The sequence below is a fragment of the Chionomys nivalis genome, chromosome 8 (assembly GCF_950005125.1).
Source record: "Chionomys nivalis chromosome 8, mChiNiv1.1, whole genome shotgun sequence".
Classification (NCBI taxonomy): Eukaryota; Metazoa; Chordata; class Mammalia; order Rodentia; family Cricetidae; genus Chionomys; species Chionomys nivalis.
The window spans coordinates 21,626,777-21,687,724 of record NC_080093.1 but is presented as its reverse complement, the minus strand read 5'-3'; the positions used below and the strand labels follow the sequence as shown (position 1 = coordinate 21,687,724).

General features: G+C 43.0%; 1 protein-coding gene across 2 annotated transcripts; it reads left to right on the top strand.

The window, feature by feature from the left end:
* Positions 1 to 842: 842 nt before the first annotated feature.
* On the top strand, positions 843 to 42,107 carry Lgi1 (leucine rich glioma inactivated 1). 2 transcript variants are annotated; one of them, XM_057777510.1, is made up of 8 exons: positions 843 to 1,306; positions 1,728 to 1,799; positions 20,826 to 20,897; positions 20,995 to 21,066; positions 30,038 to 30,109; positions 32,939 to 33,108; positions 33,392 to 33,556; positions 38,784 to 42,107. In XM_057777510.1, exons 1-8 carry the CDS (start codon positions 843 to 845, stop codon positions 39,617 to 39,619), a joined length of 1,923 nt encoding a protein of 640 aa, XP_057633493.1. In that variant the 3' UTR covers positions 39,620 to 42,107. The 2 variants fall into 2 exon arrangements, with proteins under 2 accessions (XP_057633493.1, XP_057633494.1); XM_057777511.1 differs by lacking the exon at positions 20,826 to 20,897.
* The last annotated feature ends 18,841 nt before the right edge of the window (positions 42,108 to 60,948 follow it).

Below are 60,948 nucleotides of genomic sequence, written 5' to 3'. Positions count from 1 at the left end.
GTCCCCACTCCACAGCCGTGATAGCTCTGCTATCTGTGAAATCAGCTAGCTTCCAAATGACCTGAGCTCTCAAAGCCTGATTTCCTGCTTACTCCAGCATTCCCCACACTTTATCACAGCGGGCTGGGTGAGCCAGGCCCCTTTCCAAAGCCCCAGGAAGCCGGAGTTGGCTGCCTCCTGCTGGCAGGGAGTTCGTCCCAGCCTTTTGGAATGAACTCTGCCTAAATGAGAAGAGAGAGAGAGAGAGAGAGAGAGAGAGAGAGAGAGAGAGAGAGAGAGAGAGAGAGAGAGAGCAAGCTGGGAGGAGAATGGATTATACACGGAGACGGTTTACAATTCTGTCACCTCCCTCACCATGCAAGGAGAAGCAGGCTGTGTATGGTGGTGGGGGATTGTGAAAAAATAATAATTCATACTAGTTGATGAGTGTCAGGAAAGTATGCGCTCACACACATTCCTCTGAAAGTGACAGTCTCCATGTGTTCGGGTTGATCTTTCAACAGTGGCATCAGCCAGGTGGACTCTGCAAGGAATGGTTTGAGCTGCAGACAGAGTTTCATTTAACTTCCTTTTCCCAGCCAAGACTGGCCCCCAAGCTAGATTTTCTTACGAGGTTGTTTGCTACGTGAAAAGCAAATTCCCAGAGGTTCCCCCAGATTGCCCACATCCTATGCTGGGATGACTGCTCCACCGCCCGCCCACCCACCCACTAATAAGACATAATGCTGTCCTATTTTTGGTAACAATTAAAGGGCCTCCCGGTGAAAGCAGAACGCTGTTTATTTTCTGTTACATCACTTCACTTGCCTTCGAAGACTGGTCTGCGCTCCCTGTTTTCTGTGATGCGAGCCGGCTCTTTTCCTCCAGCAGTTGGCTGGCTCCCATCTCGCAGCACCTCACAGGTCTCTTCCCCCAGCAGTGCTCTGCCTGAGCGAGGAACAGCTCACGAATCAGCTGGAGGTCCCTGTTTTGAAAAAGCAGATACAGAGGCAGAGAAGGGTGGACTCCCGTGTGACCTGTTCCTAGAGCAAGACAATCCGCAGCTGAATTCCAGAAGCCCTGTTCATGTGTGGGGAGATTTTCTCGACTGCATGGAATCAGAAAGAAGCAGAAGGATGGGAAATGCCTGCATCCCCCTGAAAAGAATTGCTTATTTCCTATGCCTCTTTTCTGTGGTGTTGCTGACTGAGGGGAAGAAACCAGCGAAGCCAAAATGCCCTGCCGTGTGTACTTGTACCAAAGATAACGCTCTATGTGAGAATGCCAGGTCCATTCCGCGCACCGTTCCTCCTGACCTTATCTCACTGTAAGGCCCGTAAGCATTTTGATATCTAATTTACAATTGAAAAAAAAATCCAGCTGGTGGATTTGGGGGTTTGTATGGATTCTGAGAGGGGGGCATGGAGCGAGAGAGAGAGAGCGATTCCTCTTGCACGCTTGGCCATTTGACAGCACTAAGATTTTGCTGTATTTAAAATTTGTGATTTCCATAAGCTGTTACTAAGCTCGCTTAGCTAGCCCCCACCCTAGACATTATTCTGAGGTACCTGGAGCAGCTGATCTCTCTCTTGCTTCATCTGGGGAGGAAGAGAATCCTACTTTATAAAATACTGTGGAAACAGCAACTGTTGTGATCAATCGGATTAACATAAGGTCTGTTCTCTGTGTGTGTGTCTCTTTGTGTGTGTGTCTGTTTGTTTTTGTGTGTGTGTTCTGTTTTCTTTCAGATCCTTTGTGAGATCTGGCTTTACTGAAATCTCAGAAGGGAGTTTTTTATTCACACCATCGCTGCAGCTCTTGTGAGAAATCTTTCTATCACGACGTTTTTTTTTTAATATGGCATATAGTTGGATAAGCCTTCTCGTAAAATAAGCTTAATATTATTTCTGTTGAATGTGGTGATGCTTCTGAAAAGGGGGAGACTATCAGTGAGGTGGGAGGCAGATGGGGTTGTTTGTAACTTCACACCCACAATGCAGGTTGATTCTCGCATGGGTTAAATTCGCTAACCTGTAACGCTGTCCTCTTTAATGGCTGTTTATGAAGTTGTTGGGATGTCGCCACAAGATTACCAATTTTTATGAAATTGCTTTCATTTTTAACTTGGGAACTTTGGTCATTTTGCGCTGGAGTTCTTGGATTTGTCAATGCAGAGCCCATAACATATGCACTCAAGATGTTGTTTCCTGGGGATCTGGGGCAGCCTGCTCCGCTGTATGATTTACCATGTGAGGAGAATGAGAAGGGGGGAAAACACCATTGGTTCTTTCTAGGTAATTCCTTAAAATACCAGTTCTCCAGAGACTGCTTTCTAACCTCATCTAATATATCACCAGTCCCCTCACAGTGAGGGAAAGATGATATTAATACAGCAATACTCCATGCTCTGTGTTTTGAGTTGGCCACAAGGGAACCACATATTCAGTCTATGCCTGAAAATATTCAAAAACAGCCTTGGACTAGGAAATCAGATCTTTTCACAGGCGTAATGAAATATGTATAATTTGTTCTGATGTGTAATGTTTGGTAATTGGACTCTAGTTCTTAATGGGGTATCACATGAGGGCCAAGGGGTCTTCCGTGCTGCAGAATCAATCTTGGGTTGGCAGATAGACACTTCCAAGGTAGAGTCAGCTGTCAATACACTGAATTTGAAGTACCGTAACTATGCAAGCTTTGGTTTATTTGCTTTCTGGATTTGTATTTGTTTCCCCGCTTAGTCATTTTGTTGAGCTTATTTATACGTAAGCAAACAGTGTAAATTTGAAATCCGAGAATCCTGGGTTCAAATTTCATGCCACTAATCTCAGCCCACCATTTTTTGGAACTTTTATGTAGTCTTGTGCAGACTGAATGTCCCCTCCCCTCAGCTTCCTTAGCTACAAAATGGAAGTTATAAGACATATTTTGAAGAGCTGTAATCAGAGAGAAATTTAAGTATATAAAACTTTTTTTAAAATTATTTTTAAGAAAGGGTCCCACATAATTCATGCCAACTTTGGCTGGCCGTCAGCTGCTGCTCTTCCGTCCTCTACCTCCCCACTGCCAGGGATCTAAGGTGTGAACCACCACACGCAGCTTTAGATCAAGCTCAAGACGTGGTATATCGGATGTGGCAAAGTCGTACGTGTTTTATAAGGGCTACAGCTTTCAATTTTTACAACAAGATAAAATGCTAAAAGTTCCTTAATATCTCGTGTGGTCTGCAGGAAATCCCAGCACTGGCCTGACTGTTCCATTACCTTTACAAACTTGTCGGGTGTTTTGACATTATATAACAAGGTTCATTAATGTCCTTTCCCTGGCTAGTGCCTTTGAGCGATTTCCAATTAACTACAGAATTCCTATGGGTTTATCTGTTTGATTAAGGGAAGTGTTAACATGTCAAAGAAAAGAATTTTAAGAGGGTTTTTTTTTTTCTTTTTAAGACACAGAGGGGCAATGTCTATAAGTCTGTGCTGATTCTGAGAAAGTGATCAGCTCTGTTTATGTTGTTCATTGGTCACGTAAATAAATGTTTGTTTGTTTTTTAATGTGCTCAGGCACCTGCCTCTTCCTGGGATAGTCCACTAGATCAGCCCTTAAATTTCCAGCATTCTCAGTCACCCCAGTGTCTGTCACTAGGCAGACATAGCTGGACATTGAGAGCCCGGACTACACTCTACTTTGTTTTCACTGGGTGGACCCAGCCACACTGAGCACAGATGCTGGGCAGTGTCATGGAAATAGTTACCGGCTGCTGCGGGGTAATGTGATTTCACCTATTTAGAATCACACAGGGAAGCCAGGGGACTGGTTTTAAATAGCCCACACCGAGTGTGTGCCATGCTCCTCTGTCCCATGCTCTGAGTTCCTATGGAACATTCCAGCCTTTCTTTCTAAAAGCAGTTCAGTTTTCAGAAATAACAAAGGAGCTGGTGGCTCTGTCCTGTATGTCCTCAGTTACCTCATTTTAGCTGACCTCAACGGGGCAGATTTGGCCACACTGGCCTTAAGCGAAACCGTCAAAAATCAAAGTTTGTCCATAGGCTCTAGGACCCTGTTTCTAAGGACTGTTTCCTGTGCAACCTGCTCGTTGTCTCAAGAACAGGCCAAATGAAATCATTTCACCGAGTAAAGAAATAAATGGCCCTGGTGTACCCTGACCGCAGACAGAAGGTGTCTTGTGGACAGTGCTGCCCTGTGCCCTGAGAACCCTACCTGCTACTAACACGCCATTGGATCAGGGAGACCACAAGGCTGCCAGCATCAGGAGGGGTTTACAATGAATTCTAGGCCATGGATCTCTAGATCAATCATATATATGTCTGCAAAGAAAAATTTTAGAATCAATTCTGTTTGATCTTTGTTGAAGGCAGTTGGTTTCTCTGCTGTTTGAATAGAACAAGAAATGCCTGGTTCCAGCTAGATGTGGTAACGCACCCCTTCAATCCTAGTAGTGCTCGAGAGGGGCTGAGACAGGAGGATCCAGAGTTTGAAGCCATCCCGGATATACAGAGAGACCCTCTAAAAAAAGAAGGGTGTCTGTGATGTGGTGTCCTATCCCTAGCACCCACCATAATAATCTGACTGTGTGCTCATGGCCCCACATGCTTCTTCAGACCTTCCATAAGAAGGATGATGAGAAGTTCTTTTTAAAAGTCACCCTCGGGTGCTTCGAGAAACAAATGAGGTACCCCAACTTCTATGTAGTATTTGGGGTAAATATGCTGGTAAATTGTGACTGGCTATGCAATAAGCTGTGTGGAGAAAATAAAAGCCACACTCTGCTAGGGAGGAGAGAAAAATTAAAATAAGCCAATAAAAATTTATCAGATCAGTTGTACAAAACATTCTTTTAAAATATCCTTTCTGGGGAAAAACGTTCTTCAGCAAATGTCATTTTCTTCATGTTTTTCACAGGGCCAATTTTGAAGCATAAGCAATGAGCATGATTGTGCGTTCCCGGTTGCTCTCAGTGCTGAAGTGGTACTTTTAGTGAATGCAATTTGGAGAAATGTGTTTTCACACATTACGGTCCTGTTCCTTCCCAACTATAGACTGAAATCCCCAGTGATGAAGACTCATGATGAGAGACTAAGAGAATAAAATGTGGCCACGCTGCTATTTGTTTATGACGTTTTAATGAATTAAGGCCCTTCAACTCCTAAGACACTCCTATTTTCTGGCAATGAATTCCAGAAATACAGAACAGCAGCAGCAACAACAATAACAAAAAACTGTACAAATTCGATAAGGCCAGAAAAAAATAACCAATTTTTTTTTTCCCTGATGAGATTTAGTCTTGGGTAGAACACATAATTTACCTTGATATAGATAAAAATAGTTTTTCTGTTTTTAAAAATTATTTAAATTTAACAAAATTATTCCACAATTGACACCTGGATACATAGTCCATAAGAAATCAAAAACTCAAAACAAATAGAAAAGCAAATATCGTGAACAAGAAATAAGCCTGTTCTTATCACGGTTCTTCATGAGGCAAATACCCATGGAGGCTCTGGCTCTTTAAAGCTGCTGGGTTCTCTGCTATAGGCAATGAGAACAGAATGTGGCAATACTCAAACTAGACCAGTCAGCTTCAAGGGCGCGAGGGCACTTTCCTAGCTGGTTACATGTGGACGGATATGTCTTGTCTGGGTCCAGCAGATGCCGTTGATGTAGCTCTGTCTAAGAAGCTCTCCTTATCTAACTCTAATTTTCCATGATTTCTTTAGCTTTTGAACAAATTTTTCCTTCCTTCCTTCCTTCCTTCCTTCCTTCCTTCCTTCCTTCCTTCCTTCCTTCCTTCCTTCCTTCCTTCCTCCCTCCCTCCCTCCCTCCCTCCCTCCCTCCCTCCCTCCCTCCCTCCCTTCCTTCCTCCCTTCCTTCCTTTCGACAGAGTCTTATGTACTCCTGGCTCTTCAGTCTAGCAAGGATGATCTTGAACTCCTGATCTTCCTGCCTCCACTTCCCAAGTATGGGGATTAAAGGCATCTGTTGCCACACCCTGCCACCACCACCCCCACACCACCACTGTGGGTCACAACACTCTGTTACCCTGTGGTGCTAGGAATCAAACCTAGGGCTTCATGCACGCTCTGAAAGCATTCTACCAACTAAACGACTACACCCCAGCCCCATGAGCTGATTTTCCGTCTGTGCAAACGGCTTCTGAGGGAGGAGTGCTTTCATTGAAAAGCACATTTTACCCTTCCAGTTATTCAGGCCAGAAGCCTGACGGTGACCTGCCCCTCCTCCCTTGATGCCCACTTTCACCTGGGAAGTCCCCCTGTGAGCAACCCCAACCCTAGAACCTGCCTCTTCCTCTTCACACAGACTTTTCCTGCCGAGGGACTTCCAGGCTTCTGCAGCACTGCCCCCACCCCCAGCTTTCCATCAGAGTCCTCAGCCATTAGTGTTACCTTCTTTGCAACAGTAGCTCTCATTGTGCCACCCAAGTGCTTGGAAGCTTTTAATGGTTCCTAGGAAGGGAGAAAAACAGAGTGTCGGAGCTGATGTTAATAGCACTTGGCTCTTTCCTGTTGTTCTGGACTGTCGGTCACAACACTGACCCTAGCCTCTCCCTCCCCATATCCACCAGGGACTACCACGTGAGAGAATGAGGAGTCTCCGTCCTAGCATGGTTTCTCATATTCTGGTTTGTGACTTAGTTGTGTTTATATCTAGTCTGTGACTGACATCTAGGGTGGGCAGTGAGCCATGCTAAGGGAAGAGTCTTGGCACGATAGAAGGCCAAACTTTGCTTCCTATGTATTTGTTGATGCCAATCCCTATAGCCACAGACCTCTAATGAGACATTTTGTTTTCGGACCTTGGTCATGTTTTCAGCCTTTCTAAAGTTTTATATACCCCAATTTCACATAAATTAATAGAGTACCAGGAAATGGTAGGTCACTGACAAGTGACCTAAAAACTCCCCCCTCCACCCACACACTACTAATGCGAAGAGATATTCAAAGTTCTTCTAAAGAGACTGCCAGCATTTCCGAGACAAAGCATCTAGCCTCTCTGAGACCCCCTTTGTCTTTAGCCTCCTTTTGTCCTCCCACTTTGCTTCACATTTAGCTTCCTGGGTTCTTCGCTTGCCTGCAGGTGCCAACGTTTCTCTCTTCTGTGAAGGGTAAATAGCCCATTTACCCTGTCCAGAGGGACACCCAAACAGACGCAGTAGAGATGTATTATTAAAATGAGAAAATCATAAACACATAATTTTCTAGTTTATTTGTAACTGCTTAGTGAAAATCAGTGTTTATTGGCGACCGGGGTACCCGGGGAGATGAGTATTTATTGTGTAGCTGCAAGCAGGAACAAAGCCAGAGCAGGAGATTCTCACTGGAGTAAATGGGTTTGGGGATCCTACCATCCAGCAGGTACAAGGCTGGACATTGTGAGGGGCACAAAAGGGATTGGCACGCAAGGTCACCTTGATCATCTATGATCAGAACCATGTTGCATGCACGGTCACCCTGATCATCTGAGGTCAGAACCATGTTTGGCATTGGTGGTGGCGGGGATGCCAGCTAGTGGAGATGCTAACATGGGCAGTGGTACTGTTGCAGGGGCTTCTCTGTGGGAGCAACGAAGTCGCCCCTGCTTCCTTGATGAGCTGGCAATGAGGCAAGCATTGGTAGCTTTGTGGTCAGACACTCTTGAGTACCAGTTCCCTCTTCGATGCTTACTAGTTGTATGATTTGGAGAAAACAGAAAGGCATTGATATTATGAGTATGAAATGTGTAATATGCAATAGAACCTATTGCATTGGGTAGCAGTAGGGATTAAAATCAGCAAAACCTGGCTTTATGACCGTGGTTGGTTTCTTTCTTTTCTTATCTTGAACCTATCATAGCCTCCCACTATGATCCTGTTGTATCATCTCAGTCAATCTACAACCCCAGCTTTAAGGTTCTGTGGTACTATGCACAGGTCTGTCTCAGGATGTGCTGAGAAATCTTGCCTTCAATTTCTTTTAAATAAGAAATGCATGTTGTTTATTTATAAAAAAATGTCTAGCCTCGCTTCTCCCTCATGAATAAATAAGCAGAACCACAGTTTGTAAAACATGTCCCATTTTGCTTAAAATAGTGCATCTGAGCTATTCCTCAGATGAGTGCCCCAAAAGTAGGATGCAAAGAGGTCTAAACTAGGATTTAGGACATGGGAGTCTAAAGTCCACTTTGACCATAAATGGACTGTGTCACATTGGGTAGGGCACACAATGTTGCCGGGCCTCAGCTTTCATAAGCATAAAACACCAACGGAAACATAAGTTATGGCTTTAAAACTCAAATGCTATTTGGGGTGACGAGATAAACGAAGAAAGTACTTGGGTATGAGACAATAGAAAGCAGAAGGGACAGACAATCCAGAGAAGATATGACTTACTTAAAAGTGACATCTTGTCTCTCATGGATTATTGCTAATGGCAATGCGGTTCATGAACATGTGGTCATTATCCTCCTAACCTTTAGGGAAAAGCATATTCTAAACAGGACAAGGACAAAACAGAGCATGAGTCGGCATGTAGGGGACTTCGTGGTAATGCGTAGGCTTCATCCAATCTTCAAATTCTATTCTATTCTGTGGGGCTAGAGAGATGGCTCAATGGTTAAGGCGACTTGCCCTTGCAGAGGACCCAGGTTCAGTTCTCAGCTCCCATACCTTTTGTCCACAGCCACTTACAACTCCGTTCTAGGGGCTCCAAGACCTTCCTCTGACCTCTGTGGGCAATGCACACACATGGTGGACCTACATACTCATCCACACAAAATAAATACATCTAATAAAAATAAAAATTCAAATATATTTAAAAAATCTATTATATTCTAATCTATGAACAATTTATAATATCATAGAAAATCACTTTGTTAAAGTAACATAAAATTATTATATCAATTCTCACAAGCCAACAAATTAGATTGGTAATTAAAAGAACTCTTGATATAGACTTGGCTTTATAGTTATTGCTAAAAGTACTAATGTATTGATTTCATGACACCCTGGGTTCAGTCCCCAGTATCTATACCAAAAATAAGTCAAAATAAGTGATATAATTACCAATCCCCGAAATAGTGAAATGGGGCCAAACTGGGACTTGTATGTGGTGGTTGAAAAGAAACAGTATTTTAGTGTCTCTCCCATGGGTCTAAGATCAAGAAGGAATTGCTGGATCCACAGCAAGATGGCGGGTGTTTGCCTATGTAAAGTGCAATGAGAAAGCAATGCGCGGGGGCTGCAGAGAGGCCTCAGTCTATAAGTGCTCATCACTCAAGCATGAAGGTCTGAGCCTAAGCCCCAGGAATTGGTAAAAGTTCTAGGCATGGTGGCTCATACCTGTGTTGGGAAGGAAGAGGTGAGGGAGATCCTGGGAATTTGCTGGCCAGCTAATCTTTTTGAATTAGTGAGCCCTGGATTCAGTGTGAAACCCTGTCTCAAAAAACAAAGGAGGGGAGCAATAGAGAAAGACACCCAATATCAACCCCTGGCCTCTACACACGCACACATACACACACATACTCATGTACATACACAAATATACACACTCATGTGCACACACTCATGCACATATACACACTTGTGCACACACTATACACATACACATAATCATGTACAAAAACACACACTCATGTACACACACATACACATATTCATACACACATATACACACTCATGCACACACACATACACACATTCAATCACACACACTCATGCATACACATACTCATGTATTCATACTCATGAACATACACACATATACATACATTCAATCACACACTCATGCACACATACTCATGTGCATACACACATACACACACTAGTATACTCACATGCACACACTCATACACATACTACACACAGTCATACATACACACTCATGCACATATACACATACACACACTCATGCACACACACATCTACACACATTCAATGACACACATACTCATGCACACACACTCATGCACACACATACACACACTCACGCATACATCCACATACACTTTTTGAAAAAAGAATCAAATGAATCTCTAAAACATAGAAGCTAAAATCCATAAGAACAAACGGATTCATCCCACGCTTCCACAGCTAAGTATCTCTGCTCTTCTTTAAGAGGCCTCACTGGAAGTTTACAAGCTACACAATAAAACCAGTCAAGTTTTGACTAGAGGCATTGGTTACTTTTACATTGCCTGGTGCTGTTCACTCTGTATTTCAATTTTTATCTCATCATCATGACCTTCCAAAGTGCACAGAATTCTCTCTGGAGGAAGTACCGAGTACAGAGCAAGTGTAAGCCCAGGTAGCCCCTCACTGTCTGTTGAACCCTAATAAGCTCCAGAAGCGGAGCTGAAACCTTCGCCCTTACTGTTAACCACTTCTGTTTACTTCTTTCTGACAGGAATAATCTCGGGCAGGTTTGACTTTGCGTAGCTTTGTTCCCCAAACCAACCCCCCTCTCAAAGGGTCAACCTCTGCCATTAACAAGGTTATTCAGGGGAAATGTGCCCCGATTCCTGGGGACAATGACTGCAAAGGAGTTCCAAATGCTCTCTGAAAGAGCAGCAGCATCGCTGGCAAGGCTTTCCTAGTTTGCCTAGGTTTCAGCCCTCATTTGTATGTTTAAGCTCTGGTCTCCCTGCTTGAAAAGAGAGGCAGGCAAGCTGACAGGAAAAGAAATAAAACAGTAAAAGAAAAGGCCCTTCTTTCCTTCGGCGCTCCACCCTAATGCAGTGTTCTCCAAGCCTGTGGCCAGGGGAACCGTTATTCTCCAAGGAGTGGGTTGGATGCTCCAGTGAGGACAACTGCATCTCCATCCCTGATTGGTTGCTCACAATGCACCTTGACTTAGAGAAGACTCTGTAATTAAAGTTGTTCTATTCTTCTCAACCTTCCCTAGAACACGGGTTTTATGGAACGTCTCTTGAAAATGTCCAGACACAAAACTCAGTTATTAGCTTACTTATTTAGATCTCACTTTGTTCTGAAGAGTCATGGATGGGGCACGTCTATCACTCTAAAGGAGAAATGAAGCCATCTGGTCCATAAGGGGATGACTCAAAATGGTTTTGTTAGAGTCGTGCCTCACCACCAGCCTATCCACCTGGTCAAGCAGCTTGGCATATGTCTGTCTTTTCCTTAGGGACCTCCAAGTCGATGGTCTAGCTCATCTACTTGGATAATGACTTGCAGCTCAATCGTCAAGCAAAAGGCTCCGTAGCTTGGTTGTACTCTCACTGTATTGTTGCTTTTAACGGAAGTTAGTTTTGTCATTATTGCTTACTTTGTCACTGAGCCAGAGCTGCCCTGGATACATTCCATGGGAGACTCAGTTTGTGTAGATTTCAGTGATTGACAGGTCATGCTACCAATGAGATTGGGAACTTGCATGTTTAATTTCCCTTTGAAGAGGCTCTGTTTAAAGAAAGAGAGGACTTGCAGAGCTAAACACCCGGATGAGTTTCTTCAACCCACTCTACTAAGCTCAGCTGCCATTTCTTCTGTGTGTGACCCTCTCAGTACCTGGAAGTTCTTATGCAGCCTGGGAAATATTGGTCAGCCGTCCCAGTTTGTGGCTACTGGGCAGAGCTGGTGGGACCAAGGTAAGGAAGCTAGCTGTGCTCATGGACGTTAACCAGTCCCAGTGGGACAATCATGCAGGAATTGCAGAATTATACCTATACCATTTGCAAGATTTAAATTATTTTACTCCCTCTCACCTCGGTTTTCTTTATGTTTTAAGTGGAGACTATAAAACCCACATCGCCGTATGCATTTGAGGATAAAAGAGACGTTGAGCTGCTGAAGATGAGGTCTGGTACAGATCTGACTTTAGATAAAATTTAAATCACTCCTTGGTGCTCCTGGGAGCTAGATCATATAAACACATCATATAAACACAGGGAGAGGGAGCTGTTGGTGGCTGTGCCAGTTTCTAGAAAGAACACATTTTGAATATACTGAGATGAGAGTTAATGAACTATATCATAAGGGGGTGGGCATGTGCCCAGGGAACTCTTACAGATTTGAAATCTATATTTTAATCCTGGCCCACTAGTGATAAAAAAAATACAGCTTGATCACATTGCTTAACCTCTGCCAGCTTCAGTTTCTTCACCTGTCTAAGGTGGTATTAGAGTTTATGTCTTTAGAGCACACACACACACACCCTTTGGTAGACGACTTAAGGATCAGCTGAATTACATTGAAAATATTTTTCAAGGGTGAGAGTCAAAAATAACTGTCAAACAATGTGCTCTTCCTCAATGCTTCCCACATGAGCGCTTTTCTGTCTTAAGAACATATTTTAAAATATTCTAAAGTAAATTATTCACATGACACATGCACTCAGAACAGGGGCGCTTAGCTGATGTGAATCACCAGCCTATTGTTAATTATTCTTCAGTCAGCCCTGCTCTTTTTGGATAATGAACGTTACCAACAGCCAGAGAGTCTGAATTGGTTAAGCAAGGCTCTAAAGGCTTTGGCAAGTCCCGCCAGCAGTGCTGCCACAGCCCCCAACAGCTGGAACGGATGCAGTTTGTTCTCCTTAATGCATAGATAGTACATGCATGCCTTGACCCATAGGAACCTGAATATGTACTGTGTGTTTTTATACACTGCCCATGGATGCCTGATAGCTTGGACCATACCTTCAGTCTTAATCTGGCAAGGATGACTTCCCTGAAACTGAGTTTCTCCCATCCCTGTTTTCTTTGTGTAGCTGCTCCCTGGCAGAAGCCCCAGAGACAATGCTCAGCTACATTCTCTCCCAGGATTCTGTAGGCTCATCCAGGGAGTCCTTTTGTTATTATAATTCTCATTTTTAACAGAGCGCGAGCATATTCATTCTTAATTTGTTAACATGCAATAGTAAGTGGCAGAAACACGCTTTGAAATCTGGTTCCATATCCATATCCAGGTGGCAACCAGTGCCACTGCTGGTCCTTCTCTCCTTCATCCATTACGGGAGAGGGATGGATGAGGAAAGTCTTTTTCACCTCTGTTGCCAGGAGAACCTGTTCTAGGTGAAAGAATGGGGGTGAACCTTTCAGGGGCCGTGACAGTTCTGATGGCAGTCAAGATGTTCAGGCGGTACAGAGGTTCTGAGTGAGTATCTTTGGGTCAGGAGACCTAGACTCATATGTCTTTAGAATTAATTGTAACCTCTGAAACTATCTCATCCAGTCCCTTCCTTTAATACGACAGAGAACTGGAACGCTTTAGGATACACAGACGATTTATGGCCAAGTGGGAAATCAAGATGTAAGCTTGGTTCTTCTGTGGTGTTCCTTTCTTGACCTTTGGAAGAAGAAACCAGGGCAAGAAGCCACTTCTGGACTCTTTGTGCCTGCCCTATCCTCTCTCTAAATGGACCTTTGTCTCTGTATTGTCAGCTGCTCCTAGGGCAGCCTTAGCCTTGAATGCCTACAGCCAGACTTTGCTTCTCAGACCCCTTGCCACTCATTCACTTCTCGGCTGCTGACCACAGGTTCTATTTAACCTAAGGTCCCTGGTGACTACGTTGCCTACTCTTTTTTTGAAAGCTGATCCTAGCTTTCATCTGACTGGGACCTCAGCCACCAACAACATTATGGCCATGGCACTAAAGTGTTTTGTTGATGAAGAGCTATGCCTTGCTCCATACACAGCCATACAGAGGCAAGTGGAAGAAAGGACTGCAGGGTGGGGTCAGTCCTTAGTTCATCAAGTCATAGCCTCTCGCCACAGTGTATATTGTCAATTAAATTTAAGAAAGCTTGTTTTTGAAAAGGCAGTTTCAAAAATATTATTCTAAGTTGAGCATGGTAGTACACACTTTTAATCACAATATTCAGGATGCCGGGACAGATGGATCTTTGTGAGTTCCAGGCTAGCCAGGGTTATATAGTGAGAACTTGTGTTGAAAGAAAGAAAGAAAGAAGAAAGGAAAGAAAAGAGAAGAATGGAATGAAGAAAGAGAAAAGAAATAAAGCATTCTTGTAAATAATGGTTAAATAAAATATGTAATCTAAAGCTTGTTACTAATCAAAACTTGCTTGATATTTTACACGGTGGTGAAGTCATATGTCTCCATGTTTTCATGTTTATAGAGAAAGAATAAAAATATGATTGAATGTTAAATTCAATAGATACCAGAGGGAAATAAAATAAGTAATAATGAAAAAATAAAAAAAATATATTAAGAAACAGTGGGTATAATACATAAGTCCAAAATTCACTATTGGAAGGAAAAAAGCTAGGAAAATGGTAGCCATTTGGAAAGAACAACAGTCACAAGTTAGAGGTCCTTTAATTGTTAACAAAAAACAGAATGTTTAGGAAAGAGCCAAGGAAATGATCTACTTTACATTATACATGGGACTAAATCCCAAGTGAATTACGAAGTCATTTTTCATAGGGAAAAAGTGATAAATTAAATGCTAGTGAAGAGATGATAAAATAGGCCTGTACTCCAGAGTCGAACATGTGATCGGCAAAGCCTGCATAAAAACTAGGGACTTAAAAGCATCCTTAATCCAGTGGAAATCTACTCCTAGTCCATCTAGAGAAATAGAGACAGGAAAAGTGTTTGTATCCAAAGGGAGTGTGTAGTTAAAAACTGGAATTTTCATTAGACAATTACATTATAGCATGCCGCAATACGAAATTCCAGTTATCCATTAAACTATATTAAGTTGGGGTTCTGTGCACACCTGTAATCCTAGTACTTGGGAGACTCTCTTTCCCTTCCCTCCCAGGAGATCTTTTCTACTTCCCCCTCCTAGGGAAATCCATGCATCCCTCTTTGGGGCTGTGGATTGTGGACTGGTTATCCTTTGCTTTACTTCTAATGCCCATCTATGGCTGAGTACATCTCATACCATGTTTGTCTATCCGGGTCTGGGTTACCTCACTCAGAATCATCTTTTTTTTTCTAGTTTCATCCACTGGCCTGCAAATTTCATGAGGTCATTGTTTTTATAGCTGAGCAGTACTCCATTGTGTAAATGTGCCACATTTTCCCTATCCTTCTTCTATTGAGGGGTGTTGCCTCCAGGTTGAGTCTAAGACGAATAATGCTGCTATGACATATTTGAGCAAGTGTCCTTTTGGTATGAGCATGCATCCTTTGGGTATATACCTCAACTTGTATAGCTGGATCTTGAGGTAGATTGATTCCCAATCTTCTAAGAAACTGCCATATCAATTTCCAAAGTGGCTGTACAAGTTTGCACTTCCAGCTGCTGTTGGACAATGCTCTGTACCCTATCACTTGTATTTTAAATGATCGCTGATTGGCCAGTAGCCAGGCAGGAAGTATAGGTGGTGAGACCAGGCAGGAAATAAAGGCAGAGCAACAGGAATTCTGGGAAGAGGAAAGTTTCAGTCTGCAGTCATCACCCAGACACAGAGGAAGCCATACCCAGATGTGACTGCCTCACCAAAAAAAGGTACCAAGCCACATCGCTAACACAGGCAAGAATTTTGGGCTAATGTAAGTTGTAAGAGTTAATAAAAAGCCTGAGATACTAGGCCAACCAGTTTATAATTAATGTAGACCTCTGTGTGTTTATTTGGGACTAAACAGATGTGGGACCTGATGGGACAGAAACCCCTGTCAATACCCAGCAGCAGTGGGGAAGTGTTCCCCTTACTCCACATCCTCTCCAACATAAGCTGTCACCAGTGTTTTTGATCTTAGGCATTCTGTCAGGTGCAATATGGTATCTCAGAGTCTTTTTGATTTGCATTACCTTGATGACTAAGGATGGTGAGCAATTATTAAGTATCTTTTGGTCATTTGAGATTCTTCTGTTGAGAATTCTCTGTTTAGATTTGTGCTCCATTTTTAAATTGGATTATTTGGCATTTTGATGTTTAGCTTCCTTGAGTTTTTTTTTTATATATTTTGGATATCAGCTCCCCTGTCACATAGGGTATGGGTGAGGATCTTTTCCCACTCTGGAGGCTGCCATTTTGTCTTATTGACAGGTGTCATTCACTTTGCAGAAGTTTTTCAGTTTCAGGAGGTCCCATTTAACTGTTGCTCTCAGTGTCTGTGCTACTGATATTATATTCAGGAAATAGTCTTCTGTGCCAATGCAGTCAAGGCTACTTCCCACTTTCTCATCTATCAGGTTCAGCGTAACTGGATTTATGTTGAGGTCTTTGATCCACTTCAACTTGATTTTTGTGCAGGGAGATAGTATGAATCTATTGCATTTTTTTTACATGACATCCAGTTATGCCAGTACCATGAGTTGAAGAAGCTTTCTTTTTTATAATTATATAATTTTGGCTTCTTTGTCAAAAATCAGGTATTCACAGGTGTGTGAATTTATGTCAGCCTCTTTGATTCAATTCCATTGATCCATGTGTCTGTTTTTATGCCAATAACAATCTGCTTTTATTACTATGGCTCTATAGTAGAGTTTGAAGTAAAGGATGGTGATGCCTCTAGAAGTTCCTGTATTGTACAGGATTGTCTCAGCTATGTTGGGTTTTTGATTTTCCATATGAAATTGAGTATTGTTCTTTCAAGCTCTGTGAAGAATTGTGTTGGGATTTTGATGGAATTGCCTTGAGTCTGTAGATTGCTTTTGGTGGGATTGCCATTTTCACTATGTTAACCCTACCTATCAATGAGCATGGAAGATCTTTTCATTTTCTGATATCTTTTCTTCAATTTGTTTCTTTAAAGACTTAAAGTTCTTGTCATACAGGTCTTTCACTTGTTTGATTAGAGTTACTCCAAGATATTTTATATTATTTGTGACTATTGTAAAGGATGTTGTTTCTCAGATTTTTTTCTCAGTTCGTTCTATGCAGTCTTTCTAGGTCTTTCTCCTGGTAAGGAAACACACGTCCTTGGCTTAGAAAAAAACTATTCTCATTCCTCCCACAGCCTGTTTCATGACATATTGAAACATGCTTATCCCTTGAGGGGAACTAGAGCGGTCAAGGCCCACCCCAATTTCTCCCCTCCAAGATTAGTGGGAACATGCATGGTTTTTCCCTTCCACAGAAAGAGAGAAGTGGCAGAGATTTCAGAGGTCTCATGGGACTGGGACAGAGGCAAACCACACGTGACCTCTACAGACTGGGATTTTTTTTTTTTTTTTTTTTTGGTTTTTCGAGACAGGGTTTCTCTGTAGCTTTGGAGCCTGTCCTGGAACTCCCTTTGTAGACCAGGCTGGTCTCGAACTCACAGAGATCCGCCTGCCTCTGCCTCCCGAGTGCTGGGATTAAAGGCGTGCGCCACCACCGCCCGGCTTCAGACTGGAATATTGACCACTGATCTCTGCTTGGGGTAACAAGGCCATTCAGACTTGTGTCCCCACAAATAACTCTAGGGCATGGCTCCTGTGGTGACATTTGTCCCATCTGATCCTTATGACTGCGGACTCACATTATGTATATTTGGGGGACAGGGAAACCCATAGCCCTTCTATGACCCACATCAACTGCTACAAGGATCAGAAGATTCTTGGTCCCCACGAGTACACGGGGTATCACAACTGACCCAGAAGCTTCTCCCTATGCATCCTGGCTGCACACACCACTCAGGCAGCTTTAAAATAACTTGGGCCACACTCCAAGTGTAGAATTTAGCCAGAATCCCTGAGAGTGGGAATGAGTTGTCAGTATTTTTAAGCTCGTTGGGTGATTCCAAGTGCATCCAAGATTGAAAAGCGCTGTTTGGAGGTGACACGGATCCAGGCATCTCCCCATGCAGCCTTCAACACTCTTCCCTTTGTGAGGGCTCCATATGCGGTCAGTTCCTATGTGGTCCTTTCATACACGTCTGAATTGTCATCGATTCAAGAGCTCTCCTTTAGCTCCTCTGCAGGCTGACTTTGTTTCAGCTCTCAGTTCCACAAACTGAAGAAGGGTATTATTGTCTTAGCTAATACTTTTCTGAGCCAGGCCATTTGGATGGTGGAACACTACCCAATCTAGGAACTGACTAGTCAGAGGGAAAAACTATGTCTTTCTTACCCTCATCATCCATGGAAAAGCACAGAGGTTATGTAAAATAGAACACAGCCATCCTGCTTTGTCTAGAACTATTGTGGATGAACATGGGCTACAGCAGGCAGTATTTCCTTTAACAGAGTTAGAAGAATACTTGATTTATCTGATTTAATTACAAATCATAATGTTGAAACAAAATATTTCTTTCTCTTTTATCTTTTTTTTTTTCAAGATAGGGTTTAATTCTTGCTGCTCTGGAACTAGCTTTGTAGAACAGGCTGACTTCAAATTTACAGAAATCTGCCTGCCTCTTCCTCTCGAGTGCTAGGATCAAAAGTGTGTGCCACCACCACCCGGTGAAATAAAATGTATTTTTAAGACTCTATAAAAATTAAGAATTTGAGTTTTATTTTCCTCATAGAATGTGATCTATTCATGAGTCTTTTCAAGTTTATATTGAACAATAAAATAAATAAACCACTCAAGTAGATTTAGAATATATGTATAATTTTACAATCCCATGTTCATAGAAACCACTATTGAATTTTAGAATCAAAAAACTGTGATATTCATTATTATCTCAGCCAGAGCAACATTTTCAGCTTTTGTAAAAAAAAAAAAAAATTAAAGTATAATTATACACAAAGACATGGTCACCATCACACGTACACTACTTCTCAATGGCTTTTTGTTTGTTTGTTTACAAATAAGCACCCTTGGGTCCAGCACTCAGGTTAAGAAATCAAATGTTATTATCGTCCTAGAGACAGGCTTTGTGCTTGCTTTCAGTTAGAACGCCCTCCAAGAACAACCACTGTGTTGATGTCTACCTACATAGATTTGTTCAGCTGGCTTTTGTCCTTTCTCTGTTAACCACGTAGCGTGTACTTTATCGAGTTCTGACCTCTTTCCTTAGGATATTTTGCTTGTAGTTATAGTTTTCGCCAGAGGCTTTAACCTTTGAAATTTAGTTTGGCAAACATTTTTCTTTTCAAAACCAGGAAATGGGATAGAGTTGGGGGGCACAAAAACAAATAAGGGCAAGTCCTGGCTCTAAGATTACATCCAGTGTTGTAATCTAGCAATGTGCTGTAAAGTGAAAGCCTCTTTGTTAGACAAATATTTGTCCAGTCTTCACAATGAAGCAGTTACTATCACATATCCTTGTACTAAGGATAAGTACTGCACAGGCCAACAGAAATTCTAGAAGAAATCCCATCTTTCATCTCTGTGCCACGCATAGACAATGCATAGACAAGGGATACCCACTGGTACCCATTCCCAGTCTGTCTTGCTTCTGATTTAACCTAATGGGGTGGTACTGATGAAAGAGCTATTTCTTCCCGCACCTTGGAGTGTCCCCGGTGAACCGCAGGGCAGTTTGCAAACTGTCGAGTCCGAGAGGCACTTATCTGTATCGCCGCTACTCTATTTTACTCTCCTCATCCCTGTTGCAGCTGCCCTTAAGGACCAAAACAAAGCCTGCTCAAGCCTTTGGATGTCAGCTTACCTAGGAGTGAGGCTGAGCATCGTGTGGCTTTCCAGAACCATAAAATGAGAGGAGACAATTACCAGAGTCGTGACGGGAGTCATGAACCTCGTGCTTCGTTTTAATAAGAACAGGCTGTAGTACGTGTTTGATTAGTGGCTCTTGGCTTTGCAGAGTCCAGTGAGTGACTTGAAAAAGTCATGACGCTAGAGGGAAGAGGGATTAGTAGCGAACTCAGCACCGTTCCAGGACTGATAGTTTGGGAAGAAGCAGAAGAGGTCATTTTGTTTCACTTGGCTGGTTCATCTTCCACCTCCATTTTTTATATGGAGAAAAAAATCTCAAGTCTCTAAAAATAGAGTTGACCATAAAATTCACACCTGTGTTCCCATCCTTCAGCTTTGAAAATTATCAGTTTCTATTCAGTTCATGTCTAACCCTCCCCTGATTATTCTATCACATAAATTACTCAATTCAAAGTACTTCAGAAAGTAAAATCTCCTGGTTTAACGGGCTCAGAAGGAAGTTGCTTGACAAATTACTGGCAATTACATTTAACCTACACTCTCAAAGTAAAAACATTACAAGATTTACTAGCAGACTTATTACATTGTTATTAAATTGTCTGGCACACAATTAAATTATTTAGCCTAAAAATGCCTGTTTTTAGGTTTTTGGTTAGAAACCTGGCACCTTCTCCAAAGAGTTCAACAGGGTGGGACAAAAGATTTGTTGATGTCCTTTTTCCTCGGTGATTTTGAAAAAAAATGCTGATAAATTTGTGCAAGTAACAGTGTTTCTTTTAATTATTTAGTAATAAAACGGCCTCAAATGCCTCCGAAGTGCCGTTATTTTCCATCTTCAGCCTCTTGTGTTTTCAACGAAGGTTAGCTGGTGTTTGCTATTCGTGACCACTGTCGGCTCACTATACCTGCTGTGAACTATCACAGCGTAATGGGGCCACATTTCTCCCACAATTCCCAGCATTAAACTCCCACTGTTCCATTATTTGGGCTTTTAAGACATTCCAGGAGTTTCTAGAGCTTGTTTCCTCATGAAAATGACCCCTAGTGTCTTTGCTGTAGATTTAGCCGTACCTGCTACCTACTTGCTCAGCTTGTGTCTCCAAATGCTTCCTAAAACGCATGATGCCTATGACCTGAAGAGAGGGACTGCAAGCACCCCTTCAGTGAGCATTTCAGGAGGGGACAGCCAGGAGTGAGAAAAGCTGCCATGGTTTTCTGTATCAACAACACTATAGAGAACAGACATTTATCTGTGTCAAGCTCCAGCTGTTTCCAGCTGTTTCTCTAAGGGACGAAAGCAGTAGAGACCAATAGGCTGACAGTTTCACGGTTTTCACTGTGCACTTTTTCTGAGCAGGTTATTCACATCCAACTCCTTTGATGTGATCAGTGATGACGCTTTTATTGGTCTTCCACATCTAGAATATTTGTAAGTAAGACAACCCCCCCCCCCACAACGCTGACCCAGGACAGGTTCTCCTTGGTTTCTGTGGCTGTCTGACCAAAAATGTTGTCACCTTTTGCAGATTCATAGAAAACAACAATATCAAGTCCATTTCAAGACATACTTTCCGGGGACTCAAGTCTTTAATTCACCTGTAAGTATAGCTGTTGCTATTATTTTTCAAGCTTTGTTTGTTGGGCTGTTTTGTGTTTATTGGTGATTCTGCAGTGCTGGGATCAAGCCTGAGGCCTGGTATTCACTATGTGACCACTCTACCCCTGAGCCATAGCCCTACCTTTGTTTTTGAGCCATGAATTCAGTTTGGTTCCTAAGGTTAAGGGTGCCCATGAAAATTTAAGAACTCGAATTCTTTCTCTCCATGCACACTCGCTGTCCTGTCATCTGTCAGCAAGTACTCAGGAAATTGATTGTGATTTGCTATTTTTAGCCCACATGAAGCATAATTAGAAAAGCAATCTAATGTAGGGGAATAAGATGACTGAAATAAGTTTTATTGGAGAATTATATTGGAGAATGGTAAGTTTGACTATATCCTTTAATTTGATGTTTGCTGTTCTTCCTGACTTTATATGTATTTAAACAGGATGCAATCATAGGCAGTATCTATGTAGTGCTTGGACAATCTATTTTATAACCTGAAAAACTTAATTATTTGGTGGGTGATTAAAATACAGCAGTCATTCTAAACAAGGAACAATTACTGTGGGAAAACACTCTTGTACACTGTAAAGATTTATCAGTCATATTAGTTTAATAAAATGTTGATTGGCCAGTAGCCAGTCAGAAAGTATAGGCAGGGCAACCAGACTAAGAGAATTATGGAAAGGGGAAAGGCAGAGAGTCAGTCACCAGCCAGATGCAGAGGAAGCAAGATGAGAATGCCTCACTGAGGAAAGGTACCAAGTCACATGGCTAAATATAAACAAGTATTATGGGCTAATTTAAGTTATAAGAGTCAGTTAATAATAAGCCTCAGCCAATAGGCCAAACAGGTTATAATTAATATAAGCCTCTGTGTGTTTCTTTGGGACTGAACCACTGTGGAACTGAGTGGAAGAGAAACTTCCGTCTACAGAAAATTTTGTCTCCCAGGAAACATGAAGAAATATAAGTGTACTTCCTGGTTACATGAGACTGTGACCAGCATCTAATGCTGATCAAAGATGTGTACCATCACCACCCAGCTTTATTATTTATTTGGAGACAGCATCTTACTAAGTTGTCCAGGCTGGTCTTGAGCTTGTTCTGTAGTCTAGACAAGCTTTGAATTTACAATTTTCTTACCTCAAATTCCTGAGTATCTGGGATTACAGGCCTGCAGCACGAGGCCCAGATCAGAAACAGAATGTTGAGCAGGAAGACATGATTATTGAACTGATTTCTTATGTAACTATAAAAATGCCAACTCAGCCGGGCAGTGGTGGTGCATGCCTTTAATCCCAACACTTGGGAGGCAGAGGCTGGTGGATCTCTGTGAGTTCAAGGCCAGCCTAGTCTATAAGAACTAGTTCCAGGACAGGCTCCAAAGCCACAGAGAAACCCTATCTCAAGAAACCAAAAAAAAAAAAAAAAAAAAAAAAAATCAGCTCAGTCTCTGATTTTGATTGGCTACTCAATCAATCAGTGGCGATTTTTTTAAACACCTAAGGTGAGCCTCATCTGTGCTGATGATGTAAGGAATCTGTGTGTCAGACTCATTCTGTCCATCTTGAGCTGATCTCACCGGGGCTCAGCTCTGTTCTAAGCCCTGATGATGCAGAGCGACACTTGCTCTTAGAACCTGCTTTCTAGTGTGTCCTTGTGGTCATCCTGCTATACCTACCAGGCCCCATTGTCTCTTGCTTTTAGGATTGCAACAAGAGGAAGCTGAAAGTCAAAGGTATTTTATACAATCCAATACTATTCTTTCAAGGCTTGTCTATGGTCATTATAGTACAAACACCATTTGCAATGCCCTTTCAGTTGGTGGTATAATATGCTATAAAGATGGTTATGGAGCAGAATTAATATTATGCAGTGTTTATCACAGGGTCTAGTTCTGCAGAAGGTTTTTCAGACAAAATGCAATAAAATAAACAAACACACACAAGGTGAAGCGGCTATTCACTACCATATGCGGTGGTGAGAATAACACCCATAGACTTACACATTAGCTGGTGGGACTGTTTGGAGAGGCTTAGGAGGTGCGACTTTATTGGAGGAGGTTTGTATCTGAGGGCAGGCTTAGGTCAAACAAAGGGGACCCTTAGTCTTTTGTATCTTTACCTAATCCGTGATACCGTTATTTTGATTTACAAAAGTGGAAACAATGCATGGACCATGCTAAGTCATTGCTAGGGGGCAATTCAAGCATTACAAGGAGTAAGAGCCCTCAAGATGAGTGAGATCCATCCCACCTTGAAGGAACAGGAAGAGAATTGGAAAACAAACATTTTGTGCTGTTCAGGTTTTGCTCTCCCTTCTACTTATGTGCCTTTTGAAGGTGTACTTCCTGCTTCCCTTTAGGGATGGAGCAGGAGCCTTTGAAACCCAAAGTCTCTGCCTGCTCGGTACATCTAGTTCATTTCCCACTATATTTACTGCTTATGAATAAGCTTTGTTTCTTTAAGGTTTTAGGCTTCAAAGAGCACTTTCTCCACCTTCGACCAGTTCTTTCCAGTTGAAAGGCAAGTATTCCAGTAGCGAGGTGCTGTCAGCAAGCCCTCTGGCCTGTCTACGCCACAGGGAGAATTTATAAAGCGGTTTCACACCCTTACCTCACTGTAGTCGCCAGGTGACCTTATGGAAGGATTGGGCAGTGGCATTGCCCTCCTAGAAGCATAAAAATGAATGTGTCCAGAGAGGACACTACTTTCCTTCTCAACGGCCACAAAGTCAGAAGTTGCCCAAGTCTTCAGCAAACCATTCAGAGAAGGCACCACTGTGTCAGTTAAAGCAGAACCTGAGAACCCTCATCAAAGCTGAGCAGATCCTGGTACATGATTTAAGGTGTAGATTTGAGAGAAGAAAGGGATCCTAGATCCAGCAAGATGCATCAGTGGGTAAAGGTGCTTGCTGCTAAGTCTGATGACCTGAATTGGATCCTAGGATCCACATGGTGGAAGGAGAGAACTAGCTCTTTGTAAATTATCCTCCAACCTCCACACATATACCATGGTGTGTGCATGCACACATACACCCAAATAAATAGCCGTAATACAATGAAGAGAGGAGTGAAGGAGATTTTGAAGAGCCCCACCTTTGCTCCCATTCTCCAATTAAAGAGTTGGAATCGAATGCACACTTTAAAACCAAATTCATTTCGTTTTGGCCTGATATTAAATCTGCTGCAAAGACTAGGTCTGCTCCTTTAGAGACATTGCATTTTTATCACTTCTTAAAATATATCTGTTTTGCTGGGTTTACTTCCTAAAGGGCATTTACAATTTGAAAGTCACTACAGATAACTTAGTTCAGTAAGATGCTTGCCTTGTATGCGTTAGATTCTGAGTTCAAGCCCCCAGAAAGCACATTAAAAACAATCAAACAAATAAAAAAACAAAAAAACAAAGCCAGACACAGTGCCCTAGTCTTGTAATTCAGCCGCTATAAAAGCTGTTAAGTACTGAGACCCTCTCTGAATTGCTTTATTCTGAGTACCCTGGTATCATGCAGGCATACTTTTACAACTCTAAATACTGGCGGACTCAGTTCAGTTTCGGGAAATTCTAGGGTAAGGAAGGTACTGGGATAGGCTCCATCCTAGCTATGGCCTTTTTATTGTCAGAATTCTAAGGCAGCAGCAAGAGACAGGTAGTGTATGTTTCTGTGCGCCAAGATACAGAATTAGGGAAAAAGCACACAGCACTGTGAATTTTCATGACTGGGGTCACCACCTACCTCCACATCCTAGGGACCTGCTCTCACACACGCCTTCACTCTCCCCCAGTTCCTCCATGGTGACAACAGAGACTCTTGAAAGTGTTTCTACTTGAAGCTCACCCCCCAGGACTCCTGGGCTATTGCCCACATCGAACACCTGCTTGGGAGACTAGCGGCTGGGTCAGGCATTCTGGAAGGCAGGCAGCCATTCTTCCCATCACTGCATCCACCTTGGTGCGCTGGTGGTTTGCCTGAGACAACCTTTGATTATGGCAATGGAACCCATTGGAAAATCGCCGCCATGGCAGACTAGACTGACTCAGACAGCTCATTTGTTTCAGTGCCACAGAGCTGTGCTGCTAAGAAAGCAACACCCACAGCCATCTGGGGTGCTCCCACCCCACCCCCTGCAACCATCCTCACTTTGGGCTTGTGTCTCTAGGAGCCTGCAGCTTCACAGGCTGACATTTGGGTTTGCTCTGAACTGGAGAGAGAGCAGGAGAACACTGCAGCATTTGCAATTCTGATTCCGACCTGCGGGTTAGCTTTTCCCTGGGCACTGGCGCTCTCCAGGCTCCCTTCTAAGCACAATGTAGCTATCCACCCATTTAATCTCCAAACAAGTTTGGGAGCTATGAGTGCTATCCTCACTGTCAATGCAGTGACAAAAAATGAGTCATTTTTTGTTTGTTTGTTTTTGTTTTGTTTTTCAAGATACGGTTTCTCTGTAGCTTTGGGGCCTGTCCTGGAACTAGCTCTTGTAGACCAGACTGGCCTTGAACTCACAGAGATCCACCTGCCTCTGCCTCCCAAGTGCTGGTATTAAAGGCATGTGCCACCACCACCCAGCCAAGATAAACTAACTTTTAACAATTACGATTTTCTCTGTGAGCTCAATTAACTGAGGTTTAATAGCCCTCATCATTTGAGATTGGTGATTCCTTTCCTCTTTGATTAGGCATACCTGAGAAGTGCCAATTGTCACTTAGTACCCACTGTAGAGTTGCTCACTGTCCCTCATAAGGAAAGGTATGAAGATGTGATTCAAGAGTAAGATTAGAACTTGGAAAACTTTCTTACCTAAGAGAACTGACTTCATAGAAAACTGCCAAAACTCGAGCCTGCCTCCCATTCCTAGCTCACACCAGTTCCCACTGCACTCACTGATAGTGAGTCTGACAGAGGCTGGCTTGGGTCAAGGCCAGGCCCTGCTTTTCCTCAGCTCATCCCAGTTGAAAGCCACCTGATACCTCAGGAGGCCACCTAGGTCTCCAGACCACTTTCTCTTTTACACGCCTAAGTTTTCTTCCTCTTGTTCCTAAGAAGAGTTCTCGGGTTAATATTAAAACTTGGCTCTGGGCTGGAGAGATGGCTCAGAGGTTAAGAGCACTGACTGCTCTTCCAGAGGTCCTGAGTTCAATTCCCAGAAACCACATGGTGGCTCACAGCCATCTAGAATGAGATCTGGTGCCCTCTTCTGGCATGTTATATACATAATAAATAAATAAATAAATAAATAAATAAATAAATAAATAAATCTAAAAAAAAAACAAACAAACTTGGCTCTGATTTAACCCTCACACTTACCAGAGTAGCCCAATGAAGAGACCTTGGAAGAAAAGGGAGGTCTCGACCCCAGTTCACAGTTCCATTCCCACAAGCCATTGCTCTAAAAGGCAGCAGATACTAGAAATCTTGGAGCACAGGACCAGTGATGTGGCTCCCAGAATCCCTTGTTCTAGGTGGCTGAGTTAGTGATGGGAAGAAAGTTTCACCGTGATGATTATTTTTTGCCTTCATTCTCTTAAAAACAGCTTTTGTGGTTTCAAAAATTTCTTAATGTGTTAAATAATTAGTATATAGATTTATATATTGGTATATGTATCAATAAAAGCAAAAGATAGATTTTTAGGACTACTAAGTCACAGGGTATTCTTCCTAAGAAAGAGAGAAAAGACGGTTTCACTCTCCTAAGTTGAGATGGCTCAACAATTAAGAGCATTTGTTCTGGAAAACAGGGTATCTGACACACTCTTCTGACCTTAGAGGGTATACACACAGACACACACACACACACAAACATAGGCATACGCGCAGGCAACACACACATAAGCACACACATACATACACACACAGGCACACACACATGCACAGACACACACACACACACAGACACACACAGGCATGCACGCAAACAGGAACACACACAAATAAATAATACGTCTCTTAAAGTGTGTCGCTATTAAGCATCATTCATTTTTATGGCAAGAAGGAAAGGTTCATTTTGGGATCTTGACACACATAAGCCTTTAAAATTCACCTGCAGGCACAGCAGTTTTCCCAGAATCCATTGCAATGGAGCAGGTATAAAGCCATTGATAGCTATGTTTCTTAATTGTCATAGTGAATGGAACCTACATTCTTTTCTCAGTCTCTCCAGATGGGATAACAGACACCTAGAGAGGATAGGCTGGCAGAGGTGTACTCTGATAAGGTCAGACTGGTCCTGAACTAAGGGATACAGGGAGCTGAAGCTACAGCTGAGCTTCTACTAAGGAGAATAATATGAAACTGTTTCTCTGTGAAGCCGGCGGGCGGGCGGGGGCGCAGGAGGCTAAGGAAAAATAATGCAGATTGAAGAACTTGCCGCGGTGGAACCTGAAGGATGCTATAACCCCAACAACCCTGGCGGAACCCTAATCTTCAAGCCAACAGTGCTGTCTCTGGCTCTGCATTTGTCCTAGCTGCCTGATGGGCCCCAGATCTCATTCTCTTCACTGATCTTTCAGCTATCATCCTCCATATCTGACTCCAGGTTGTTATTGTTAAGACTAGATTCATGCTTCTCACCACCAAAAGCAACTTGGGGAGGAGAGAGTTTATTTGGCTTACATATCCCAGTCACAGTCCAGAACTTGAAGGCAAGAAGCAGAAACTTGAAGGAGAAGCTAGCCCTGCTGCGTTTTTACTTACTCCTCCATGGTTTTCTCAGCCTGCTTTCTTATCTACCCCAGGCCCACCTGCCCAGAGATAGCACTGTTCACAGTGGGCCGGACACTTCCACATCAATCATCCATCAAGAAAATGTCCCACAGGCCTGCCTACAGACCAATCTGATGCAGGCATTTTCTCAATGAGGTTCCCTCCTCTCTGATGACTCTAGCTTGTGTCAAATTGACAAAACCTAGGAAGGGACCAGAGTCTCAATAACCTTTCAAGGACACATCCCAAGTCATCTCCCACTTCTTAAAATTTCTACCATTTCCCAGTAATAGAGCAGAGGCTGGGGACCAAGCCTCTAACACATGGGCCTGGAGCAGATATTCAACACCAGTGTAGCCTGATTGTTTTTTCTTTTTCCGAGAATGGGTTTCTCTGTAGCTTTGAAGCCTGTCCTGGAACTATTATGCCCAATTCTGCAAAGTCCCCTCAAGGCCAACAAGGAAACCGAGTCACACATGTAAAAGCAAAGAGCCTTTATTTTAATCAAGTTTGCAAACTCGGTCTCTCCGCATGTCCAATGTATTGGATTAACCGGAGGGCTCAGAGCTCAATTAGAATTGGGTTTTTATAATAGTAAAGGTGGGAGTGAGGGGTCTCTGAGGTTCAGGACCCCTGATTGGCTGACGTTTGTCTAGGTGTCCTGGTGAATGTGCGCTGGCAGGTGTTTCTATCTACAGCACTAGGAACGCCAGGCGTTTCCTTTGAACGGTCTGCTCTTGGGTGGGGGTCGGGTTATCTCAGTTTCTGGTTCTTCCTGCTACCAGGTATTGCTTCAGGGTAAACTACTGAGACTCGGGGCCTCTTATTAAATTTATCAAGGGCCGAGTTCTACTCTGGCAGGTGATAATGGTTTGAAATAAAGAATTTCCTTTGGGTGACCTATCCATACTTAGCTTATCATCTCTGGCCCCCACAGGAACTAGTCTTGTGGACCAGGCTGGCCCTGAACTCACAGAGATTCACCTGCCTCTGCCTCCCGAGTGCTGGGATTAAAGGCATGTAGCGCCACCACCCAGCTGCACGATTGTTAAAGAAGCAGAACCCGTAATCCAGCCGTGAAGTGGTAGTTCACGGTACTGGTTTCTACCCAGCTCAGGCTGACTGCAAAACCTACCAAACCCATTGTCACGGGGACTAGAACTTTCTAACTCTTTTCCCATTCTTACATCCCCATGGTTCACCGAAAAAACATTTTGGCATCTAGTAGTAATTTCTAAAACCAACAAAACAGCATAATCAATTTTAAAATAAGTTCTAAAACTCATGAATGTTTAAATATGGAGGAGCTCATATTTAAGTAGAGGAGGTAAAAGACAGGGAACGTTGAAGAATGTTTTAAAAAGACATTGAGAGAATTTTCAAAGACCTTTGAGACCAACAAAAGATTCTTCTGCTCTAGCTTTAAATGTTATTGTGGAAAATACATAAAATGCATTGGTAAAACCTAAAAAGGGGCAGTACCTGGTACCCTTCCCAGTGCTCAGTCATGCCCAGTTTTCTGTAGTGTGTATACATTTCTCTTACTTTGTTACCATCAAAACTATTTCCTATTTGTTAACTATTATCACACTCATTCTGGTCATTTGTGAAACAGTAACTAGAAAAAGAAAGAAAATAATTCTGTGATAACAGGTAAGAATCAGAAGACAGGAATAATTAAAGAGAATGGATGAGGGAACATTAGTGAGAAAGCTTTTTGCCAAGATGGCAAGACTGAAATGAAAAAGCGAAAGCCAGAAACAAGGGGATGTCCTTCCGAAAGAAGAAAGGACATGAAGACAAAGGAACTGGAAAGTCTAGTTGCTCTCTGAAGCAAGAGGAGGTGCCCAGAAGAAGTCAAAGTCCCAGTCAAAAGAGGGAGGGCATTTGGGGGTGAACATTACCATTATAGTGGTCCATCCGTCTTCACTTGGGAAGCATCCTCTAGGTTGGACCTGCGTGAGTGTGAGCCTGGGCTTATAAATTCAAAGAGGGATGGATGCCCAGGCATCATTCCGCTGATGGTTTAATGTTGCTTTGCCTCAAGTCAGTACCAAGTGCTTTGTCAATTCTAAGTGGATGTTGACGCAAAGAGGTCAGAAACTGAAAATTCAACAAAAGAAATTAGAGTGGTAGCTTGGGAAAAGAAAAGTACTACATATCATTTAAGAGACTGAAAATGATTATCAAAAGGAAACTTTATCATTAATTGCATTTATTAAAATTTTCACCACATTGTTGTATCACTTTTGTCTTTCCAGGAGTCTCGCAAACAACAATCTCCAGACACTCCCAAAAGATATTTTCAAAGGCCTGGATTCTTTAACAAATGTGTAAGAGGACCTAAGAAATCACTGGTTAACTGCTTTAAAATGATTAGTGAGACCTGATATTAATGATTAATATTTTTAATTGGCTTTAAAATTAGAATGCTTTAATTGACTTCACTCGTGAATCTACGTAGATTAAATGTTAGAATTCTTTATGATTTAGCATGGGAAATCCTAAATGCTCAAGTACTCAGGCAGTGCTTTGAAAAAGTGTGTGCAGGTCGGTAAAGAGTGATTCTAAGGTCACTGGGGGAACCGGGAAAGTAGAGACCTCCACAAAAATTTCAAGATCTCTTTTTTCTCATGAGGTCCAGGAAGTAGGGCTACAAAGAAAAAACATAAAGGAGTCTGGGAAACTGACAGAATAAGATGAAAGGTTACACCCATGGGTTGGTCAGGCAACAGAAATGGAGCAGGAAGTGGGGGAAGGGAGGAGGTTTGCCTTTTCTCTCATTAGCCTGAACAACTCTGGGCTTAATCCCCAGGAATTTGGCTTAAGCCCCAGGAAGGGAATGAACTTAATTATTTTTGACCCCTTTTCAAACAAAAGAGCTTTCAAACTCTGACTTTTAAGCTTCAGAGTGAAAGATCTTGCAAGGAATTTGTATATTCTTTGTGGTAAGCAAAGTAAGTTCTATATACCCAGTCCTCCCCAAAGCAATTTAGTCTCCTTGAATCTCTTCCAGAACATTAGCAGGGCATTTACATTGCCCTAAAGCAGAATATAGGAACAAATGAAAAGATGGATGAGAAGATTTTTAATACTTTGTTATTGAATATATAGAAAGAAAATGAAATAAATATAAATGTATTATGAAACTTAAATAACTTTTTAAGATTTTGACGGAACCAATAGAGAAAGTAAAAATAATAACACAGAGAGAGGATATATATCTATACTGACATCTCAAAACAGCTTTCTCTAATAACAACAACAGCCAAAAAATCAGAGTTAAGAATTTCCTCCTAAGCCCAGAATTTAACTTCAAATCAAGAAGCTAATGAAATCCCTTTGTTCTTTGCAGTTGCTCCAATGCCTACTTTTCTCTAACATGCCCACTTTCCCAGTTCCTGGAAACTCATTTCTTTCCAAGCGAGTGCCAGAATCTAGAACCTGCCTTGAGAGCCCGACAAATTTCTTATCTGCTCTGGCTTACAATAGCCCAGAAGGGCTGGCACTCTGGGATGAGGTCACTTCTGGGAAGGTTTTGAAAGTTAGATGATGCCCATTGCTTCCTTAGTTCATGGTGGGCCCTCTGTCTCATGCTGTGCCAATGCAATGCTTACAATTTGGTTCAGTCTCCCAGGGAATCCCAGAATGAGCTTAACCCAAATCGAGGATTATTTTAGAAGTACAAGGATTCATGATAGCGTCTCTCTTAGTGGATTTCTTGCTGATTTTTTAAATGAGCATATTCTTTAAGACGTGTTTAAACACACATGTATTTAAAATTATTTATGTGCTTCATGAAGAATGGGCATCACTTTTCTTATGAGTTCTGTGTGACCAGAAAAGAAATGGAAGATCTGCACAGAGGCCGAGTAAATAAACTGAGAGTTTCGTGAGTCGAGGCCATGCGTGGAAATTTAAACTCTGCCTCATAGTTTATTACAGGCATGGACTGTTGTAGGTATTGTGTCTGCATTAACTCTACTATGGCAAAGTCGTTTCTCCTTAAAGTGGAATTTGTAGGCCCCAGAATAGGGTCAAGATTAACTATGTCTATGAAGAAGAAAAGCCAGTGGCTCACTGGATTTAATTCAATATCATACAGCAAGCTCTATGCTTTATCCTTTAGACCCAATAATGTCGCTGCTGGATGCTCATAGCCATGGAGTTCCCAGAGTGTGCTGCTAGGACAAATGAGGCTCCAAGTTTTAAGTTTGACCTTTATTTATCTATCTATTTATTTATTTTTGTCCTAGGGATTGAGCCATGACCTTTTAATAGGTTAAGCATGCACAACTACACTCAGGAGCCTTAATTTTTTTTATATTCATTTATTTATTATGTATACAATGTTCTGTCTGTGTGTATGCCTACAGGCCAGAAGAAGGCACCAGACCTCATTACAGATGGTTGTGAGCCACCATGTGGTTGCTGGGAATTGAACTCAGGACCTTTGGAAGAGCAGGCAATGCTCTTAACCGCTGAGCCATCTCTCCAGCCCAGGAGCCTTAATTTTTTAAAGATTTGAATTGACTTTTTTTTTCTCATCTTAGTATATTAGAAAATAATCACATATGGGACAACTTAGATACATGAATCTATTTTTGAACTATATACTTTATGAACTCTAAATACAGATCATGTATTTCTAATAAAATTTCTGATGAAACTTTAGCTTCCAAATTGAGATATAAGTATAAACTATACAGAGAACTTCAAAGATAATACTAAAAAAAAAGAGAAAATAGAGTATTAATCTATTCACTATCTCCATAGTGTTTATACTGATTACAAAGCCAGATGATGAAATTTTGAATGTGTTGGAGTAAATAAAGTGTTACAATTAATTATACCTGTTTCTTTTTACATTTCTTTAGGGTCCTTATAGAAAAATGCAACTTACACATACGACTCATACATTGTTTCCCTTGAGTCCACTCTTTTAGAGTAAGGCACCATTGCTTCCAAACATGGCTAGGTTGTGAGGCTCTAGGCTGGCCTTTAAGGGTGCTCTGTGATCTCTCAGAGCCCAAACTGGATAGACAGTCAGGCAAGTTCAACACAGATGATAGAGCATGTACAGGCTGATGCTGAAGTTGAAGTCATGCGTGGGTCGTGACAGGACCCACGTACTGCAAATGCAGCCGAGGTTTCTCTTTCAGGGACCTGAGAGGGAACTCATTTAATTGTGACTGTAAACTGAAGTGGCTGGTCGAATGGCTCGGCCACACCAATGCGACGGTGGAAGACATCTTCTGCGAAGGCCCCCCAGAATATAAGAAACGCAAAATCAATAGCCTCTCCCCCAAGGATTTTGATTGTATCATTACAGGTAATGTATTGAAACCCATTTTACAGCAGAAGATTGTTTAAAGGGCTACATTCTTTTGCAAGTATAAAAATTGATTTTTTTAAAATATGTTGAGAACCATCTGAGAAATTTAATGTGTGAAACATTACGAGCCTTTAAAACGTTACCTGCTTTTAAACAGCAGAATCGCCATCTTATCCTTTCTCTGAAATAAATGTATTTCTTGTGAGTATTTGGGACCTAGCCAAGAAGCGAGGCACTAGTATTACCTCACATTTGTTCATTCTTCTTTCCTATTTTGCAGAATTTGCAAAGTCTCAAGATCTACCTTATCAGTCACTGTCCATAGACACTTTTTCCTACATGAATGATGAGTATGTGGTCATTGCTCAGCCTTTTACCGGAAAATGCATTTTCCTGGAATGGGACCATGTGGAGAAGACCTTCCGGAATTATGACAACATTACAGGTATGACGAGCCTAACAATATCGAGCAGAGCATTAGACTGCCTTGACCAAGACAACAGAAACAGAGGAGTTTCTGAAGAAATGCTTTTAATAGTCTTAGTGGCGTTAACCCCGACGTTTGACTGACTTTAGGTTGCTTGCTAAACTGAAGCTAATCCTTCATTCCTTTACTTGTAAATAAGAACAGTACCTACATCAAGGGTTGTTAATAATGAAATGTGAGCATGTATTTAAGAAGCTTAGTACAGTACTGAGCATACTAAATGTACTCCAAAGGGGGATTCTTCTTCAAAGTAAAAGCTCTAAATCACAGTGCTGCATTCTAATCCAGATTCTGCCACCATTTAGTGAGACAAGGCCATCACCTTCACTGCAATCTCATTGTTCCTGACTTTAAAATAAGAAGATAAAATAAACTGGGCCTGGTGGTGCTCATCCCAGCACTTGGAAGCTGGGGGACCAGAAGACTGAGTCCAGCTACATAGGAAGATCCTGTCCCAAAACATACAAACAAACAAAATGCCACAAACCAAAGGGCTGGGGAGAAGGCTCTCTGTGTGCTGTACTAACTGACTACACAGGCATGGAGAGCTGGGTTTGGGTCCCTAGCATCCTGGTAGAAAGCCTGGCATAGTGTAAGTATCTGTCTGTAACTTCAGCACTCGAGGGCTCAGACAGGTGTTCACTTGCCAAATCAGTGAGCTCCAGGTTCAGTGAGAGACCCCGTCTCAAATCAGTGGAGAAGCAGTTGAGAAAGACACCAAACATTGGCCTCTGACCTCCACACATGTACACATGGGTGAGTGCACTCCCAATACATATGTACACAAACCACATACGCGCGCGCGCGCGCGCGCACACACACACGGAGGGGGAAGAACTTTTTTTAAAAAAAGAAAGAAAAGTGGAAATAAACAATTTCCTGTTTCTAAGAAAGAGTTTGTATAGACACATTTGTGATCGGCACAAACACATAAAGGAATATACACAGCTTAAAAATATGGTTATCATAATTAAATCTGCTTGAATTCAAAGTAAGTGAATTAAATAAGAAGGCTATTTTAGATCAACTCTCAAACTCTGCTGCACATTTTTAAATAAAATCTTAATGTATTTCTTGAAATAAAAAGGGTTTTGTGGTCCAATAAATCTATAAGCCATATCTGCCTCTTGGAGATTCATAATAAATAAATTAGAAATTATGAAAAATCATGCAGTGCGGAAACCTATTGCCAATGGTTTTTTTTTTTTTTTAATTTGTTCATAGAATCTATTTTTTCTCCACAAAAATGCTAGTGGAGAGCTCTCTTAAGTTTTGTTCCCATTTCAACAAATTTTAAAAGTGTAAAATACCAATCAAATCAGTTCTGAAAGGTATTAATTTATGACATCTTGAACCCTGCTCCTAAGAACATCCCAACTTCCTCAAAAAGATCACCATTGCTAAGCAGGGTGGCACACTCTTGCCATCATTAGCTGGGCAGGGTCTCATACCTTTGTAGGCCTAGTACTTGGGAGGCTGAAGCAAGGGGATTATGAACTTAAGGCCAGTATGGGATACGTAGTGAAACTCTGTCTCCAGCAAATGAGGGCAGAAGGCTTACCTCTAGACAAGGTACAAAGGGTCATAATTGTTAATTAGGTTTTCTCAGTGGCCATCAAGTCAAATGTCCAAGTAGATAGTCCTTGCTTGATACTGAAGTTCCCCTGGGTGAAACTATCTATCCAAACTAAGCTTCTTCTAGAACCCCCTTTCTCTTCATAAAACGTCATGCTTCTCTTTCTTCCTGGGTTTTCCAGTTTGGAGCAGCTGAACTCTGTGATATTGAGCCTGCGATTTTCTTTTTTTTTTTTTTTTTTTTTTTTTGGTTTTTCGAGACAGGGTTTCTCTGTGGTTTTGGAACCTGTCCTGGAACTAGCTCTTGTAGACCAGGCTGGTCTCGAACTCACAGAGATCCGCCTGCCTCTGCCTCCCAAGTGCTGGGATTAAAGGCGTGCACCACCACCGCCCGGCTACAGATGGTTGTGAGCCACCATGTGGTTGCTGGGAATTGAACTCAGGACCTTTGGAAGACCAGGCAATGCTCTTAACCGCTGAGCCATCTCTCCAGCCCGATTTTCTGATGTATACACATTCCTTCAGCCACTGCTTTTTTCAGGACCTTACTGTGTCATCAAGGCTGGTCTTGAACCTACAATCCCCTGCCTCAGCCCAAGTGTTAGGATTACATGCGTCATTGTGCTCAGCTTGTCTGGTTGACACTGTAGACAAGAACTCGAAAGGAATGAATGACCTGCTTGTAGCCTTCCAGAGGTTTTGTTTTCAATGACAATTTAGTTTGGTCCTGCTACGGTAATGAAACACCTTAGGATGAATAATTTATAAACAACAGAAATATATTTCCTACAGATTTTGGAGTTGGAAAGTTCAACAGATTCAATGTCTTGTAAGAATTTACCTTTTACTTCAAAGACACCCCCTTTTCTATAGATGCACAGAGCAAAGGAAGGACAGAAAGGTTAAAATGATTCTCTCAAGCCCCTTGTAGGCTCTATTGCCGTGAATTCATCACCTCCTAGAGGTCTCAGCTCTTCAGACTGTTGCCCTGAGAGTTACATTTCAACACGGATTTGGGGATTTGCACATATTCAAACCATACAGATCATAAATAATACATCATATGGTTGCTAGTCTCTCCAACATAGACAGACATGGCTGCCTGTCATAATACCTGGGATATTTTTCTGCCAGAATACATGTGTATCCATAGAATCCCTCTCAATGCAAGCTCGTCAACAGTCACAATCGCTCCAAAAGTCTGCATGGGTACTAAAGATGAAATCTGAAGGCCATCCCTCACACACTCTCACCCTCATTGTGCAGGAGAGGTTAAATCATCCTCTGTAGGTTATGGATTAGGTTAGCTATGAAAGAAGTCTTTAGTAAGGGCAGGAGAGATAGTTTAGTTGATAACAGGTTTGTTATGGAAGTATGAGAATCTGAATCTGATCCCCAGAACCCATAAAAAAACAAACAAACAAAACAAACCAACCCTAGGCATGGTGGTGTGTACCTGTAAATCCCAGCCTTGAGGAGGCTGAGACAGAAGGATCCCTGTGCCTATGGGCCAGTCAACTTATCCTAATTAGGGAGTTCTAGGTCCCGGTGAGAGACCCTACTTCCAAAACCAAGATGACAACACTTGAGGAATGACATCTGAGCTTGACTTCTGACTTACACACACGCGCGCGCGCGCACACACACACACACACGAACACCTCAAATTTATTTTCAATTATTAGAAGAACTTCTTCCCTCAATACCCTACAGCTATAGTCAGAAAAGTCTGGGGTAGATTTGCTCTGTAGGTCTTTGGAATTCCAAGCGCTGAACTCCTTCTACGAGTTAAGACTGTTTTTCTAAATGTAGCTAACAGACACCAACGTAGCCCACTGACAGACCTATTTTTACCTGAGGTTCTCCCTAAATAACTTTAAAGAGCATCTTCCCATGGCAGTGCCTGCTCCTCTTTCCCTTTTCACAAAGGTTCCTCTGCCTTTTCATTTTCTCCTATAGTCAGTGTCTTAAAGTTCCGGGTCAGCAAAGACTTCCAGACCAACCAGGGCTACATGATGAGAACTTGTCTAAATAAATAAATAATCCAAAGACTTAGATAGGCCCATATTTGAATCCCAGCTCTGTCTTTTTGTGTCAGATAGTCCCTCTGAGTTGAGTCTAGAAGAATTTGCTTATCTAAAAAAAAGAAAGATGAGCAGGCATGGTGGTAAACACCTTGAGTCTCAATATATAGGAGGTGGAAGTAGGAGACACATGAGTTTGGGTTTGAGGCCAGCCTAGACACGATATAGCAAAACTCTGTCTCAAAAAAACAGATGCAGGAGATCTTGTGTATTCCCTCTTCCTAGGGGACTCTATACATGTTTTTCTTAGGGTTCACCTTGTTAGCTTCTCTAACGACTATTGGCTCGTTATCCTCTGCATTACAGCTGGTATCCACTTAGGAGTGAGTACATACCATGTTCATCTTTCTGGGTCTGGGTTATCTCACATTTTCTAGTTCTATTCATTTACCTAAAAATTTCAAGATGTCATTGTTTTTTACCACTGAATAGTACTCCATTGTGTAAATATACCACATTTTATTTATTCATTCTTTGATTGAGGGGCATAAAGGCTGTTTCCAAGTTCTGGCTATTACAAATAATGCTTCTATGAACGTAGTTGAACAAATGTCCTTGTAGTATGATTGAACACTGGGTATATGCCCAGGAGTGGGTCCTGAGGTAGGTTGATTCCCAATTTTCTGAGAAACTATCATACTGATTTCCAGAGTGGTTGTACAAGTTGGCATTCCCAACCAGGAATGAAGGAGTGTTCCCTTTCTCCACATCCTCTCCATCATATGCTATTATTGGTGTTTTTTTTTTTGTTTGTTTGTTTGTTTTTATCTTAACCATTCAGACTGGTGTAAGATGGTTATCTCAGAGTCATTTTGATTTGCATTTCCCTGATGGCTAAGGATTCCTACTTCTTGTACTGGCTTTTTGGAACCTATTCTCTTTGGATGAATACCTTACTCAGTTTAATATAGTAGGGAGGGCCTTGGTCCTTTCTCAAAGCAATGTGCCTTACGCTCTCTGAGAAGGGTGGGTGGTGGGGTAGGGGGGAAGATGGAGGGGATGGAAGGAGGGGAGGGAGTGGGAACTGGGATTGACATGTAAAATGAAAAAAGACAGTTTGTTTTCTTTTTTAAAAAATTAAATAAAAAAGACACACAAAAACAAAGATAAGAAAGAGGAAGATAACATTTATCTCAACGTTGTTGGAATAATTTAATGGTCTGACAAAGTTCAGAAATGGTAGTTTTTAATTACAATTAGGGAAATTAATTCAGATATGTCAGGGAGAACATGCTGCAGGAAGTGAGGGGGAAGTGTTCAGGTCATATCTCTGTGCCCTAAAAGTCTAGAGCAGGTTGGATGTGACGTGGCAACTTCATTGTTTATAACAAGGCCCATGGAAGTAAAGGCCCAGAACCCAAGGACATACATCACTGTTTGGCCCTGGAGATTGGTCCTCTCTGACAAACCAAGGGAATCTCTCCTCTTAGGCTGATTTTTGTGGAAGCTGTCTAGCCACAGTCTGTGTGCTTACATGTTCCAAAGAGGACAGCCATACAACTAACATGTCACTTGTCTTTCCTCAGGCACGTCCACTGTGGTGTGCAAGCCGATAGTCATTGACACTCAGCTCTATGTCATTGTGGCCCAGCTGTTTGGCGGCTCTCATATCTATAAGCGAGATGGTTTTGCCAACAAATTCATAAAAATCCAAGATATCGAAGTTCTCAAAATCCGAAAACCCAATGACATCGAAACATTCAAGATCGAAAACAACTGGTACTTTGTCGTTGCTGACAGTTCCAAAGCTGGGTTTACCACCATTTACAAATGGAACGGAAATGGATTCTACTCCCACCAATCCTTACATGCCTGGTACAGGGATACTGATGTGGAATACCTAGAAATAGCCAGACCACCACTGACCCTCCGAACACCTCACCTAATTCTGTCCAGTAGTTCCCAGCGCCCTGTCATTTACCAATGGAGCAAAGCAACACAGCTATTCACTAACCAAACTGACATTCCCAACATGGAGGACGTGTACGCAGTGAAGCACTTTTCTGTAAAAGGTGACGTGTACATCTGCTTGACCAGATTCATCGGCGACTCCAAAGTCATGAAGTGGGGTGGCTCCTCTTTCCAGGACATTCAGAGGATGCCATCGCGGGGCTCCATGGTGTTCCAGCCCCTGCAGATAAATAATTACCAATATGCAATCCTCGGAAGTGATTACTCCTTTACGCAAGTGTATAACTGGGATGCGGAGAAAGCCAGATTTGTGAAGTTTCAGGAATTAAACGTTCAGGCCCCAAGATCGTTCACACACGTGTCCATCAATAAGCGCAATTTCCTTTTTGCTTCCAGTTTTAAGGGGAACACACAGATTTACAAACATGTCATAGTTGACTTAAGCGCATGAGACACCAAACTCCACGGCTGCCATCGGAAACTTTCTACAGTATGTGACCTGGATGAACTCAGTGCATGATGACTCTTCTTACCACGCTAGCAGATGGATGCCTTTCAACATTGAGACTGCTAAAGCCAACACTACCAGTATCACCGTCCTTAATGTCCAATCCAGTGGTGTGGGAAGTTACCTTTTCTAAGACAAAGTTTCCTTATGTAACTGTTCTTTGCAGTGAAGAAGTGTAAATAAGTGTTTAATGGTATCTGTTACTCCGAAAAAGAAATATTCATATGTACTTTTCCATTTATTTATTCACGTGTTCAGAAACAACTGCCAAATAAAATGTTTACATTTTCTTTCATATCCCAAAGGTAATTATTTACAAGAGCTGTTTGATTCTTGTTGATTGTATGTTGAGGAAATAGTTTTATATAATAGGATTATATTTGGATCAAGGATTTATGGTATGAATATTGAGTAAACTTTAAAATAAATGAACATGATTTCCCATAATTTATCAACATGTTTATCCGGGTTCTATTAGTGGGTTTTAAACACTCAGAAGTCATGACTTTTAGGGACACTTTGAGATGAGAGGGTTAACATATTTAAGTGGGAGGAAGGGAGTTTACCTGCTATATTCAGACTAGTCTGTAATGCAGAGGAGAGCCATCCTGAGCCACCTGATGGCCCTGGCTGAAAGTGCCACTCAGCCGTCTTATAGAAGAAACTTAAAGATTTAGGATTGAATAGACTCTGATCCAGGACTTTCTAGATATCTAACTCTAGCGTCGTCTGACAGCTGCTAAGTTGTAGCTTGCCTCCCACCTGCTGGCTCTGGAGGCCTCTCCCCCTCTATGATGAAGAACTTTTTGCTTCTAGACACTGGATTTGCTGTAACTAGTCTGCCACACAGTGCCTACAGGCTCATGTTTGGTTGTCTAGGTTTCTGCTGCTGGACCACTTGAGTCATTAGTACCTTGCACACTGCCTGTTGTGTACATGCTAGGTTCTCAGAAAACTGTTTTTCGAAGACCGAGTATACAGTCTCATGGGAAAGTACTTGTGTGGTGCCTTGTGTCAGGCTCTGGGTTCAGCCCCCGGCACCAAACAAAAGCAGTTTTGAAAACACGTGTGGTTCCTTCTCTTATAATAAACTCCGTGAGCCTCTCTGACCCACCTGGTACTTTCTGAGTACTTGTTGAGAGTGTAGTATGGCTGTGGGAAACGGATACAGGAGCAGGTGTGATGCTTGTCTGCTGTAGTCTTGGAAAAAGAAAGGAAGTGAGCAAAAGTACAGAAGGACCTATAGATCGACCTGTGGATGTGTAGATTCATCAGGACAGTCTAGACTTGCCATGTCATCGGAACAGTCAGTGTGACTTTGCAGAAGCTATGTTCTTTCTTTGACTTAAGGGAAGATGGAATTTCCAAAGGAGAGTGTGTGGGGAAGACATTTCTGGCACAAGCTAGTCATGTGTGCTGCCTTTATGGAAGGCTTATGAGTTAGCTTATGTTTCCCACTGGGTGGAGGTGGGCAGATAACAGCTCCCCAGGACCTGTATAAGTCTGGTAGACTGAGGCATGAGGGTCTCCATACTAATGGCACAGTCTCCAAACCCTGGGTCATGGTGCATAAGGATAGATTTTATTACCTATATAGGAAAGATATTAGGTCTGGCTTCAGGGTTATAGAGGAGAAAATAGCTTAACTACTCCTGATCCCGCACCTGGGAGAACTGGCTGCGGAACACCTCTTCCTCTGTTCTGAGAAGCAGCATCAAATGCTTCTAGAGAATTCCTGCTTTCTACAGTCCGGGTGGAGCTCCAGCTCTGCCATGCATAAGATTAGCAACAGGCAAGGGACTTAACCCACCTGAGTCCACTTCTTCATTTGTAAAGATGGGCGATAATCCCTACTTCCAAGGAGAAGCGAGTCAAATGAGAAAACACACGAGCAGCAGACGGCATTTCCCAAATACAGCCTCTACCACCTACCCCATGCTCTGTGAGACCCTGCCCCAAATTCATAAAGAGGCAGCATTTAACTGACCTGTCCTTTGTCTGAATGGTTGGGGACTTGCTTGTAATTCATTGACTATGGTGAAAATGATACAGGTGGCTTCCGTGCTAGGTCGTAAAAACCACGAACTCTTTCTTGCCTTGTAAATTGGGACACTTGCCTGCAGAGCCCCGAACCACTGCATAAGAAGTCTTACTAACCAGAGGCCATGGTTCTGTGTTGGAAACCAAACCCCATGGAACAGTCACCTCCTGGTGCTTTGGTCAACAGGCCCAGCGGGTATCACAGCCAACAGCCACCATCAAGCACCAGTCCTGCGAAGCCTACAACTGCAGATCCTGCTATCAAGTCACTACCCGACATCAGGCCTTCCCAGCAGAAGGGCAGCCATTAGAGAGCAGCAAACCGTCCACAATATCCCTGTCCAAATTCGTGACGCAGACTCTATGAGCATAATAAAGTGGTTGTTTTAAATGGAAATGTTTGGGGTGATTTGTTGTACAACGGCCGCCATCAGAGGGCACAGGAAACACGTGGAGCAGAACGGCCTGTGTGAAGACATTTTACACAGTAGTTACCTGGTAGGTTCTGACTCGTAGCACACTGCACACTTCTGGATCCCACTCTACCTCTCAAAGGATCGCTACTTTTATCAACACCATACCGATGTTCTCACCTTGTTCCAAACCCAAACATTGCTCAGGATGCAAAGACTCGGCCTCCACAGTCTGCTGACCACTAGTAATTTACCTGAAAGCCTGAAACATGGAGCCGGGAGGTGAGCTGTTCGAATTCAGACTGCCAGCCAGGCCTAGCTACTTCCTGTCGCAAGGGGTTATCTTTCAAAAATTCACTCTCCAGCCTACATATGGGACTATTGATAGGGCAAGAAAAGAGTGGGGAGACAGAGAAAATAAAATTAAGACCCTACTGAGGTCTTTCATAGACATAAGCCAGCCTTTTCCATGTTCCCCATCTACAATATCCTATACAACGCCCTCTGGTCACAGATGGCAGGACCTGGGTGCACTCCCTGTTCAGGTGTGCGGCCTTACACCTCTTGGACATTTGGAACCAGGACAACAGAGACTAGGGCCTTTAGCACAGGCATTAAATATGCAAGGTGATAGATAATCTTAAATCAGGGTTTCTAGAAACAGAACAATTTTCCAAGAGGGAGAGAGGAGCAATATAGAGAAGCAGAGGATGTTGGGCAAAGATAGATGTCTGACATCAGCATCATCCCAATGGGGACTCATTCCATGGGGACTCAAGAGCAAGAATGTACCACTAGCCCAAGACTGCAGAGTATCACTTCACAGGCAACTTTAGAAGAGGTTTCATTCAACTAAGGATAGTCCTTTAGAGAATGGTACCCATGAACTCTCACGGATCATTGACTCCAGTGTCTGTGGAATGAAGAGATGAGGAGGTGGGTGAACTGGGAATGCGAGTCTGGGTGGGGTACCAGAAGCTTATGCCATGTAAACAGAACTTTCTTGTCCCAACCACCATGTCCCAAATAACCAACTCAGAGGCAAAATGTGAATTATAAATGCTCAGCCAATAGCTCAGGCTTATTACTAGCTAACTCTTACATTTACATTATTCCATTTCTATTCATCTATATATTGCCCTATGGCTCAAGGTTTGTTATCTCATTTCTACATGTCCTGCTTTCTTATGACTGACTGGTAGCTCGTGACTCTGCCCTTCTTCCCATCATCCTTTGTTTGTTCACCCCACCTATACTTCCTGCCCGGCTACTGGTCAATTAGTGTTTATTAAACCAATTCAAGTGACAAATCTTTACAATGTACAAGAGGATTATTCTATAGCAATGCTACAGTGACCAAGGGGTTGAAGTCACCATTTCTGAGCAGTTGTGGTTGCCTATGCACCCGGATGCTGGTCAGAACACTAAGAAAAGAGGCAGAGGTATAAAGTTGCACAGTGTTTGGGAAAGAGCAGAGAAAGGGGGAAGAAGGGAAACAAAGGGTGAGAAAAGGAAGAGAAGGAAGGGTAGAAGGGAGAGCACAAAGAGAGTCAAACAGGGAGGGACAGTGACAGAGAGATGAGGAGGTGTGGCATACCAGGGTAGGTTCCCTGACAACCAGACTGTGTAAGACCCATTGTGGGAGCATTTGTTGGGGTGTATTCATGAAGTCAACATCTGGGAAGGAGGGAATGGAAGCAGGATTAGGCAGAGGGACAGGATGCCAGCGAAAGCTTCTGATGGCTCTGTCTAGAGCCCTGGGACTGAGATGTCTCTTCTCAATGGTCCCATGCTGGACCAAGGGAATTTGTTTTCTAGATACACAATCCCCTTAGATATGGAAGATAGCTATTCCTGGAAGGAAGCATGAGCTCAGGTAAGGCCATTGCTTAGCCAAAGCCATCTGCAAAGGCACCAAGCAACAGAGCCTATCTTCTCACTGTACTCCTTGAAGCTAGACAAATAAGTTCTATATTCCTGAGTGGGCATTTTGGCAGCTCAGTATGTCTAACCTCAAGAGGGGAGAGAGGGAGAAGGAAGGCAGCTAGTGTGTGTTTATTTTCTGTACCACACCTCAAGAGATCTGGTTTTCTTTTCTGGTCCCAATTATCTGAGACATTTCTGTAATCATCCAGTTTCCCTGAACACACACACACACACACACACACACACACGTGTATACGCTTTTTATTTGGATCAGTTTGAGGGATTTCTATATTGTTATCAATTATCCCCAATAAGGAGATGCAGCTGAAACTTGCTGTGATGGAGAAGTGATGGTGAGTACTAGATAGTTCAATCTCTCTGCAGTTCAAAGTGCATTATTTCTGTTACTCTGTCATCAAGTTCACGGACTCCTCTTGTGCAATTAATTTAAAAAAATATTATTTCATCCAGAACAGGTCTTTTCAACTTTTAAAACAAAATTTCAATGTATCAAAATGTTTTGGGACATAGAAATTAAAAGATTTCTTAATGTCTTTTGGATCCATAAATTTCTAATTCACTGTTAATAATTTTTGCAATTAGAATTAATCTAAATTGCTGGGGAAATGATCATATGCTTAGGTGTTGTGACAACGCCTCAGATTTTGATAGCTCACCTCACACCGACTCTAAGCCCTTCTTGTTTGCATTGGTCTGCGAGTTCAGCTATAGTAGCACTGAACTGGCTAATTGCAGCTCACCTCAGTCAGCTCAGTTGTTGTCATAGCATGCCAATCCTTATGGGTATAATGAAAGCATTTTAATATGATTGGTGCCTATGACATTCGGACTTTTAGAGATGCCACGTTTTGACGTTCTAAAACGACCCTTCCCCTGCTACCCCAACGTTCTTCGTGTTACACACTTCTAGTTCCTGTAACTATTTTCCTCTTGCTCTACAGCTAGTTCCCAGCTCCACAGAGAATCCTGCCCCTGATTGCCCACAACCAAAGTGGCAGGAAAGTCGACAGCAGTGTTTTCTAAACATCTACATCCTTTGGCATGATAACTCCAGAGAGAAATGCAGATCCACAGCCAGCTAGTGAGAGGTACCCAGGAGGCTTCCTCCCAAGCTAAGGATCTAAATGTCAATCTCAGCAAAACTGTGTCTTAGGCACTGGGATCCTTTATCCTTCATTCCCTTTACCCTGTATATTCATGTATACTTAACAGTTATAAATAAAATCTCCATAGCATAAGATGCATCCTTTAATATTTTAGATATAACAGGTGATGTTTACTGGGTACTGACTATGAGCCAGCTACTATATTAAGTGCTTTTTCTGCATCATCATCCCTTCCTCTGTAATTCTAAGATTATAGCATTGTTTCAAAGATGGGGAGGCATTTAGAAGGGTTTAATGGGTTGCTCGTGGTCATTTAGCTGGTTAAGAAACAAAGAAGATTCACTTGGATGGTACCTATCATTGGTAACATTTCAGGAACTGCCCAAGGACAAAATTTAAATTAAAAATTCAGGACTCTGTAAGCTGCCAGAGACACAAGCACAGATTCAGGAACCTGCCCGCAGTAGCACGTTGCTAAGTATTATACTTATGAATACAATGAGTTCAATTTTATTGAGGATGTTTATTAAACACCTACTATGTGCAGCACACCATGGCAAATGAACAAAGAAAACAACGTAACCTTAAAGGATTTACTAACCTTGTTTATAAAGCTGATTTATAAAAGCCAACATGTAAACCATGAGCAAAGAGGGCAGAAATAAGTCCTTTAAGAGTCTGGCATCAGTAGTAACCATGTCCTCTAGGTCTTTGATGCATAGGCCAATCCTGTTGCTACCCCCAATAGTCCTCTTTCTGGATCAACAGACATAGCGGTGACGTATGTTTTAGAATTATGCAAACCTGGGTTTGTAAGTCAGTGTGACTTTTTTCTAGTTTTATGGGCATAGACAAGTTAATTAGTGTTCTATAAAATATGAATAAGGCTAACTATAGGGAAGGTTGGCAGATTAAATCTAAGCTTCTGAATGATCCTACTGGATGGCCACATTTTTAAAAAAATATGTCTATTTTAATTTTTTTTTTTTTTTACATTTTCCTTATCATGTGTGTGGTGTATTTGTGGAGGTCAGAAGTCAGCCTGTAGGAGTCAGTCTCCTTTTGCCATGTGGGTTCTAAAGATCTAAACATCAGGTTTGGCAGCAGGCTCCTTTACCCACTGAACCGTCTCCCTGCCTCTTTATTTATTTATTTATTTATTTATTTATTTATTTATTTATTTATTTATTTTGAGTGTGTGTGTGTGTATGGTGTGTGTGTATGCATGTGTGAGAGTGCCACAGCACATGTGTGGAAGCCAGAGGAACAATGAGTCGATTCTCTTCCACTGGGGATCCCAGGGATCAAACTCAAGGCACCAGGCTTGCACAACAAGCTCTTTAACTCCCCCCCCCCCCCCCCAGTCTTCTCCTGGTTCTCCTGGGCTGACGCGGCATCCTTAATAGCTCCATATTCCATGCAGCCTGCAGTTCTGATTGAGACATGAATTGGACCCATTCCAATTTGTCCTCAAGTTTGGTACTGGGTGACTGATACTCTGCTGTATAGGAGGAGCTACAGCCAAGAGGTAGGTGGAAGGCTCCTATATGGGGTCTCATCCTTCTCTGTGACCAATGAGGACGTGCATTGGCTTCTAGAAGAGGAGATGGAACAAAAACTCAGGAGGTTCTGCCATTACAGTCCGTCAGATTTACTGAGTGGAGAGGTCAATATCCGGGTGAAGCCCCAGTGGCATTCTTGTGTTCCAACACAGACAACAGCAGCATAGCAGGCTTTCTTGGACCGCCAGTCCCCAAATCATGATACAGAGACTTATTATTAACTATGAATGTTAGTTTAGTTTAGCTTTGGCTTGTTTCTAGCTAGCTTTTGAAAACTTAAATTAACCCATTTCTATTAATCTATGTGTTTTTCCAAGGCTCATTTACCTCATCTACAAATTTTCCACCCTGCTTTTCTGCGTCCTCCGTGTCTGTCTGTCTGGCCCCTGGCTGACTGGCTAACTCGTTCCCTCTACTTTTCTCTCTGTCCATCAGCCCCACCTATTCCTCCTCTGTCTAGCTCCTGGCTGTTCAGCTTTTTATTAGACCGATCAGGTGCCTTAGGCAGACCAGGTGAAACAGCAACACATCTTTACATTAAACGAGTGCAGCGTAAACAAAAGCAACACACCTTGACATGATTAAACAGTGCGGGGTCAATAAATGCAGCACATCTTTGCAGAGTTAAACAGTTACTGTAACTGTTAAACAGTTATCTGTAACACGTCCTGATACAGTTTAACACATTCTATCCCGCAACACAGGGCTGTGATTTTCATGGGTGGACTTTGGCCTCTGGGAAAGTACTTCTATTTTAATAAAACCTGCTTTTGCTTCAGTGTGGCCAGTAGTGTAGCGTGAAGGGAACACTCTGTGAGAAATAGCTCTTCGAACTTCTGTCTCCCATTTGTGCCAGTTAAAAGCCAAACATGTCTGAATGACAGAATGAAGCAATCTTCCACAGTCCCCGTGAGCAGTTCTAGTCAGGAGTGATGAGTGCCTATACTTTTTAAGAAGGTGTGCTGTGATTTGTGAGTAGAAGGGGACAGAACTGAACTCAGGAGAGGTTTCTTGCATTCCAGCTGGATGACTATGGCTGAATTTCTTAAATGAGCTTATGTCAGTCTCAAGCAGACGTGTCCGGTGAGGGTGAGCAGACTCCCATTTCCTGGTCTCAAATGGCAATCACGTGCTCAGTAGATATATTTAAATTATCTGGATTTTTCCAAATGCATATGAACATGTCTCTACCACAGATACGGATCGCTTTGGTATCAAGGGAGTCAAGAGTTCTGTTGGCTGCACTACAGAAACTTAACTGTGCTCATTGAAACGTGACACGCTTATTATGTTACTTTGGTTGTTATGGTTGTGAAGAGACACCATGGCCAAGGCAACTTATAGAAGAAACAGTTTCTTGGGGGCTTGCAGTTTCAGAAGTGTGTTCATGACCATCTGATCGGGGGCATGGCAATAGGCAGACAGTCATAGTTCTGGAAAAATAGCTGTGACCCTACATCTTGAGACAGTAACCATGGGGCTGAAAGAGACAGAGCTAACTGGGAATGCCCTGGACTTTTGAAACCTTAAAGCCTACTGCCAGTGCCACACCTCTTCCAGCACCACCACCCAAACCTTCCCAAACTGTTCTACCAACTGGAGACTAACATTCAAACCTCTAAGCCAATGGGATTATTCTCATTCAAGCCACCACATGTGTCTAGCTTCAGGAATGCCTGAACCATATAACCAGATATTTCCATTAGCTCTGCCATTCCTTGTCCCTTGGGTTTGTTTATTTCTGTGTTAGTATCTTCCTAAGTCTTCTTTCTTCTATGGTAGGGAGGCATTCACAAGCAACTCCAGTCATTGATCCTGCCAGCTTAACCATGCCTAGAAGAAAGCCTGGGGACCACTTTTTCTCTGTAGTTCTAGCAAAATCTAAGGGCTGATACTCATTGGTCTAGGCTAGATCTGAAAGTCATTGTGGCTAAAGGGTAGAATGATATTGTTGTGGAATATTTGTTTACATCGTAAAGCTGTGTCTCTGCCTAGGGCGCCTTCTGATTGGTTTAACAAAGAGCTAGGTCAATAGCTAGGCAGGAGAGACTAGGAGGAATCTAGGCATGTGATTTTGCCAGCCCTCACAGAGCAAGCCAGATGTGCTGTATTAAGAAGAGGTAACCAGCTGGGTGGTGGTGGTGCATGACTTTATTCCCAGCACTCAGAAGGCAGAGGCAGGTAGATCTCTGTGAGTTTGAGGCCAGCCTGGTCTATAAGAGATAGTTCCAGGAGAGGCTTCAAAGCTACAGAGAAACCCTGACTCAAAAAACCACACAAAAAAGAAGAGGTAACTAAGCCACATGGCAGAATATAGATTAAAAAAAAATATATATGGGTTAATTAAGTTTTAAGAGCTAGTTGGAGGAAAAGCCTAAATTAAAGCCAAGCCTTTTTTTTGTTTTGTTTTGGTTTTTTTTTTTTTTTTTTTTTTGAGACAGGGTTTCTCTGTAGCTTTGGTGCCTGTCCCGGGACTAGCTCTTGTAAACCAGGCTGCCTTCGAACTCCCAGAGATCTGCCTGCCTCTGCCTCCTGAGTGCTGGGATTAAAGGCATGCGCCACCACCGCCCAGCCAAAGCCAAGCTTTTATAATTAATAATAAATCTCTGGGTCATCATTTGTGGGCTGGTGGTCCAAAGATAGTCTGACAAGAGAGCTCGATATATGGCCCCGTTGGCGGCTTTGGGTCATAATGCTTTTCCCTGGAACCTGTGGATGGGAACTGGACAGACCAGAGGTGAGTTGAGTGACGACCAGAAGTAAAATCAAGGTGTTGTTACAAATAAAAAGGGAACGCTGGGACAAGCAAAACCATATGTTGTCACTGAGAGGTCTGATCTCAACCTCCAGAGCTGGAGGCTCAGGCTAAGCCACACCTTCCCTTGTGCCTAAAATCTCTTTGCTTGGAGGTTTCAAAGCCTGTGTCTAACTGGCCATCCCGCCCTGGGAGAGGAGCCAGTGTTCCTGTATCACATTCTGTTCCTCTGCAGGCTGAGCTCCTGTTTCGGATGACCCTCTCCACGGCAAGGACAGCATGGCTTTTATCTTCCTTTAGGGCTTCTTCATAGCCTAGACTTACCCCTTACTGACCTAGTTTTCCTGAGGATATTGAGTTTTGTTTTTTTTTTCAAAGTATCTTAAGTCAAACTCAGGAGAGAAGAGTGGAACATTTATCTCTGTCTTTGGCTAATCTGGGCATCCACAAATCACATAAGAGCTAACAGAACATGGGCCAAAAAGTTAGCTCAGTAGGTAAAGATACTTGCTGCCGAACCTATGACCTGTGTTTCATCCCCGGGTCCCACAATGTTGGAAGGAAAGAACTAAGTCCACAAATGGTCCTCTCACCTCTGCACACATGTACTTCCTTCCACACATACATACATTAATGCAATTTTTACAAAGTTCCTTAAAAGAGCTCCAAAAGTTAACTAAGTATACACACACACACACACACACACACACAAACATATGTATATCCCTAGGGTCCAGCCTCATACACACTGGACCTAAAACTTACAGAATGAGACAGAGGAATTTTCATTTTTAAATGCCCCCTGGAGGATGCTGATATTGGCAGTCTCGGTTTTGAAATCTCTGGAATAAACAGTCACATCCCAGGGAACAGCAGCATGCCAACAGTACCAAGCCTAGGGTTGGTAAAGAGTCCCCAAAGCTCTGGGCATGGTGAAGCCCAAATACAATGTTTAAGTTTCTTTGGGCTTCAGTTTTTGAAATAAAATATTGGAACTAGAGCAGATGATTCCAAAGTCCTTTCCAATTCCAAACAAAACAAATAAACAAACAAACAAACAAAAACCAGTCTGTTGTGGGGCTGGAGAGGGGAGGATATAAAAAAGCAAAAACATAAATAAATAAATAAATAAATAAATAAATAAATAAATAAAAAAACTCAGAGGTTTGAAAAAGCTCGACCCTATCTGACCTTCGTTAGACTGGATGGATCCTGGGTGTCCAGCATCCCAGTGTTGTCCTAAGACAACTGTGATGATTTCGCTGAGTCTGCAGAATAACTTGCTGAGCTGTCCAGGATGAGGCTGCAGAACACGCCTGTTTCCTGCTCACTTGGCTTTGCCTGGTTGAGGATCTGCAGGCAGCATTTGGTATGTTGGTGTTTGACAGGTGTGACATTTCACTCACCAAATGGGAAGTATTTTTAGCACAGAATCACCAAGGTTTAGAGAGAAAAAAGGACGAGTTTTTGGAATAGAATGTGAATAAGCAGACACCCGATGTTAAAAGACCAAAGAGAAAGAGCTCTTTCGCAAAACGCTCACTTTCGCTTTCAATGCTCACCACGAAGCTTGAGCGACTCACCCTCTTCCATGCTTCCTAAAGGCAGTTTTCCATTAAATGCAGCAGCTTCTGTCTCATGTGTATTCCTCCTGTCTTTAGATGGTCCAAGCTCCTGTGGTCAGCAGCCTGAAAATGTTGATTGAGATAAATTCTGGAGTCGGGTGGTGGTGGCACACTCCTTTAATCCCAGCACTCAGGAGGCAGAAGCAGGCAGATCTCTGTGAGTTTGAATCCAGCCTGGTCTACGGAGTGAGTTCCAGGACAGCCAAAGCTACACAGAGAAACCCTAAGAAACCCTGTCTTGAAAAACCTCAAGAAAAAGATGAGAGGGGGAGAGATATTCTATTTTCGTCATATTTAAACATTTAATTATCACAATCATGTTATTATTGCCCCTACTGTCCAGACAACTGAAGATTCTAGACCTAGGACACAAAGCACAGCAGAAGCCAGTGTGAAACACAGTTCTCCCAACAGGCGACATGCCTAAAATCCCGAACACCAAAGAGAGGACTCTGCCAACCCTGTCTGTTTTCCTGGCCTTATTGGCAGCAGACAGAAAATGGCAGTAGTGGAGACTCCTGGTACCATAACTTCTACATCCCGTGAGTCTTTCCCTAGAAGATACTGCGAATGTCCTCCACCACAATGCAGGGATAAACCGAGGAAGAGAGGGACATAGGGCCAGGGTTTGAAAATAGAATCGAGGCGATGAGAAGCAAGGGGGCTATGAGGATGATGTGGCGGTTCAAAAATTTCCCTTTTAGAAGTTGCTTTATTTATTTATTCGTTTGTTTGTTTATTTGTATGCATGCACATGGCACAGCCCATGTGGCATTAGAGGACAACTTGCAGGAACTGGTTGTCTCCTTCCACCATGTAAATCCCAAGATTGAATTCAGGTCACTATGTTTGGTGGCAAGTGCCTTTACTTACTGAGCCAGATCGCTGGCCCCTTGCTCTGAGAGTTCTGTGAAGATGACAAAGGCAACAAAATGACCCCAGGATTAAGATGGTTGTGAGAGATGATTGATGTTTCGTTGCTGCTGCTGAGCTTTAGGAGGATTCGAGAATCAGTAGATTCACAGAAAACTAAGCAAGTAGCAAAGCGATCCAGTTACTAGCTTCACGAGAAGAAGTCACACAAGCAGGAAAGACTGAGCAGTAATTAGCAGGGACTAATATTACATATTTGCAGTGATCTAAATACAGAATTATGTGTGTGTTCTGGTGTACCTACAATGGTGTTCACAAGTCCACATGTATGTTCGTGTGCACAACTGCATGTGCTTTTGTGTGTGTGGGGGGAGGTTTCTCACTGACTGACCAATGACCCCTGGGGATTCTCCTGCCTCTGCCTCTCCAGCACAGGACCTATGGGTAAGGCTGCCACAGCGGGTTTTCTCCTTTTACAGTGGTGCTGAAGGTTAAACTCAGGTCCTCATGCTTAGGTTCCAAGCACTTTACCAACTGAGCCATTGCCCCAGTCCCTAAATACCAGTTTTTAATTTAACATTAACAAAACTTAACTAGAAGCCAACATTACCCAAACATTTACTCTGAGCCAATGCAGCGGCTCCTATAGTTTAACCCATTCGGTTACTTCATTCACCTGTGTGCACTTTTGTCAACATCCCGTTAAGCTGGACAGTGTGCATGCATTTCCTGAGGCCACAAAGCTGGACAGCAAAATTAAGCAGCCTGTAGCCATTCAATTATGCAATCTCACACCATCCGATGGGGTGGGAGGAAAATGGGCGGGTGCTAGCAGATAGCGCCCAGAAAGCTAAACCTTCACCTGCTCTAATAATAACTCAACAGACGCCTATCTGGAGCAGATAATGCAAGGAATTCTAGCCCGTGGGCACTACTCCATTTAGAAAACAGAAGTAGGTATCATTAGAAACAGATAAAACAGCTGAAAGTGTCTGTCTCTGGAGAAGGAGACTAGAGAGGTGATGTGGCGTAATAACCAGGCTAGCTTAATATGAAATAGCAAAATTTAATGAAGGAATAGCTTACAACACCAGGGATCCAGCGATGGGCAGGAAATACAAAGAGAGCGGTGGGGCTCACGCCCACCAGATTTATACATAAACATTAGCCCGAAGCCAACACGCCCCCTTGGGCTGGGCTTCCCCTACATCGAGGGAAAGGGGACACATGGTGTTACTGGAACTGCTTTGTTTAATTTTTATGTTTTTGAGACAGAGTTTCTCTTTGTAGCCCTGGCTGTCGTGGAACTCACTCTGTAGACCAGGTTGGCCCCAAACTCACAGAGAACCTCCTTCTTCTGTCTCCCAAGGGCTGGATTAAAGATGTGTGCCACCAGTGCCCGGATCAGGGGTCCATTATCTCCTCTCACCATGTAGATCTTAGAATTGAGCTCAGGCCAGCAGGCTTGACAGTGAGCACCTTTACCCCCTGAGCCACTTGCTGGCCCTAATGTGACTTTCATACAAAGCTTTGTCAGGGACCAGCCTCGACAAAAATACCACTTGCCAAGGTAGGGGTGTGGGAATTTAGAAAAATGAGTAAAGAATGCAAAGACACATTTAAAAATAATAAAACATAAACCATAGAATAGTACCGGGTGGGAGTGCCAATGAATACTGAAATTTCCTGTGCTTAATTTTCCCCACATTTAATTTTCCATATGCTTTTATACCCCAATACAAAAGGGGAAGAAAGCAGCAAAAGGCTTCTTTAACATGATACAAAGACAACTCCAACAGTTACTTGCTTCAACACGTTGAGACATCAAGTTCTTAGCATTCTGTTGTTCAGGCAGCGAAGCCACCATAGACCACGTATTCTGTAAGCAGCCTTTCCGCAGGGGACCTCCTATTACAGAAGAAGGAGCAGAAGTCTGCGTGCACATCCTGGCCATCTGTCAGGATGGAGTGGATCTACCTGTATGAGCCATCTTAATGTCAAAAGAACCAAGTGATCACATCCCGAGTCAGGATGCATAGGTACACTTATTGTCAACCATTTTGAGCAACCTCCAAAATCTCGATCAGACAAGGTGGAAATAGGCTCACATTTTTGGGCCTCCACACACTTGATCAGCTTTTTAACAGGGAAATTTTCCTCAGAAAGAAAAAGGCACTAAGTCCCCTGCCCATCCAGTCCAGCTGCCTCGTGGAAAACACTGTTGGCTTGGTAGTGCTTTTGCTTCCTCATACACCTGAACCGAGGCCAGGATGCTGGGATCCTAGCAGTCATTGGTGACCGAGCCAGATGTTCATGTTACGTTTTTACTGGGGCAGCATACAGACCACTTACAATGGATTCATCTACTGAAAAGGCTCCCAAGGCAAAGACAAGCACATCTACCCAGAAGTACACTTCCAGGTCACACACTTCCAACTTTCGCTAGACTCTTAGTCATTATAAAACAAAACTTGACATGTTTGATTGACCCCAAATAAGCCAGCACTTTGAACTATCTAAGTTCAGTCTCTTTTGTTTCTAGGATTTTGGATTTCACTCCCTTGGCATCTTCTGAATCTTTTCCCCTTTATTCCCAGCTTAAAGGGTCAACCTGGGGGTAGAGAGGTGGCTCAGCAGTTAAGGGCACCTGCTGTTCTTGAAGAGGACCTGGGTTTGGTTCCCAGCACTCACACCAGGTGATTTGAACTGATGCCCTATTCTGTACCCCACAGACATTTGCACATACATAGTACACATGAACTCACACACATACACACAAATATAAAAATAGGAATGTTTAAGTGCGGTGACTCATGCTGATATTGGATTTTTCTACATTCCAGCTACTTTGTCATGAATGCTATGGCAAGCGATTCCCAGCAATAGCAGTTCTTACCACCCTGTAGTGGGTGTCTTTGTCCTTAGAAGGCCCTTGAGTTAGAACTAGCACGGTAAGTGGGTACAAGATGAAGAGATACCACTGCCTGACAACAAATCGAATAAGAATCAGAGCAGAGTTGATGATCTCAGACATTTTCTGACTGTACTTTTGGGTCCTTCCCAGAAGCGAACCATTAGCCATTATGATAAATGCCAGAATCACTCATCCAGGGACGAGAGATAAACTCTACCTGGAAGCTGCAATATGGCTCCATGCCATACAGCTTCACAACAGGGGCCTGGTACCTGCTAAGGGTTCTGAAGAAGGAGAGGTGAACAACACAAACCACAGTTTTTTGGGAGGGGGGCATGGTTCAAGAACAGGTCTACAGTGCCCAACAGAGAACCACCAAGCGAACTGGCCAGTCCTTGCATGTAGCTTCAGTGACTGTATGCGGTAGCTGTGGGCATCCACATTTCAGGAAAAAAGAAAAGATTTGCCTAATGTGCACAAGAAAGTTTGGGAATGACAATGTCTTTCCAGAGAGTAGTCTGGGGATCTCTTCTGGTGATTCAAAAAATAGTTTCAGGCTACCTAGAATGGTGATTCGTTTTGCTGGATGTTTGTCAAGGCCCTGCCTCTGCCCAACAAGAAGGAGACAGAGGAAGAGCAGAAAGAGACATCCTAAAGCATCCCAGTTCATGTAATGCAAGCCTGTGTAGAGCCCATTCACATTACAGCAGATCAAAAGGCAAAGTAAGGACAGACATCAGATGCTGGGCAGCACCTTTAATGACCCACCTCTGGTGACCTTTCACCAACGAGGCTCCCCCTCCTAAGCATGACCTTCTGGTGAACAAGCATTCAAAACAGGACCCTGTGGAGGAACGTTTCAGAGTTCATACATAACAACTCGTGAGGGCTCAACAAAGATACGAACAATTCAATCTCTCTGAAACAATCCCACAGCTTTTCCTGTGTGCCAAAGCAGAGACACGCACTATCAGGATTACCAGTGTCTTCCTGCCCCCATCAAAAAGGGGTGACATAAACACTTTGCCTTCCTCTTCCCCATAGACCCTCAGCTTCCCATCCTTTTATCAAGATGGGCAATATTCTGACCTATGTGATGGCTCACACAGTGAGACAACCAGCTTCATAGACCAGCAGAAACTGCCTCTTTCTTAGATGATTCAGTGTGCGGCTGGATTTGCAGCAAGACTCAGTCTCAAGCTTAAGGAGCAAGGGATACAAGGACCCCCACTACTTGAGACGCCTGTCCTGTCGTTAGGAGCTTCGGAGCAAGCGTGGCTAACTTTGTCCCTGTTCCTGATTAGGCAAAAGCATTGGCTTCAGTGTGTTCCCGACTCACCCAGGAGCCCTCTGAGTGACATGGCTGGCTTTTGGGCTCACTCCCATGCTTTCCCGAAACTCTCCTGGGAGCTGTCTGAGGACTTCTGTGATGCAGAAAAGAGAGAGAGAGCAGATGTTAGACTGGGGGAGAGGCTGGTGGTGTTCTGAAAACCAGGGGTCCAGAAAAGAACCTTGTAAGGGGAGAGAGTGCAAATGGGGGTACGGGAGGGGATTTAAGAAGTGTTACTGTGGTTACAGCTTTTACACCATCTAAAGGCATGTGGCTGGACCATGCTCATCCCATTGTCTTCTTCCACAATAGACTCCGTGAATCATAGTTGCAATAGGATTACGGAAAAGACTAACATAATTCTACTGCTTCCTTTGAATGAGCATTTTCATAACTTGGGCAGGTTATCTTGTACCTCAAGAGAAGCCTGGAAAATTACCCAACTCACAGGCTCCTAAGCAACCAGAAATCCAACAGACAGAATCCCAAATACTCATTTACACATGGCTGTCCCTGCTCTTCTTATCCATGCTACTGTATTAAGGTCTGCCAGAATCATTTTTGTGTCTCAGAAATCAATGGAAATGTTTCCTCCTTACTTCTCTGTGAACATTCCTAGCTCTAGCCTTGACTTTTAACCTCTTTGCAGGCTATAGGCTGTTCCCTCAGAGGGCTCTGCTTGGGCTGACTTGGTTGACATTTTGTGTGGATATCCCCCCCCCCCCCCCGTGTGACAGCATGGGTTCTTACTTCCATTCACTGTTCTCTAAGAAAGAGATGTTTTTAACTCCCTAATTCGAAAGTATGTAAATGACACAGATATTTAATGTTTTCCCAGCCACAAAGCCAAGAGCTGTTTAGTAAGGGTTATGTGGATTACAGCAAAGGAGGAGGCTTTCATACAGAAAGGAAACAGCCAAGGTCTGGTACCCCACCTCCCTCTCCTCCTTACATTTATTTGTTGATGGAAAGGGGCTAGAACAAAGATAACTGAGTTGGAATTCACTAGGGAAATTACTCCAGAAGCTACGGAAAGGGGCAGCGGAAACTGGTCCCCACGGTAACCATAGTGACAGAGCAGCAGGAGGGTGGGACATATGGAGAAGTGCAGGCAAAGACCGTCGTCGGCTGAGGACAAAAGAGAAACAGAGAGAAGAGAAAAAGAGGGGACTAAGGCGCCCGCCCTTAGGGCAGTGGGAAGGCGACCAGAACATCCCAGAATTGCCAATCTAGGTGACCACAGCACAGGGCTGCCCCCTGGTGGCGGATGCCTCCAAATACCAGGAGGATGTTTGCTCTGTAGCCCAAGGAACCAAACCCCTGGGAGGCGAGACGGATGGACAGATTAGAGCATAAAAACCACGATGGTCTATTAAATGTAAATAGTAAGTAAATGATGAGTAACGGGTGAGGCTGTGCTTCTCCCACGACCCAATAAGGTGGCACACGCTGATTGGATTTCTTCTTGCTCCCTCATCCTCTGTGTAATTAAAAAAGAAAAAAGAGAGGAAAGAAAGGGGAGGGGAAGGAAGGACAAATTTGAGGCCCAAAGGTATCCTTCCCTTTTCCTCCCCCTCCCCCGTTCCTTTTCCTCTCCCCTCCCCTCCCTTCTCACCTTTCTCCCCCACCCGCTCATTTTAAGAATATTTATTTTTTATTTAAGTTATTTCCTATAGCAATAATCAATATGCCTTCAAAATAAAATGAAATCAGAACAAATTCCTTAAAAAATAAAATAGAGAGGAGGTTAAACCCTGCCCTGCCCTGTTTCATGTAGGCAAGACCTGTGTGGATCTTCGTTCGGCACAGCTCAGCAGCCCCACACGACCTGCTGGCTCCTGCCAGGCTGCTGTCCACAGACCCTCCTGTCGGTCTCCCAGCTTGCCCTCCCTTCCGGGCTCCCTTCCTGGCTCCTGGTCACTAGTCTGCAGTCTGTGGATTCTTGCCATCTGTCGGTGCCCGCTAGCTCCGCCTCTTGGTTCTCTAAGCTGCATAAGCTCCGATGCTGAAAATCGGTTGTGTCGGATAACACGGGAGCTGCTGTTGGCACCCGTGTGCAATCACAACCATGATTTAGGATCAGTCGCTCTGCGGCATCACTATGTGTTGTCTGTAATCCCTAAGAAAAACCCACCTTAAAATGTCATCTCTATCAGCTTTTTGTCGACATATTCATATTTCTTCCTATTATAAGAATGATTCCTAAAGGGGCTGGAGAGATGTCTCTAATGCTCTTACAGAGGACTGGAGTTTGATTACCAACACCCACATGGCAGTGAACTACTGTCTGTAACTCCAGTTCCAGAGGGTCCAGCACCCTCTTCGGGCCTCTGTGGGCACCAGGCATTCATGTGGCACGCATAAAATAAAATAAAAATAGTAAACATTTTAAATGATTCCAAAATGTAACACATATATTATTGGAAAAAAATCAAGATGTAAACAGTTTTTGCTTCTGAAAAAGGGGAAAAGTCACCAAGAGAGTAGCAATTGTAGTGTTTGGGTGTATTTTCCATTGTTCTATCTTCTTCCTGTGCTTTTCTTTCTTTTTAGGCTCATTTGTGTGAAGTAACAGCAACAACAAGAAAGCTGAAGAGATGGCCCAGGGAACTGAGGATTTACCTAGCGTCTTAGTTACTTTCCTACTGCTATGTATACCATGACCAAGGCAACTTAGAGAAGGAACCGATTATTGGGAGCTTCCAGTTACAGAGAGTGAGTCCATGACTGTCATGGAAGGGAGCATGGTAGTAGGCAGGCAGGCACGGTGCTGGACAGGTAGCTGAGACCTTACATCTGATCTAGAAGCACTAGGTAGAGGGAGCACACTGGGAACAGCATGGGCTTTTGAAACCTCAAAGCCCATCCCCAATGACACCCCTCCTCTAACAAGGCCACACCTCCTAATGCTTCCCAAATAGTTTCACCTATTGAGAACTAAGCCCGCAAACATATGAGCCTATAGGAGCCATTTTCACCCAGACCACCACACCTTGCATATATATGTCCTGGTTTGATTTCTCAGGATTAAAAAAAAAAAAAAAAAAAGTAGTTCAGAACAGTTCTCTTCCTTTCCTTATACAGCCTTTGAAAATCCTTATTTTATAGTTGTTAAGTATTTCTCTGCTATTAGAAAACATACTATATCCAGATCTTGATAATAAAATGCAAAACTCCCATAAACACCTTGTCATGAGCCTTCTATTCCACTATTTGGTTTCCTCAAGTGAGATTTCTGGAAACAGTTCCTAACCCCCCCCCCCCCCACACACACACGCATGTTTTGCAGTTCCACTGTCTTTTGCACCTTTTCAAAGGCCTGAAGGGCTCAGGGCAGGATCCTTGGAGCAAATGAATCCGTGCTCCCTTTCTTCTGTGCTCTAAGCTCTTCAGAATGAGAAACTGGAGAGTAATATATTTATATGCTTCCCTCAAAACATAACAGGAAAATTCCAGTGCTCAAAACAGTAAATGCTAACATTGAACATGTAAACCCACAGAAACAAATGGTGGGATTGGGGCCCAGCAAGCCTCCTGGAGGAAGACTGATCACATCTCCTGGCAATATGAATCCTCCTCTTCAACACAGTGGATGGACCAAAGAGCTCCCCAAATCCAGAGTACAACCCCTCCCCTTAGCACCGGTGTCCAGAGTTTTCTGGGAAGAAAACTTTACACTTCTTGGTTTGGAGATCAGGGTGAGCTGAGAATGTAATCTGACAAAGGACGGATCAGCAGGGGGCTGTTTTATTTGCACTGTGGAGTGCTCAGAGGCGCTGCTTGTGGCTCTTAGCCAGGTGGTGGTAGTATGCCTTTAATCCCAGCTCTCAGGAGGCAGAGTCAGCAGATCTCTGAGTTCAAGTTTTCCTTGAACTCAGATTATTTACTCAGTGTGGGAAAAGAAAGAAGAAGAGGAAAGGCAACACAAGTGGTTTCTTAAAGAAACAGTGGGACACACTAAAGCCTGTGACAGTGTCTGAATGTGTAGGTGTCAGGGGGTCCTTCTCCATCCCCAAGGTCATAACTGCGCAGCGCAGGAGAGGGGACTGATGGCAACTTTGTTGTTTCAAAGTTGCTTTTAGGGAAAAGAAAAAAGGAGAGAGAAAGGGGGAGGGAGGGACGGAGAGAGAGAGAGAGAGAGAGAGAGAGAGAGAGAGAGAGAGAGAGAGAGAATGAAGCCTCAAGAAGGCTGTGTGCCATCAACTCTCAAACATCTTCTGCATCTTCTGCTTGTCTTTATATCTATGCTGGGGTTCCAGGTGGGTACCCAAACTGCCCATACCTTGTGAGCTTTGGAAAGTTGCCACTCTAGAGATGAGGACTCTGAGGTCAGCTGAGAACTTAGGTGAACATTGAGTCTTGAGAGCCCAGGAGACAAAGGCCGAAACAGCCACAGCCTGACAGTGCTTTACCTGCTGGGGATACCTGGGAGAAGTGTTAATCCCACTGGGAGAGAATGAAACCACTACCACAATTTCTGAGCCGAATGTGAAGCAAGCGTTGTTAAATACCAGTCAGGACAATGGATGCTGGCCTGGTCTGTACCCAGGATTCTCAGAGTGTGGTCCCAAATTCCATTAGTCAGAGACGCTTATAAAGGGAAAATCCACAAGGCTACATACTTTCTGCCTGCATCTAATCAGGGCCTAGCATACATCCTGACATATTTCCTGCCTATGAACCTCCTGCCTATGTGTGATCAGCCAC

Coding starts and splice junctions, on each gene's coding strand:
- Lgi1 (XM_057777510.1), top strand. CDS start 843: ATGCGAGCCGGCTCTTTTCCTCCAGCAGTTGGCTGGCTCCCATCTCGC. Junction 1,800..20,825: donor ACACCATCGCTGCAGCTCTT/GTGAGAAATCTT, acceptor TTTTCTGAGCAG/GTTATTCACATCCAACTCCT. Junction 33,557..38,783: donor GAATTATGACAACATTACAG/GTATGACGAGCC, acceptor GTCTTTCCTCAG/GCACGTCCACTGTGGTGTGC.